Source organism: Paramisgurnus dabryanus, chromosome 3 (assembly GCF_030506205.2).
Source record: "Paramisgurnus dabryanus chromosome 3, PD_genome_1.1, whole genome shotgun sequence".
Classification (NCBI taxonomy): Eukaryota; Metazoa; Chordata; class Actinopteri; order Cypriniformes; family Cobitidae; genus Paramisgurnus; species Paramisgurnus dabryanus.
In genome coordinates, this window is record NC_133339.1 from 15,339,917 (window position 1) to 15,400,864 (window position 60,948).

Consider the following 60,948-nt stretch of genomic DNA (forward strand, 5'->3'; position numbering starts at 1 on the left):
TTAATTTGAAAATGCCCGCGCGGGGTTTTACACAGTGAACGTGCTTTATTTTGCACACACGCAGACAATCATTGTGTAGTTGCAGAAGTTGTTTGCTGTTATGACAGAAATGAAGTAAAATTTAGCCGAAAGAACCCTTTAGAGCCAATATAGTCTCATACCAGATATTGCATATAGCACTTACCAGATGAAGTGAGTGAAGACAAACACGACGACACAATATCTCGTATAATAGCTCTCTGTCATTTTGTGGTCACAAAATTAATGTTAGCATATACGTATTAATATTCACCCAGCAGATATTAATAAAGAAATACGCGCTAGATGAGCAGAACAGATACGACGACACACACGCGTTCTCCCACTCCCCCTACTGACAGAACTGAGGAGCACATCACGTGACCGACTCGCGCCTGAACCCTCCGCATTTGTTTAATCAAATTCTAAAATTAGCGCTTTTTTAACTAATCGACTGCTATTTGAAGATTATACATATATATATTATCGCCTAAACTAATCTTAAAAATACATTTTGTGACCCAGAGGCAACAATATTAAGAACTGATGGTATGTCTATTGAATTGGCTGGTGATTTCATTAAAGCCTCAGAAAAGGCACCTGATTTATGTTAAAGGAACACACCGAGCATCTGATGTGAAAACAGACATTAAACCAAATATCTCACAAAAAATTAAGCATTTAAGATATAAATAGACGTTTGTAATTGTGTTTTGCAGTTGGTTGGTAATACTGTATTCAGAGTAATATTTCCCATAATGCATTGGAAAACTAAAGTAGCCTACTGTACAAAGCTTATGCAGTAAAAAACTGTTGAAAATACATTAAAATACTGTGGAAACAACAAATCTACAGTAACAAACTGTAAACAACTTATACAGTAAGAAACTGTCGAGAAAAACAGTAAAAAACTGTGAAAACAACGAAATTTTTTTACAGTGCAGAGTTATCACCACTTTTAAATGAAAACTATATTCAGAAATATTAAAGGTATGTAAACCTTTTACTGTGTTATATAATGGAGGATATGGTTGGTTCGTGATTAAGTTGCCATGGGGATGTGTGGCATATTTTGGTGTTCTGTTCAGTGATAAAAGCAAATTGTTTAGTAGAATTTTTTCATCACCCCAACCCTCCCCTGATCTTTTCTGTGAATATGTCAAAATGACCAAAAACATAATCATAAACAGTGAGTTAATCTGAAACCTCCATCAATAGATAAAGTTTTGATTTTCTGCAAGAAGGACGACTAAGAAAGTGGTTTAAATTGAACAGTGAGTGTATTGATTAATTTATTTAGGATTGAATTAATGATGAATTATTAATAAAACATAAATAAATCTTGCCATAATGGTTAACATCATTGGGGTTAGTCTGTATCCATGCTGGGTTAGCTGGTGGTCACAACATGTGCTGGTCTTGCTGTTATTATGACCAGCATGGGATACTGGTGCTGCTTTGGTGCTGGTTTAGCTGGTAGTTACCGGCAAACCAGCACCAAAACACAACATATGCTGGTATGCTGTTTTTTTCCATCAGGAATTGACAACCATTTCAAAAACTAATGTTAAACCATGGTTTTAGTATTATTTTTTCTTGAAACTAAACAGAGGCTAAAAGTAATCAATACACCCAAAAACCATGGTTACGACACATTTACCACAAAAAACATGGTTACTTTTTGGTAAGGGAAGAGTTAGGCTACAATCTGAGTGAAAATTTCAAAATATCTATAGTTTATGTAAATACATTTTAAAAGAATGCGGGGGTTTGATCCACAAGCACAGTAGAAAGTATAAGTAATATGGTATTATCTTGTTTTTACCTGTTTCATCTCAATGTTTCTGTCCCTCAGAGGAGCGCGTGCAATCGCTCTTCCCGCCTCCAGCACGCGCGTCTCTTCATAGCGGCCCCGCCCCCTCTCCATCAGAAACTATATGGTGAACTTCCCTCAGGCATCAAAGACTCGAACCGAGCTGTGTGAAGTAAATCTGTGCGGGTGTCACAAACACCAGCTCGTGCTGGAGTCTCTGTGGGTCTCGGGTGAGCAGTTAGTTACACGGGTCAAGATAATTTCACAGGTGAGTTTTTACAGCTTTGTTGTTATTGTGTAACAGCAGTACAGGTGGACAGTACCAAATAGTCTCAATAATGTTATTTTGCATAATGCATAATTATTTTAGCTTTATAAAGGGAATTATGAAGTTTTGTAACACTGCAAATAAACACAAAAGTAAAATATGTTATGGCAAATATATTCATAATGTGAAGGTAATTTGCTTATGTTGTCTAATATGGAGTGAGATAAAGGAATAAATTAAAGTTTAAGTTAAAATATCAAAGATTTAAAACATCTGATTTATCAGTAGCCTCTGAGGAAACCAGCATGTATTCATTTTCTACTGCTTTCTCCTCATACATTCGTTTATTGTGTGTGTAAGGATAATGCCCTGGACTCTCTTATGCCTCCTGTTGTTGAGGGCTGGAACTGCAGGTACCTGAAGATGACTCAAAACACTTTTTCACTCAAAACACTTTTTGTGTAAATGCATTAACAAGGTCCTGTGCTGTATAAAAGTTTCAATTGTGCCTTTCAGTTAGACATAAGCACTTAAACTAAATGTGTGTGTTTAGTCGAGAAGACAAGATTTTTTTGGTGAAGATGATGATCATTTGGGAAGACCCTTATGCCTCGGTTGGGATAGTTTAGAGCCATTTGAAGCTGCATTGAAACTGTAAACTGTTGTCCTCAAAAAATGACATGGGGTGAGAAAATTATTGGGATTTTTTTAATAAAAGTGGAGGAATCCTTTAATATATAAAGGCAGAACATCCTACCTCTGTGTCAACCTATGTTTCTGCATAACACACGCATAAAAAAGAATCGCTAACAGTAACCGTGAATAAGTTGTTTATGGTCATTATTATTGTGATGTCATGTGTTTTGTATTAAGAGAGAGCTTTAAAAGGATTGTGGGATATTTTCCCCGTTCTAGGGTTGAAAGATACTTACTTTGTTTGTGTGTGTCAGTGTCCAGCAGCGAGCTGCAGTGCTTTATGTGGCCAGCGGGGGCGCTGCATCCTGTGCAGGCTCAGCTGGAGCGCATCGAAGCAGTGACGGGCTGTGCCGCCAGGGAGGGCGGAGCTAAAGAGACCCATGTGATTTCTGTGGGCAAAACATCAAATAAGCAGGTACATGATGTCTGTCTTTGTAAAGATCTTGTTGTTCTGCACACATCATCGTCATCAGACTGAGGTGTTCTGTCTCCTGTCAGGTGACGGTGGTATTGAGAACTTTGAACCTCTTTCGCCCCGTCAACCGCCCGGTGATTCTGGTGCTGAGTTCCCAGCATGCCATGCGTTGGGTGATCGAAAACGAAGGACTGCCGCACAACATTAACCTGTTGGTGCAGGTGTGTTCTGAGAATGTCACATACTGATAAAAGGGACTTTGATGTAAATTTAGCCAATGTTTGAGATGGCAGGTATGGCTGTTTATATGCATAAGCAACAGCATTAATTACATATATATATATATATGTTCTGAGAATGTCATATACTGATAAAAGGGACTTTGATGTAAATTTAGCCAATGTTTGAGATGGCAGGTATGGCTGTTTATATGCATAAGCAACAGCATTAATTACATATATATATATATATATATGTTATATTCTGTTCTCTAAGCACCATAGGATTTGAAGCATTAAAAGTCCACGCATCATCATTTCTTTGTGGTTTCAGACTGATGATGACATACGTAAAAATACAAAGTGACTTGAGATTAAAGTAAAAACTCAGCTATTTTCTCATTATACAGCAGTGTGGATTGTGGACTGAGCTGTTACTAATCTGTCAAATACATAATCCACAATAAAAAAGTAATGTAAGCAATGTAAAAAGATCTAAATAATATTTTTCAGAAAATCTTTAGTAAGGTTTTTGTCTTGTTTGTTCTTCAGTTTATGGTTTCAGGGTTTATGTGTTGGATTAAAGTTTAATCTTCAGTGGCTACAAAAAAACTGAGCCAAAAGCAACTGATGTTAACGAAACTTTATTAATGTTGAGTTTTCATTATACACAGCTCATTAACAGTAAAGTGATAAATCAATAAAATAAAATAAAGAAATCACATAACAAAAAGCAATAAATGATTATACAGGTGATTTATTTATTCTTTCATTTAAAGTAGAAAACTTAAGTAATTTTAACTTGAAAATATTCATTTTGAAATCAAACCTCAGAAACCCTGCAATAAAGTGATTAATCATCTTAAAATAAAGAAATCACATAACAAAAAGCAATTTAATAAATTTATTTAATAAATATATATATTTATTAAAAATAGACAAGTATTAAAAAGAGTATTAAAAATAGACAAGTATTAAAAAGAGTATTAAAAATAGACAAAACAACAGAGAACTTGTAGTAATGGGAGAAACAAAGCTTCGAATCAAGTGAACCAATTGCTTTGAAAAATAAATAAGAATAAACACGTCTCCTTCAGGTGTCTCAGAACTCAACTGTGACGTCTGCGAGCGCGTCCTTGCGTGTGGTGCAGGTGCCGTTTTTACCACGACGTCCTCAGGTTCTTCTGCGCTGGGTTCTTCAGCGCCACACCTCCATCTCCTCTCTCATACATGCTGTTCACGCCAACCGCGTTTCCTTGCGATTGGGAGAGGGTAAGAAACACACGCGTTCAGTAAAGATCTGAAAACATGTTTATGACATTTGATGGAAGGTTATTCATTGGCTCATGTTTTACTTCCTTTTGTCTGGACCTCAGATCCCAGCATGCCGAGCGAGTGTCGTCTGCGTTCCCTGTTCATGTCTCAGAACTATCAGGCGTCCGAGTTACACGAGCAGGAGGTGCATGGCTGTGTATCATCTGGTGAAACTGCAGACACTGAGGTTCATATCATCAGATTGTGGTCTTCAGGTTCTGCTCTGTGTGGGTGAGTGACGGTGCTTCTAAACTACTAAGAAACATCATTTATGTGATAAACCATAACACGGCACAGATGATGTCTCTTTGTCTGTCAGCTCTCTGCAGGCAGACGTGTCTGTCTTTCTGTCGCCCTCAGAGTCTCATTCAGGACATCACAACATCGTTCTCATACTCAGCAGTGCCGTTTCTGTCACCTGGGCTTTGGTGGCTCCAGATGTCAAAGGTCACATCAGGGTTTATGTAAGGAGTTACTGAACATTTTGAATTGTGAATAATTTAACTTGTACTTGAAATACTCCTTTATATAAAAGTATTTGTCGGCTACAACCATCATGTATTGTTCACATTGTTGTCTGTTGAAATCTCAATGGTCCAAAATCGTGCACCAAAGCTGTATGTTAAAGTACTGTTATTTTCGTTAACGAAAATAAAGACGAGAAATATTCGTTAAAGGGACATTCCACTTTTTTGAAAATATGCTCATTTTCCAGCTCCCATAAAGTTAAACATTTAATTCTTACCATAGCTTTTAGCATAGCTTAGCACAATCCATTGAATCTGAAGACCATTAGCATCGCGCTAAAAAATAACCAGAGATCATTGCAGCAGCGTAGTGATATTACGCACTGCCCAAAAATAGTCCCCTTGGTTACTTTCAATAGCAGGGGACTATTTTCGGGTGCTGCGTAATATCACTACCATGCCATGTTACAGGAGCAAAGATTATTACGCCAGAATGAGAGTATAGTCATAGCCATATCTGCCTAGAAAATCACAACTTTTAATTTTCCCTGCTGAAAAAACCAGCATACCAGCAAGACCAGCATATGTTGTGTTTTGGTGCTGTTTTGCTAGTGAACACCAGCTAAACCAGCATCAAACCAGCATCAGCACCAGCATTAGCACCAGATAAACCAGCATTAGCACCAGCATCCCATGCTTGTCATACCAGCATATGTTGTGTTTTGGTGCTGGTATGCTGTGACCACCAGCTAAACCAGCATAGACCAGCATAATTCCCATGCTGGTCCATGCTGGTTTGATGCTGTTTTTTTCAGCAGGGTTAGTACACGATGTAACTAGAAGAGTCAAGTTTTAAATAGGAAAAAATATTGAAACGCTTTAATTATTTTTTAGCGCATTGCTAATGGTCTAATCAGATTCAATGGATTATGCTAAGCTATGCTAAAAGTGCCAGCTCTAGACCCGGAGATCAGCTAAATGGATTCCAAAATAGTAAGAATCAAATGTTTAACTCTAGGGGAGCTGGAAGATGAGAAGATTTAAAAAAGAGTGTCCCTTTTACAACCTTTTTTTTAAGACTAATGCTGCGTACACACCAAACGCTAAGTGTTGAGTTCCTCGCTCTAGATTACTCGTGGGATTTACCTTCGTGTCATGCACTTTTTTCGCTTGAGTCGAATAATTTCAATTTGCACAAAGATACATTTGAGGAATAGCATGTGTTTCTGCGGTAATCTCGCTGCCCAATTCCCGTTATTCTTGAGACGATGACGTGACAACACAGAGAGCATTAGACATTAATGGGGTGTTCACACCAAATGGCAATTCAACGATTTGGGCGAGTAGATTACATACATTGTCAATGCAAAGACGCGAATGGCGAGAATTGGATAGAGATTGCTGCGAAAAAGTAGTATTCGTCTCAAACGCATCTTTGACAATATTCAACTCAAGCTAAAAATTCACATGGCACAAATTTAAATCATGTGAGTAATCTAAAGCGAGGAATGGCTCTCATCAAGCCCTCTTGTTTTTAACCCCTTCCCTCCAATAATGAGACATTTGCCCATCCAATCAATTCATCAAATAAGCCCCGCCCTTCAGTTCTTATTGAAAATTCTGTTTTACTCTGCAATACATCAGGTGTTTCACTGTCAGTTACCTCCTCCTCTTCTTCCTTTCTGACAATTTAAGTTGTTGTAACACTTTTATTTACTTATATTATTTTTCCCCAGTCATCCACGAGTGTAAATCTACTGTACTCTCAAAGTCCTGAGCTGAACGTGACCAGCACTGTGACCTCTGACCTCCTCAGCCCTTCTGATCTCATAGAATGGGCCAATCAGAAAAACATCTCCAACGTGACCTCATATACTGAGGCTGACCTGGCCAATCGCTTTGTGGTGAAGTTAAGAGGAGGCGGACAAGGTGAGATGAGTGATGGGATAGACAGTTGTTTTGTAGAGTGTGTTGTGTGTCATGACACAGCTGTTGTGTTGTGTTGTGAGTCAGGCGGTGATGCTGATGCTGATGTGAGTCGCTCAGGGAGCAGGAGGCTGAACATCTTTCAGGAGGATGTAACTGCACAGAAAATCAGAGATGCGGTCAGCTGTCAGTGTGATGAAGTGACTCTTAATGTTACTGTGGATAGACACATACTACAGGTGACACATCCTAAAGGCCTCATTTCAGCTCCATTTACTTTTTTGATAGGGATGCACAGATACAAAATTTATGTGCCAATACCGATATTTGATTAATTAAAATGGCATCTACTGATACAGAATTTGTATTGATAAAAAAAAGTAATGATACTTTTTGCCATATGGGTTGTAAAATTAGAAATGTATTTGTTGCCCCTGAAATACATTTTGAAATATATGTTAATATTTGAAGGTAAAATATTTTAGTTGATATTTAATTAAACAAAATGTATTTAGCATTTTTCACAGTTTCTCTGTAAAGTGCCTGAGTCGAGCGCCTTTTATGTGTTACTTTGCGCTACTTCCATTTATCTTTCGCAAATAAAGGCAAAGTAACGCATAAAATGAAGTTTTATTTCAACAAAGTTCGGGAGGCGCACGTTCAGGGAATCAACCAATCACTGACGAGAAGACCGGTATATAAAGCCGTCTCTCACCTCTATCCCGCGACAAGTTCAACAGCATCCCTCCACCACCCACTCACCTCACTCTAGCCTGGGTTCTTCTCCCAGTGATTAACTCTTTCACCGCCAGCGTTTTTAAAAAAAGTTGCCAGCCAGCGCCAGCGTTTTTCATGATTTTCACCAAAGTTTAATGCCTTCCAGAAAATGTTCTTCTTTAAATATATAAACATACCAAATGAAACATACCCTCTGCTTTCAAACAAAAAAAAAACGTTTCATCCTACCTTTAGTGGTTCTTTTGCAATCAGCTTTTGAATATGGGTAGGTTTCTGCAAAAACACCATATTTTGAGCAAAAAGCAAAAATAATTCCATATTTGTGACGGACTTTTCATAGAGATCCCATTCAGAGCGATCTTTTAAACAGACACGGACATGCAGCAGCTTGCCATAGGGCAATACTTCCGGTTTTAAAAAGTTGCGGAAGGGCGCCACCTGGTGGATAATAGCGGTATTGCGGAAAGACGGAAAATCTCGTCATTGGCGGGGAAGCGTTTTCTCTTAATTGACGAGATATCTCGTCAATGGCGGGGAAAGAGTTAAAAGGGGGGGGGGGGTCTCTGGGTTCGGGCCATATTCCGAGCTCGGAGCCCTCCCTGGACAGCACGCCAAATACGCATGAATTAATATATATGAATTATCCAAATTACGATTTCATGTACGTGTAAACTCGTGAAAGTTGAAACTGCGAACTGTGACGTTTATCTTTCACCCGTGGTGACGTGCGCACATGAACAGAACTGCAAAAAAACCTGGCTGGTTAAGGTGTTTACAAGCAACACGAAATCAAAGTAATAAGCTAAAAATTTCTGTACCTGTGCCGATTGTTTTTGTTTATGTCGTTTATGGGTTTTCCCCGATAAACGAAAACCGTTTTACGCATTTACATGACCCCACACGTTATCAGTTTATTAGGCATAATCGGCGTAAGAATGTGCATGTAAACGCAATTATTGACAACAGAATTACAGTTTGTTCGCGCCCCAAAATATAAGTTTGTATTAAATGTATAAAGTATACAATGTATAAAATATATAATTATATATCAAAAGTATATTTTTGCAGTTGAAATTTAGTTTTAATCTTTTCAAACCGTTATGTTATGTTTACAGTTATGTTTACAGGTTTGTAACATACAAAGTTGTTCTTTCAATGCGACGTGAATATAAATGCTTATAAATATAAAATCATTCTTTTTAATATTTTGAAATATATTTAAAATTATATGTGAGAATATTTATTTGCCGTATGGGTTTACAGGTTCTACAAAAAAGATACAACAGTATAGCTTAAGACACTATATGTACTTTAGTGGTGATGTCAGTGCCTGCGAGAAACCTGACAAATATCAAAAACTAATGTAAACGCAGTTTTCTGCATTGTCTGTTTATTGATTTGCATGTAAACGCATTAAAAGAGGTTTCTATAGTAAGCAGATTTTTGATAGTTATCCGCTTACAGTGGCAACCAACAAAACTAAATATGTGTTTGGGGTGTCATGTGTGTGGCTCGTTATGTCAAAATATATGTTTTTTGCGGAACCTATATGCATCGCGTGTCATGTCAAAATACGTGCCTTCTGCATTTATGCCAAAGGGTTCATGAAAAAGAGACGTTCATGTCTCGCAGGACACTTATTTAAAGGAGTAGTCCACTTTAAAGATGGGTTCCATTTACTTTTTATAGTAGGAAAAAAATACTATGGTAAGTCAATGGGCCCCATCTATAGAGTGGACTACTCCTTTAACACTTAACTGATTACACGAGATTACATAAGTAAAAGAGATTACAAAAGCATCTCTTTTATCATAAACTCTTACGGAGCGTCTTTAGTAGACATGTATTTTGACATGACACGTGATGCACATATCTTGACATGATGATCCACGCGCATGATGATGTTTTCATTAGTTTAATATTCGTGCCTTCTCAGAAATTAAGTTACGAGCCGCCACTGTCCGATACCGATTATAGGCCAGAAGCATCGGTGCAACTCTACTGTTTGAGAAACAGAAGAGATATTAAAAAGATTTAATTTATGATGTTTTTCTTTTTTATCTGTATGCTGTTGTAAACACACACACACAGGCCATGTCTCTGTCCGTGATGAGCGTGAGTCTGCGTGATCACGGCTGTCAGGCGAAGGTTAACCAGACTCATTTTCTGATGAATTTTCCTATGATTTCCTGTGGCACCGAAGATGAAATGGATGAAGTGAACAGAAAAGTGCGCTACACAAACACGGTAAGATAGCATCAAGCAGGTTCTTTGGACCTTTTGAGTTCTGAATTTGATTTCTTATTCTTGAGTTCTGAATTAGATTTCTTATTATGTGACACTGTCATCTTACTATTGAACCCGGGTCACGCTGTACTACTCTTTAGTGTAAATGTGTGTGATTACACTTCAGTACTATAAAAATACTTCCTGTTATTTGGCTTGACTAAAGTCATACAGTATTCTCATCTCACTGTGACCCAGATCAAACTGAACTCAAACCATTGACAGGTTTGGAGTACAATCATCCCATGATGCTGATTTAACCAATGACGCATTTAAATCTTATTTTAAAGGTGTTTCTATGGAAGACAACAGAGGGTTCAAAAAATCAGACAGATGAGATGAATCCACTGGGTGTTCAGGTGAGTCTGGATCTGTTTTAAACCCTAGTTCAGCTATCTACTGTCCATATAGGCCACATCCGCAACAGTTTCACCTTTTTGAATCTGGAGGTAAAAAGGTGATTTGAACCTTTAAATTAATATAACTCAGGCATTATTTTGTCTTTTTTTAAAGAAGATACTTTAATGTTTTTCACTGAAGAGTTTAGAATTGTGAATATTAAATAAAAAAATTGTATAGCAATTTAAATTAATAAAAAAATAAATACTGCAATAGTATGTATTTTATATTTTAAAACATAAAAATGAATATGTTTTTCTCCCAGAACACTACAAAACTAAAGCCACAAGTCTCAACTAGTTCTGATCCAAATTTCAAGTTGATATCACATTTTAAAATCAACATTTCTGTCACACTTTTAGTGGTTTTATCAACAACGGCCACTAGGTGTCAACAGTTTGCTGCATACTCTTGTCACAAATTAATAAATTACTGTTGCTGCATTATTATTAATGCAAAAAGGTTTTGAAATATGCAAACTTCTTTCTTAGAGCTTTCCAACAATTTATAGTTTTATCAAGATTATGTCACATTTATAGGATATTAGTGGTAAAGTTATTCATATGTATTCCTATGGGGTCAGTGACTTTTCACAAAATGACTGTCACTATATAATTTCTATCCTCAAATGGTCTTGAAATATGAAAACTACAGTCTTAGAGTTTGTCAACAATATATAGTTTGTCTAGATTATTTCAGGTTTATATGATATAATAATAAATATGTAATAACACCTTGGACCCACTTGTTGGTCCATGACATTTTAGGTATTGTACTCTTACTACATTTTTATTTTTGCAAAATGGTGATAAAATATGAAAACCTCAATCAGAGAGCTTTCCAACGATATATATTTTGTCAAGATTAGTGTAGGTTAAGACCAAGAAATAAGTAATGCCAAACGTCCTACCTGGCTCTTTTTAGCTTTATAATGGCATTGGATAGTGCACCCATTTTTATGGATTAGTTTTTGATAGAGCTTTTAAAATGGGGCACTATCAAATGCCTCCAGATTTCTTTATGCAGGAAAACCCTGACCTATAATGTCAATGTATGCTGTGTAAATATGCAGCACAGGCTTTATTTTTGTAGACTCGCTGTGTTTGTGTTTAATGCTGAGTATCGTGAATACTCTGATTGTTTCTCTTCTTTCAGATCAGCTGTGAGGTTTTTCTGTCCAGTCCTGTGAATGAAGTAGATGTGAGTCCATCATCTGGACCAGTTGAGGAGCTGCAGTCCAGTCACTGGATACAGAGATCCCACACCTCCCCAATGCTGTCCATGGAGCTGTTTGTAACCGAATCTTATGAGAGGAGAGCGGTGGGGCCGTGTGTCATCACTGCATATGATCGACTCTATGTACAGGTCATTATTATTTTCTAAAATCTGTTATATTTTTTCTGTTTTCATCTCTGGCGCCCGCACAAGGTCAGAGCTGCTAACATCATCTAAAGAGATTAAATAACATCAAGGTCTTGAGATTCCTTAACATATGAAGGTCTGTTTATAACTGTGGTATTTTTGACCAAAACATGTTTCCTGTCCTGCTACAAGCTGCTTGCAGTATGTGTTCCTGAAGAGCATTGTGTTATCATCACAAAAGGTTATGGGTTCGATCCCAGTGAACACACATACTGATCAAATGTATAGTTCGTAACACCAGCTGCGTTCCCATTAACGATTTGTGCAAAGTTTAGCGTTGTTATCTAAATGCTGACAAACACTATTTTCAAAATGACAGCGGTTCCATTTTTTTTGTCTTGCGATAAGTTATTCTGAAAACCAAGGCAACGTGTTCGACTTTGCAGAAGTTGCACGAGAGCTATTCCAGAAATCATACGAAGTCTCGTCGCACTTTAACGTCATCTGCCTGTCAGCTCTAGTGGCGCCGTAGGAAGTCGAACAAGCCTTAGGAGTTCATGCGGCATTGCGCAGACCGATCTTTGAGGTTTTCCGCTTGCAGTCGAGGGAGGAGTTAAAGACGGAGACGTCAAGTCGAACACCTGCTGCTTGACGTAGTGACATGTACGCCAGCCGTGTTTCCTTCTTTTTAATTGGAAATTAAGTGAATTAGATGGTAAATTTGTCAACAAAAAACATACAACCAGAAAAACTGCGATGTGGCTTCCTTCAATTGTAATAAACTGAATGTAAAATGTCTGACGATGGGTGCTGACATGTTACACAAAAACGTCAGTTTGGAGCCAAGGTATAAACAGAAGGAATTGTCTGTGGAGCCCGGAAGCAGAACCGTGGTATAAAACTTCCGCCTGAATGCTCGTGCTCCCCTTGAACGTCCTATTTAACTGGTTTGCTAAAATAAGGTACGTTAAATACAGCTAATTTGGTCAGTGTGAAATAACACAGAAATCGAAAATTAATAGTTAGTTATATCTTCAATCTTCCCTCAATGCTCAGATAGGTTGTGCCGATGGACGATAGTTGTGATGGTTGAATGAAATCATGACCGGTATCACCTGAGACCGGAGACACCATCGTGATACCACGCACACAGCCGCCCCACTCCGCTGCGAGTCGACACTCAGTAACTCTCTTCTATAGACTATAGTTAACTTAAAATCTTTGCAGGAATTGCTCTATAAATTAAATTGAAAATATAACTAATGTATATATGCTATTTTAAATACTGTAGTCTATGCCCCCCACCTAACGATATCCTCGTCCATCGCGATGGTTTTACTTAACTATAGTCAACTGCCAATTTAGGGGACATCGCCCAACCCTACTTAGAGAAGCTGTCAATCACAAATGTCAAACATAGCCACAAGCCCCGTTTCTATGGAATTGAAGAACTATCTAAAATGAAACTTATCACAAAAATGAACAATTGAACATATATCAGCATGATAACAACTACCTTAAAGGATTAAACCATCTTTTGGAAAATTTTATTGGAAGTGCAAATATATATTTTTTTGACCCGAGTCCCGTTTGCATGGAGAGGATGGGGTATATGACTTGTACTGCAGCCAGCCACCAGGGGCTGTATGTATGTGAAGTTTTAGCTCAAAATACCATCTAGATAATTTGAAAAAAAAGTGCAGTTTTTGCTTGCTAATGCAAACACTGATCACCATAATGGTGATTTGTTGAAATTGAAACTCAATTGTTCTGTCAATTATTTTCTCTCTCTCTCTCTCTCTCTCTCTCTCTCTCTCTCTCTCTCTCTCTCTCTCACTCTCTCTCTCTCTCTGCAGTAAATGGCAGTGCTGTGGTTGGATAGTGCAGATTAAGGGGCTGTATTAATATAAAAAATCCCCTTCTGATGTCACATGGGTAGCAAAATTTTAATGAGCTATTTACCAAAACTAAGTGATCTTTATAAAATGTTCTAGGTTGACAGAGGCACTGGGGATTTTCATGATACGTCCCCTTTAATAAACATTACTTACAAACAGAAGTGTGTTATTAACATCTGTCTGTCTGTCTTTTTGTCTGTCAGATCTCAGTAGTGGCCAGTGTTGAAGATGCCGTGGAGCTGAATTCATGTCGGGTTTCATCTCTATCAGACCCGCAGGCTCACAGTGACTGGCACATCATCAGACGCTCCTGTCCATCTGACCCAACCTTTACACTGACCAACAGACATACTGGGGAAGAGAGACACAGTGCAACTAAGAAAGACCATACCACACAAAAACACGTCAGGACCGAGAGACAGCTGCTCTCACGCTGGAGAAAGACAGAAAGTCGAGACGGGAGATTGAGACGGTTTAAGCGCGCAGAGACGGACAGATTCAGAGCTATGATGAAACCTGCAGAACACAGAAGAGAGAGGAGAGATGTGATGATGAATGAAGAAGAAACTGCACACACACTGCGCTTTAGTTTCATATTCAGACCTGTGTTTAATAACTCCATTCAGTTTCTACACTGCAGTCTGCGTCTGTGTGTGTCAGGACTTCAGACCGATGAAAAGCCTTCAGTTAACAAAGTTTGTAAACAGGGACAACACATACCTGCATTCACAAACACACCTGCATCACAACAGGTAAAACATCACAACACACCTGTCAATCAATTTTGACTTTATTTGTATGCGTAATAAATCGACTCATTTCTTTCATCAGTGCGAGTACAGAAATCTCTCTCGGCCCGTATTGGTCACGTCTCCTGTGGAGTTTATGGCGCCTCCTGCTGGTTTGTAAAGTTTCATTGTTACTTAAAAGAAATGGGTTGTACATGTTTGACTTGTATTTATGTGCGTCAGGTAAACTTTCTCAAAAGCCAACTCAGATGCCAAGAAAGGCGCCTTCACCAAAGGGTTTGTTTATTTTATTCTGTTATCTTTTGTTGATGATGAATAATTCATGTTGACCTACGAATGAGAGAACATTTAACATTTTGTCTAAAACAAGAATTATTGTTGTTGTGTTGTTATATTTGTGTTCAGAAGCAGACACGGGTGCAGTGCTGGTGATTGTGTTTACAGCGTTTGTGATGGGCTTCAGTCTGATGGGGGGACTCTGGTGTATCTACACTCGCACTGGTATAAACACACATACACATTATTTAAAGGAATACTGCACTCAGAAATAAGCCCTTAATTTACTCATTTTAAAGGCGCAGTGGAACGTAAAATTGTATGTATGTAGGCATAGATGAATGATAAGAGTTGTGTACATGGTAATGACATATCATGAGACTCAAACACGATTGTTTCCTCCTTCTTATGTAAACCTCATCAATGCAAAAGACCACTGGAAAACAGACCAATCTCAACATAACACCAACTGTGACGTTACAGTCCAGATGTACACCCCGACATTTAATTAAATACAATATTGTTACAATGATAAAAACAAGTTGTGACTGCTGAGTTATTGCTATATGCTAGTTAATGCTATATGCTAGTTAGCGCTATATTCTAGTTGATGTTTTATGCTAGTTAACACTACATGCTAGTTAACGCTATATGCTAGTTAGCGCTATATGCTAGTTAGTGCTATATGCTATCGTTTAGGCTGAAGTTCTACTATTGACGTTACAGTTACGTTTTGCAGTTTCATACTGAAAAAAACCCAGAAACTTACCACTCAGAAACGTCCATTAACAATCTCCAAACAATTGATTATTCCTCAAAATCTGTGTCTTCATCTGATACAGACTCAAACATGAGATCTGTTTACATACACACAGAGCTACTGAAGGACCTGCTCTGAGAAACAGCCAATCAGTTATATTAAAATATCCTGGCTCTTCCTAGCTTTGTAATGCCACTGAATAGTTTTTGTTGCTCCAGTAAGTGCATCCATCCATTATAACCCAAGTAGGGGTAAATACTCCAGTGAGTTAATAAATGTCTTCTGAAATGAAACAATATATTTGTTAAGCCCTTTTTACACACAGATTACAGAAAACACATTGAAAATGTGTCTGGGATGGTTTGATTTTGGTTCATTCACAGACTGCCAATGATTTTCTGGAATCTGTGCTTATAGTAAACAACACGTAATGTCTAATTGTTTTTTATGTGTAATTGTAATTATGCGCTTGATGGATTTTTACAAAGTTTGCTATTTATTTGTGATTTTTTTCTTAAAAAACCATGTATGTGGATTTTTTCTTATTTGATCAAAAACTAGCGCATTGTGTACTCTGTTTAAAAGGGGTTTAAAAAAAACTATAGAGCAATTTCATGCAAATGTCAACCATATTAAAAAAGTAAAGTTTTTAGCCGTACTAAAATCTCAGATGTCAATATTTAGTTGTTTAAATGGCCATACAAAGTCTCTGTTAAAGCATTTTTGCATTATTTTCCATAGTTGTTTCCACTTTGTTTCTTCATCATAAATGTGCATTCAAACAAAAAATTAAGATAAATATATTATATGTTATTTGAATAGCCATCCTTTCTTCATTTGTTGAGTTTTATTGCTTCTGGTTTGTGCATTTTTATTCACAAAATTCCTACAAAGTATATTGTCTCCCAAAAACAAATGTCCTTTTTTGTCAAATCTATAACGCGTTTCGTGTTTTACTAGTCTTAAGTAGAAAAATGCATATATAGACTGATATTTTTCTGAGGTCTGGACTGTTTAGAAAAATATAAACAGACGTTTTAATATATCGGAAATAAATGCATTCTCTGTGAAATTATATTTCATATATATTTCATGTCCATAACGCTGAAATTGCTTATAAATATTTTCAATATATTTAGCCATCAGTATGTTGCATTTGATTGTAAACATGAGGTACATACCTTTAACCCATTGTTTTGCTGAGATATATACATGTTGTTGTTTATTTAAGCAGACTAAGCCTTTTACAGCTTTACTTTCATCAGACTTAAATTGATGCTGTTGTTTTTTGGCAGGGAGGCAACATCCTAGAGAATATTACCGTCAGCAACCAGACATCAGCGCTGGATCAGATCAACACTTACCGTAAGGTGAAATAAACATAAAAGTGGATCCTGAACAAACAATGAGATTGTGTTGTAATGTGACCTTTGCTTTAGTAAAGTTAAGTTTGTGCAACACTGATGTGAGGTCTGTAACCCAGCCAACACAGAAAAGTTCTAAGAACATTCCTTGAAAGTTTCCAAAAACATTACACCAACATGCCAAGGTTTAAAGAACTTTTATTGGTTTTCTTTCACACAATGTTTAAAACAACTGTTTACTATATTTGCTTGTTATGTAAATAATAGAGAAACACTCCATTTTATAATTATGAAACTGTTATATAAAACATTATTTCTGAATTTTCTGTAAAAATATTGCTGTAGAAACACAATTCACTTTTAGGTTTAGATAGTTGATGATTTGTTTCATTTAAAGTCATCATTATGATGATCAGTGTTTGTTTAAGTGGACTCTTGATCCTTGACATCTTGTTGCTAGTTTTTCCCTGGTTGTATTAACTTTGTGTGTAAAAAACACATCTGTTGTGGTAATGTAAAGTTAATAATGCATCATCTAATTAATTAATTTACTAACTCATCAAAAGTTTTTTTTGTTAAACTGAGGTCCAAAACTTTTCTCTGTTAGCTGGGAATGTTTTATCTTGCTAATGTATAAAAAAATCTCACTGTCTGACAGCTGTGTGTAAATATGTGAGCTCATTAAACGTTCTGTCATTGAGTGGTTTGAGTTTTAATAGTTACAGACATACAAAAATAATTGCAAGGGTTATAAGAATTTTATAAAATAATTGTATCTTTTGCTTTCATTCAGTGTCATTATTTCAAATGCTACACCTGACTTTTAATGTAAACCTAATATTATAAGAGGTCATGTATAGAGACCTAAAGATAAAACACTTATTCTATTCAAATAAGTTTATTAACAGTTGCATCTATGTACTTTCATTTACTTGCATTTATGTGTAAAAGTAAAAATCTTTATTACAACATAAACGCATACATTCTCTTTATTCTTTATGGTGAATATAAATGGTGCATGTTGTAAAACAGGCGGGTCTCTCTCAGGTCCCATGAAACAGGCTGCTGCTGCTGCTGTTGTTGTTGTCAGTGTGTGTCTGTAGGTGGCGCTGTAGCTCCACTCTCCTCTGAAAGCTGAGCGTGCAGTGCGGGCAGCTGAACGGCCGATAGCTGCTGTGTTTTCTGCTGTGTGTGATCAGATTGGAGCTCTGACTGAATGCTTTACTGCACACCGCACACACATGAGGTTTCTCACCTGAGACACACACACACACACATATGATCACACACTTGACAACTTGACCTGTTTGACTGAGACAGAGATCTAGACAGACATCTGACCTGTGTGTATAAAGGTATGCTTCTTCATGTCAGATTTCTGGTGAAATCTCTTGCCGCAGTAAGGACACGGGAACGGTCTTGTGTCCGAGTGGATCAGCAGGTGTGTGGAGAGAGTCGATGATCTCTTAAATACTTTACCACAAATCTTACATTCAAAACTCCTCTCCTGAAACACACAAAACAAATAATTGCGCATGTTATTTCTTTAGTTTGCTGTAAGAATACTATATATATATATATTGTATCCCACAATGCAGTGCAGTTTACAGTGATACCAGATCTAATATTAATCATTATTGGTCGTGCTTAGCAACATGTGGGGTCGTATTTGAACCAAGGGAACACACATACTATTAATACAAAATATATAGTCGTCGTTTAGGAAATGTGTAATTGTAAATGTATAGAAAACATTAAAGGGATATTCCACTTTTTTTTGAATATGCTCATTTTCCAGCACCCCTGGAGTTAAACATTTGATTCTTACCGTTTTGGAATCCATTCAGCTGATCTCCGGGTCTGGCGGTACCACTTTTAGCATAGCTTAGCACAATCCATTGAATCTGACCATTAGCACTGCGCTAAAAAATAACTAAAGAGTTTCAATATTTTTCCTATTTAAAACTTGACTCTTCTGTAGTTACATCCTGTAAGACCGACAGAAAATTAAAAGTTGTGATTTTCTATGCAGCTATGTTTAGGACCAATACTCTCAAAATGGCATAATAATCAAGGACTTTGCTGCCGTAACATGGCTGCAACAGGCGCAAGGATATTACGCAGTGCCCGAAAATAGTCCCCAGCTATTGAAAGTAACCAAGGGGACTATTTTTCGGCGCTGCGCAGAAACACTAGTTATTTTTGAGCGCGATGCTAATGGTCTAATCAGATTCAATGGATTATGCTAAGCTATGCTAAAAGTGTTAGCGCCAGACCCAGAGATTGGCTGAATGGATTCCAAAATGGTAAAAATCAAATGTTTAACTCTAGGGGAGCTGGAAAATGACCCTATTTTCAAAAAAATTGGAGTGTCCCTTAAAAGTCGTCATGAAACAGAAGTAGTGATTGTCTTATTTCCCCTGTGGTGACGTATATCCGAGTAAAACGGCTTTTGAAATTAGCAAAAATAGGGTAGGACTTGAATTCGTTAATCAAGAACTGATTGGATAGTTTGAAGTTGGGTCATGTTGCTATTTGCGAATCTCTGCGATCTTTTCCTGGGCCCCGCCCACCCTTCATACCATATGACCAGAAGTAAAGTTTTACGTTTTATATTAAAGATTATGAGGGCACATACATTTTTTAAAAAAATTCACAGATAAGTAATTTGTAAATTAGCATTTTTTTTTCAATTTCATTGCGACTTTAACTCCTTCACCGCCATTGACGAGATATCTTGTCAATTAAGAGAAAACGCTTCCCCGCCAATGACAAGATTTTCCGTCTTTCCGCAATAGCGCTATTATCCACCAGGTGGCGCCCTTCTGCAACTTTTTAAACCCGGAAGTATTGCCCTATGGCAAGCGGCTGCATGTCCGTGTCTGTTTTAAAGATCGCTCTGAATGGGATCTCTATGAAAAGTCACAAAAAGAGAATTATCTCTGCTTTTTGCTCAAAATGTGGTGTTTTTGCAGAAACCTACCCATATTCAAAAGCTGATTACAAAAGAACCACTGAAGGTAGGATGAAACGTTTTTTTTTTTTGAAAGCAGAGGGTCTGTTCTTTCATTTGGTATATTGTATGTTTATATATTTAAAGAAGAACATTTTCTGGAAGGCATTAAACTTTGGTGAAAATCATGAAAAACGCTGGCGCTGGCTGGCAACTTTTTTTAAAAACGCTGGCGGTGAAAGAGTTAACATTTTGTTCATGATGGTATAGACATGGCACAGTGAGTAGTAGGTCGTGTTTTATTTTAGTATGCAGTTTTCAGTATTTGGTTTCACCTTCCCCCTGAGATTCTCCATCGGTCTGTACTCATACTGCTGCTGGGCGTGGCTCAGTGTTCCAGCCAATGGGAGAGCAGCTCTGTTGACATGTGACTTGTGCAAGTGAGACGCCAGGCCGACGGCAGAAGACAAAAGCTGACAGAAAACATCCATCAGTAAACATTTGAACATATCAGAGATGGAAAGTATATAGCGATCTACACACACTTACTGAAACTCTCACATGTGCTGAGACTAAATTTGAGATGTGCACAAAAACCACATGTGATTCTGTGAGAATGATCATGTGTGGATTCATGTGGTTGACTTCAAGACGGTGAAATATTCTGTTTGCTTGTATTGTATTATTTTCGACATTTCATCTAAGGTGGTGTATGAGATGTCTTCCTCTCACCTTCTCACAGAATAAACACTCACACAGGGACGTCCGAATGTTCAGAAGCTGATGGTGAGTGAGAAACACTTGAACCAGTCGCTCTACATCTGTCTCTCTATCCGCTGAGGTGAAGGATAAGAGGATAACACAATATTACTCTCTTTAGATTATTGCGGTGAGAGAGGAGCCTGTGTTTGTTTTTTACCTGCTCCAGGAGAAGACCGGTGTCCTGCTCCAGGTGGAGCGTCAGTTTTCGTATCGCTCCAGATCACAGATGGTTGCTCGGTTCTGCTGATGTCCGTGTCTGTACAGGGCACCGATTCCGAAGTCTTTGGATGAATGACTACTGGTGAATGACTACTGGATGTCCATCCATCATAATGGTGATGCTGAGAGTGGGCGGAGCGTGTGGAGTGATGCCCCGCCCTCTTACTTTTCACTAGAAAGGACCGTGGCATGTCATCAAGTGAGATCGCAACCTGAAATAAATATATTTTACTTACCATCATTACAATTTTCTTTATTGATAACTAAATGTCTCACTTTTATTCTGTTACGTCCCAACCAACAAAAAACTAAAATAAAATGTATTTTAAGCTCCTCATTTAAAAAAACAATTACCAATTATTGGTAACACTTTACAATAAGATTGTATTTTTTAACATTAGTTAATGTGTTATCTAACATGAACTAACATTGAACAATGCTTATACAGTTCATAAAACATTGAAACTGTTAACATTAATGCACCATGAACTAACATGAGTAACTGTATTGACATTAACTAACATTAACCAAGATTAATAAATGCTGAAAAATTATTGTTTATGTTAATTAATGCATTTACTAATGTTTAATAATTCAACCTTATTGTAAAGTGTTACCAAATTATTTTAGCTTGTTTTAAAAAAAACAAATCTAGAGTACATGTGCAGACTGTGGTTGATTGACACCTGTTAAAGAGTAAATTCAGTTATTACATCTCAATCTGAGGTTAAGAGAGTAAACCAGAGCTAAACACCTGCAGCATCATTCATAACAGATCACAGATTCACTTACATTTATATTCATCTTATTAAAACTTTTCGTTTCATTATTTAATGTAACTCATTTAAAATGTAGAAAACATTCACAAAACTCCTTGTCACTCTCTGTTATTGCTTTAATACCAAAATTAGATGTACATCATTATATAAATATTTAAAAACAATTTGAATTATCAAATTTATCAATTAGTATTCAATCATCTAATGCAGTACATGTGCTAAATTCTGGAATAATTGATGATGGACCATTGAATTATTCAAAAATAATGCTTGCGTTGTGATGTTACACCGTGGGTGTGCATTATTTTTTAAATAATTCAAAGGACTATAGTGAATTATTCCTCTTATACCACAGTTAACACAGACATTGCTTTAGTGGTTATTTAAAGACATTTGACAGATCAAGTTCAAATGTGCATTTATCAAAAAAATAATGCATACCTGTGAAACATTTCTCAACCAATCAGAATAAAGCATTCAACAGACCCGTGGTATACAATAATGTCATAATAATGAAAAGTTACAGATGTATTAAGTGTTTATATTAGTAGTTGTTATTTTGCAGGACAGACTCACCCATGAGACGCTCGCAGACGTTGTGTGAGTGTTCTCATGAGTTCTTCTGATTCGGTTCTAAGCTTGCTGTCAATCACACAGGAAGTTTAACACTCGTGAGATTGTGTGGTGTCAGGTCAATCTCATCTCTTTAACACTAAAAACGCAATGAGTCAATCAATATTCACTTTGTTTTATTTACCACAATTATAACCTATTAACAAAGACTCGTGTCGGAGAAAAACATATTGATCAGGGATACTGAGGTTATGTTTTTTGTTAAATAAAGCACTCTTGATTTAATATATACTTTATTCATAAAATGTGCAGTTTATTATGTTTGTGACAAATGTGAGTATAAATGTGTAAGTGCATTTTTAGACACAGTCAAAATAATTCACTCTTTTGGGAATGAAATGAAATAATAAATAAATACTCATTGATTTCAAATAAGTTATAATAGAGATCTCAACCAGATGTTCAAAAGATAAAACTCTTCCAAAACAAAATTATCACATTATTTTTATACGTTTACAGTATGTCAGCAATTTGATTCATTTGTGTTTGTTTTCTAATGGATTTTAGGAGAACTACTGAGACAAAATTTAAATAAAAGTACAACCATGAAGTCTCTTAAATTAAATAGACCGTTCACCCAAAAAGTCAAATTCTGTCATCATTTACTTAACCTTGTCTGCTGAACACAATTGAAGATATTTGTAATCATCAAGCAGGAAACAGAGGCACCATTGACTTCCATAGTAGGAATGAAAAATACTATGGAAGTCAATGGTCCTCAAAAACAGTTTGGTTACAAACTTTGTGTTCAGCAGAACAAAGAAACTCATAAAGGTTTATATTACATATTTTGGGGTGAAATATCCCTTTTAAGAAAGAGAGAAGTAAAACTGGAGCTCATGTAAGTGAATTAAAGTCTTACCAGATCTTCAGATGATCAGCGTTCTTCAAACTTCACTGATCCATAACCTCCTCTGATGACAAATCAACAAACACTGTGAATATTGATCATCAGACTGAGTTTAAGCATTAGACGGAGACTTCATACAGACCACAGGGTCCCACACACACACACACACACACACATACGTGTTATATGATTTCTCATCTGTTTGATTTGTGACTTAATGACTTAAATGAAAACTAAAAACAAAAAAGTTTGCTTATCGTCTTAATATCAGTGTTTGTGATGTTTTTGCAGCACACTGTGACTTGGAACCAAAGCCACTTACAACAAAGTGCAGTGTTTCCAGTTCCTAGAAAGAGACGTTCAATGCGACAAAGCTGAAAAACAAAGAGATGAAGGTGAAGCAAAAAGCCCACCAGGCCCTCCATCTCCCCCTGGAGCTCCTGCTCGTTTTTACCCACAAGCCCACTGCTTCACCTGCTCCATCTGCAGACATACAAAACTTTACCGCGTTCACCACAGTGTCAGCGCTCGTGTAACACCGAGACGTGTTCACGATAAGCATCCTGAGCTTCTGAGGCCGGGTGGGTTTGTGGCGGGGGGATTGAAGATGCTTGTTCTCATTGTAATGAGATTTCCCCAGCTGTATCTGTCAGGAGACAAACAGTTGCACATCACATCAGGCTGAATCATCTGTAATAATTGTAAAGTACATTCATATCAAATGTTTAGGAATTTTCTTTATGTCACTTATTTTATTCATTACTCTTAATATTTAAGCACTTTTTAGTATTACAGTCGAATGCATAATCTTGACTGATTTGCTCTGATTCGTACAAACACATCATTGTTGTTTATTGAGTTTCCAGACGAATAAACGTCAGTGTGTTTGTGCAACAGACAAGAGTGAAACTTCAGTCATGATCTGTGATATCAGACCTTGAGATTAAAATATCTACAGATAATACAGATAGAAAGAGAGATTTGTGTCCATTATCTGGAGACCTCTCAGTTAGCAGCAGGGTCACAATCTTTGTGGTTACAGTGATAAGAGCAAAGGATGAGCGACAAACAAATGTGTGACTTTCTCACGACACACCTTCTGTCCTTCATTATAATGGCCTATAACATCCATCTGTGTGCAAACATACAAAACATTTCCTGCTCTATACACGATGTGTCTGTGTTTTTAATGTGCATTTCCACATCAAAACAATCGTTCATTCGAAAGTAAGAGCATGCAGCACACTTTTCAAGATGTTTGTTAGGTAAGGCTTTAAATGAGATGTAAGACGAAAAATAATTGACACTTTACATTATATTCGTTGCTCATGTATGTAACTATACATGTGACATGACTTCATACATCTATTAAAAATCAATGAGCTTAAAGGGACAATCCACTTTAAAAAAAAAAAATAGGCTCATTTTCCAGCTCCCCAGCTATTGAAAGATACTAAGGGGACTATTTTCAGCTGCAGCGTAATATCATTGCGTCTCTTGCAGGCATGTTAGGGGAGCAAAGTTCTTGATTATTACGCCAGAATGAGAGTATAATTCCTAACCGTATCTGCCTAGAAAATCACAACTTTTAATTTTCTGTCGGTCTTAGTACACGATGTAACTACAGAAGTGTCAAGTTTTAAATAGGAAAAATATCCAAACTCTTTTGTTATTTTTTAGCGCGATGCTAATGGTCTAATCAGATTCAATGGATTATGCTAAGCTATGCTAAAAGTGCTAGCGCCAGACCGGGAGATCACCTGAATGAATTACAAAAAGGTATAAATCAAATGTTTAACTCTAGGGGAGCTGGAAAATGAGTATATTTTCAAAAAAAGTGGAGTGTCCTTTTAAAATACATGCAGTAGGGATGCACAATAATTTGTTAGTAAAGCCGGTTCCTCAATTATTAGTAAATTTACTTTAAAAGCCGTAGTTCACCGACTAGCTAGGCCATATCGCAGGTGATACGTCCGATAATTAATGCAAAATTGCTCTGATTGTCAGGAAACTACGGATTTGTGTAGTAAATGGCGCTCCATCTGAAAGCAGGTGATGGCGATTCACTTCTAATCAAGGAAGTGGTTTAAATAACGAGATGCGCAATGACAATCACATGCAAATTATCGTGCATCACTATGCAATAATATTTCTGAATGACAATCAGAAAGTTTACACTCTTAAAAAGCAATACTGTATTGTTTAAGTCAAAATAATTAATAAAAAAATGCTGGGTTATTTTCAACCCAGTGTTATGTCAAAAATGGATACCCCAACCCACTGGGTTGTAATTTAACCCATGCTGGGTTGTTTTAACCCATTATTGGGTCAAATATAAACATTTTCTGGGTAAATTTAACCCAATGGCTGGGTTTGTCCCATTTTGGTTGAAAATAATCCAGCATGTTGAGACTAAAAAATGCTGGGTTATTTTCAACCCAGCTTTGGGTCAAAACGTGACAAGCCAACCCACTGGGTTGTTATTTAACCCATGCTGGGTTGTTTTAACCTTTATGCATTGTGGTCTTAATTTGGCCACAACTTTCTCTGTCTTTCAGCAAATGGAATGATTTTTGGCTACAAATCTTATATTGACACATATTTTGGGAAAATGCTTTAAAATTTTTAAAAACTGAACAATACACCGCAGGCAAATTCACTACCCTTTCGTGTTGTTCAGGATGACAACTATTTTGCATAAATCTGTAAATCCACCTCAGTCCTGATCAAAACTACTAAATGTTTACAAAAAAAATCCATGATTTTAACTCTTTAATTGCCAAGTTCATAAATTATGTCACTGATTGGGAAAAAAACCAACCTGATCTCACAAAATACGTGAAATAGTCACACATTATTTTGCTCAGTTTTGCGTGACATTGTCACGTATTTCCACCATATTACACGCCCCTGACACAACTTTCTTTTCCGTGACAGTTTCACGTATTGGTTACTCAACTATTTTTCCTATTTTCTTACAATTGTTGCTTCGGTTTGGGGTTAGAACAACTTTCTGTTACATAAAATTACATCCTTACCCAAACCCAACTCTAACCCTAACGTCAGGCGACGATGGTTTAAAAAGCATACGAAAAAATTGTATAAACCAATACATTAAGTGACATCCTAACGCAAACAGCAAATCTAACCCCAAACTGAAGCGACAATTGTTTAAAAATAGGAAAAACAGTTGAGTAACCAATACGTGAAACTGTCACGGAAAAGAAAGTCGTGTCAGGGGCACGTAAAATGGTGGAAATACGTAACAATGTCACGCAAAACTGAGCAAAATAATGCGTGACTATTATAACCACATTTTTGATTGCAAACCCATGACATCATAATCATGCATTCTTGATTGTTGGTGGTTTTTCCTTTTACTAAGAGGTCAAATTTGTCATTTTTACTCTTGATCACCATGTGACACCATTAACCCTTTAGTAGGCCTGTACGAAATCAAGTTTCCCTTTTTGACCCACGGCTGGGTTGAAAATATCCCAGCATGTTGAGACGGTATAGGTGCAGCTCAAATGCACAAATGTTTTGGTGGTAAATGTGTATATATATAAAAGTTTAAACAGCTTAAATGTTTTATAGTTTGGCTATAGAGTTGAAAGATGAACATTCATTAGATGATCTCAACAATGCCCACACATTTCCTCTTGTTTCTGCGGTTCATTCACACCTTCTATGGGTTTGTATTTCTGGATTTTTGTTGAATTCTTCAGTAGGTGTGTATGAGGGTGTGAGAATCGCTCTTCTTCAGTGTACTCATCATATTCACAGTTTCACTGTGGGCATCATACGGTGATATCATCCACATTATGTGGATTATCTGGCAGACTCTCTGTCGCTGTCATGTATCTGTGCTTTGTGGTTTGTTGTCATTTTTTTTTATTTTGTAACTGCACTTTTAATTCTGCTGGGTTACTATTGGGTACATAATGGACAGAACACATGTTGGGTTATTAAATAAACATATTAGGAATGCACCAGTATGATATTTGGGGGATACCGATTTAAACAGACAACTTTTGGCTGATGCCGATATTAAACGCTTGCATACAATACTATATAGTTGACCTATTAGCTAGTTTATTTCTGAATCAAATCATTTTTACTGAACATGGATTGGCTCTATTTAACATTCAACTGACCAACATAATAAGAGAGGCACAAATTAAGATAAAATTTTGGCGATTTTTGGCCTTTTTCCAAGATTTTGAAAAAAGCCCAGACCACAGACATTTTTCCGAAATACTCTTACTCTGAGTAATGAGTAATCTTTTACATGATTAACTACGTCATTTATATTTTTCCCCCATCGCACATCTGACAAATTATAATTTGTACAGAAGTATTTTATTATCTATATAATTATTTTTTTTAAATGCTGGATTATGCCACAGACATGCAACATATTGCCTTCACGCAGTAAATTAATAAACAATCGTTATCAGCCTTTCTCGTGCTATTGCCGATATGCCGATGGTTTCTAATTCATCAAAAATCGGCCAATACATCGGTGCATCTCTAAAACCTATGCTGGGTTTTTTCAATGTATTGCTGGGTTAAAAATAACCCAGCAGAATTAAAATTATCTAATTATCTAATTTGAATAAAAAAAAAATTTTGTTATTCTGGTTAAAAGTCCCCTCACATCCTGATAGCAATCACTATGTTAAATTGTTTACATTTATTTATAGAAATGTATGTCATCTGTGAAAGGCGTAGGACCAAAAAATGTTCAACCAATCAAAGATCTTGGTCCGAACAGACATTGCCTTTTTTGTCCCTCATCCAATTTAAATGCCACCGCGCAGCTTGTTCACGCAGACACCATACGTCATCGGCGCGTTCACGTGCGCTCATCTCCTGTCTGTAAACAGAGAGAGAATGGCAAACTTTTCTGCTGAATTGACAACCTACACAGAAGGCACACAATGAAAGACATCTTTTATAACAACAACAGCAAAAACTGCCTGGATCAGCAAGAGCAAAAACCCAAATTAACATCGGTAAATTTACTGCTTTACCACGAGATGCAAACAGCTGCAGGAGGCAAAGGGTCTGAAAGGGTCGTTGCACTGTTTATTTTGGTATGGTAGGTACGCGATATGTTTGTATTTAGATGGATTCAGATATTCTACTTTGATGAAACATTGTGTTGCTCGTGAAATTTGTGTTCGTTTACGGATTAGCGTAACAATATAGTTACTACGTCTACACAACCGAACGTGTGCTTTAACTAATTCTGATGTAAACCAGTTGTTTATGTTGGTTATTTTCGTAATGTTATTCACTTTGTACTGCAAAGTTTTCTCACTGGTGAATGAGACATGAGATGTGACCGTCTGATCTGTGCGTGTTCATGTGTTTTAAAAGAGGCGTGACTTTTGATGGCGATTTGAATGAAGGGTGAGATCATGATTTCATTGCTAGTTGGCTACCGTTAGCATTTTTTAAAATGTGATAACCTACCTTTAACAGTCTGGTATGTAGTTTTACTTAATGTTGTACACCTGTGCATGCCCCGCCCCACTGTGTCCAGGTGTTTTATGTTTCTTTAATTAACATGTGTGTATATGAAGAGCTCAGATGCGAAACCCTCAAAGTGCGTCTAACATGTTTTCTTGTAAATGAGAATTGTTTATCATACTCTTGGATTCTGCCTAAAAACGGGATTTATGCCGGGATTAAGCAGATTTGAAGTGAAAGTATTTGATGAATGTATAATACGTACTGAGAGATTCGGTTGATGTCATTATCATATTTTGAAGGTGGCGTTTAGCCGACTTTTGCATGTGAGTTCTTCACAATTTACAATTTAATTCAGTTAAGCTGCACGTTCCATCTTCGAAGTCTGAGGACGATAATAAAGGGTCGCTAGAATGCATTTCTGCAGCATCATAATGGTCACATGCAACGCTGCTCTATTTAAAGAGGAGTTTCTACTAAAACATAACGGAGGAAAGCAGAGGAATGAATCTGGAGGGCGTTAACCCTCACACTATACGCCCTTTAGATTCTGTGAAGAACCAGAGGTGTGAAACCACACGTCCATGCAAGAGATGGACGCTTTCTGCAATACACAAATACACATCTGATGTATCAGTGCACATAAACTTGAAGAAAACAACGCACTTGTTTAAATGCAGTAAGTGTACAGATTTCTGGAGGATAGTCCAACTTTTATCTTTTCATCTTGGGAGAAATTGCATGAGTTTATACTGAGGTCTCTAACTTTAGACGTGTCTGTGTGTGTGTGCGAGCATGCGTTATGATTTGCCAAAAAACACCCCCCTTATTGCCTAATGCATAATAACTCTGTGAATCAGTTGCTGGCTTTGTTAATGCTTGTAGGAGTTATAAAGGACTTTATATTGCACATCACCACCAGATTGTTAACCGTATTGCCAGTACTGTTAAAGAACTATGTGTATAAACATTCATGGATAGTGCCGGATTGGTTCAGTAACTCTGATGATGTGTTTTGTAACATTCCTGGTTTTTGTATAGAGATAGAAGGCAGGTGTTGGTTCTGGAGGTAAGATGTGTCTATGATCTGTAATGATAAGATGATCAAGTGTCAACCCTTGCTTGTGAAGATCTGTGATTTAGGCTATGCATGTAGTATTGATTTTTGGCAGTCTGGGACATGTCCGCAAATTAACTGTTAGTGCGTTACGACCGGCATGGCTAACCGAAGGAAAATCCAAACAACTTGAAAAGTTTTGTTTTGTAACCATAAGCTGCATTTCACCTTTGAAACATATCTGAATCCCGTCTGTAAAGAAATTTGATTGGTGGGTTTAAATAAAGAAATTTGCACTGCTAATGCCCAACCAATTGAGCTACAGGAATGAAAACGACACATGGTTAGCTGTAACTGTGTTGTAAACCAATGATGATGATTAATATGACTTTATTTATTGATCCCTTCCAAACACGCTTGATGAAGTGTGAAAGCTTCATCGCAGTTTTCACTCATGGGAAACCAGAACAATCTGATGTGTGAGCTCGCTGTAAATCCCCCAACACATGGGAACTAAACGTGTAAGATTATGATTGGGGGTGTGGGGGTTTCCTGCACACTTTCTAACTTTATTCTTCTCATATTATATGGTCACGTGTATACAACTATATTCTCACAGTGTTAACCAAAGTCTAGTTTGTAAGTGTTCAACTTCAGGTGGTTTGTAAGAATGTGATTTAAATATCAGAGCCTAATTAAACTACACAAAATGTATCATTTCTTAGATCAAATAAACCAAACCAGACGTTCTTCAAGTAGAGATCTTTTGATTGGAGGTAGCAACTGTTTGGTATAGTTTACCAAAAATATGAACATTAGCCCATAATTTAAATACATATAATGCCATCATAGGTGTATATAACGTCACTTCTGCAGTCGAGCACAAATGGTGGTTATATTAAATATCACTGGTTTTTCACGAGTCGATTATCTTACTTAATAACATCGAGCCAGTGTGTTTGATTCGATTTGCATCAACCACAACGTCTTACACATAACCACAAAAGACATCAAATACAATCAAGGATAAAAACAATAAAGTCTTATTTCCATTGTGGTCCTCATTGTGGCCCGCTTACTTTATTCAAAACCTTATTGGCCATATTTCTGCTGTCAAAGTTATTCTCTAGGATACACTCGAGGTATTTCACTGATGTTTTTGCAATGACCACAGCATTATTTAAATGTATGACCCTTAATTCCGAACATCTATTCAATCTGTATTTTCAACCGAACAAGATGGCCTCGGTCTTACCAAAATGTAAAGATTTTGTTTACAGAGAATAGTTCTGAACTCAGGGTACTCTCTAGGATAGATTGATACTTAAGAGACATTAAAAGTGCTGCGTCATCGGCATACAGAAATAGATCACATGAACAGGAATCTGCCATATCGTTGATATCTTAAAAATAAGGATGGTCCAAGAACACTTCCTTGTGGTACGCCGCATTCAACTACACTAGGATCCGACATCATTCTCCCCATGGTCACCAATTGTTCCATCCCTGATAGGTAAGATTTAAACCACCTACAGGTTGAGTTGTCTGCTCCCAAGGCCTCAAGTTTAGCTGTCAGTCTGTCATGATTTACCCTGTCAAAAGCCTTGTCTAATTCCAATAACCCCATTCTGCAGAGATTTCCACTATCTATTTCCCTGCGTATGGGGTCTGATAAGTAAAGTAAGCATGCTTCGGCAGAATATGACTTCCTAAAACCAGATTGGAATTTATACATGAAATTATTTTTATTCATGTATTCATTACATTGTTAGTTTTTCAACAATTTTTGAGACTATACACAGAATAGAAAGCTTCGATAATTACCAGGATCGTGGCTGTTCCCTTTTTTGAAAATGTGGACTACCTTTACCCTCTTAAGGTCATTGGGGAAAATACCAGATTCAACTGACAGGTTGAAAATATGGGAGATGTAAAGGGCTATTTGGGCAGGAGCATCTCGTAAAAACCTAGGGGATAACCCATCTAACCCAGGGCCTTTTTACATCCAACCGTAAGAGCTTTTTTTCCATGCCCACAACCTTGACCTTCCGTAAAGAGAATGAATTGGGTCGTGCTCCAAGTTTGTTATAAAATTATTTCACCCTATCAATACTAAATATCCCAGAGGATGGCTGAAGATTTGAACCAGTTGTTCTGCTATCGATGTAAAATATGTATTAAAATAATTAGCAACCTCCTTCTTATTAAAATTCAATTTTTATTTTTAGTCAATATTAATTTTTAGTCCTATGCTTCTTGGTTTATTAGTATTTGTCAATTCCCAATTCTTTTAAAGACCTCCACAACGTTTTGGGGTTATCTTTATTATTTAAGATATCCATCATATTTTTTATTCCTACTATCAAAGTCAATGGTCACTATCTGCTCTGTGTTCATCAGAAAAAAAGAAATTCATACAGGTTTAGATCAACATGAGGATGAGTAAATAATGACAGAATTTTCATTTTAAGGTGAAATATCCCTTTAAGAAGCGAAAGGACGATATTTTGTATCAAACTCTGATTGTATGAAAAGAAGTCTTATACACCTAGGTGGCAGGTTATTCCCATACAGCAAAAAAATATCCAAAAAATGGCCGAAAAATATATTTGTTGAAATATATTTTTGAATTATATACTTTTAAGATATGTTTTGACAATTTTTTTGTCCATTTTAAAAGATATTTTAAAAGTACATAAATGTTAAAGCATTAAAAATATATTTATCCCTCTATACATTTTAATCCAAGGAAATCTATCACTTCGCACTGGAAGAAAAACTTTGTTTATGTTACAAACCTGTAAAAGAAGGTAAAATAACTTTTTTTAAAAAGGTTAATATTAAATATATTTTCAATTTCAACAATATACTTTATAAAATTAACTTGTATTTAGCATGTATTTAAAATATATTTTGGCAAAGAATACATTTTTGCCATATGTATGGATGTAAAATTAGAAATGTATTTGCTTACCCTCTAAATACATTTTGAAATATATGTTGAATTTGTTGATATATGAAGGTTAAAACTAAATATATTTACAAATTCAAAAATGTGTTTAATTAAACTTTTCTTACCACAAAATTTATTTAGCATATATTTAAAATATATTTTCGGCCAGATCTTTTTTTTTGTCATATGGGATTTCCTATTCATTTGATATGGATCAATGAAGCAATTAAGGGGTCTATGTTTCAATCACTTAACATTTATAAGATAAGTCAAGATTTTGTGCTCTTTTTATGCTCAGGTGGCAAAAGTCTGTAAATCATAGAGGAATGACACTAAATCAGTTTTAGTAAAAGCCATATGCAGAAGATTTCGTTAATCGAGTCAAGTCGAGTAAATAGTGACACCTGCTGGTCAGCCGCATTACATACACACATTTAGCTGTGTCAATCAGTTCATAAAATGTCATTAAATGTCATACACGTGTATTATAAATTATATAATCATATATTATTTGAATAACTGTGTAAGTAAAACAATACAAATGCAAACTTGGCAAAAAATATGCGTTTAATGTTTAGAAACATTTCTCCCTAGCTTGCCTCAAAGTGGTTTGGTCAGTGATGCTTTGCGCGTCTTTTAGTTTGCTTTATTTCGCGCCTTTTTAAAGTTAATCGGCTTCATTCAGCAGCCACAGGCAGCACAGAGCAGCGAACTCAACTTAAAGTACAAGGTGTGTAGTTTATTAACTGATAGATGACATCTGTGTAGCAGACTTATGAAAACAGTTTAATGTGATGCAGACGCCTTAAAAACTGTAAAAAGTGTTCACTTAACACCCGTGAGGGGAACTTTAAAATCCACATCAGATTTGATAATATTGTGTTCATATTCATAGTGTGGATGTGGCGTTGATGAAAATGCAGTCAAGATTCAAGATTTTTATTGCCATATACAATTAAATCCTTAATTTGTTTTTACCTCATGAAAAACCTAGAAATTGAGCTTATTTAAACAATGACGTAACCAAAACAAAATCTGATTGGTTGTCTATAAAATAAAAATAATAAAATGTCTGTATTTTGAAATAAACGCAGTGCTGTTATGTGATGTGAATGCGGTTATTGTGTGCGGTTGTCATGGTGATCCCAAAGCTACGTGAGGGTCTCTTTCTCTTGTTCTCTCTCTCTCTTTCTCTCTCTCTCTCTTTCTGGAAACGGTGTAAAGTTATTGATGTGTTGTTGAATAAACCGGCCTTCAATGCGAGACTCTGGAGTTGAAAGCGTTTTATAAAAGCGTCTGCTTAAATCCGAGTAAGTACATTATAAAATATGTTTAATGTAACAAATCGGAGTATTGAATGATTACAATATTTGTTCTGTGTCCACCCATTATTGAGTTTTTCATAGTTTTGACTAAAACCGAACGTGGAAAACATCACTGCATGTTTTATTGGGTTGCAATTTATATAACCATAACTTTATTAAGTTGATTGAAGTTGATCAAAATGAGCTTCAGTGCATTTGTTTTGTGTTTTACTGTGGTGAACAGCTTGTGTTTCAGTAAAGTTTACTTTAGATAAATCTGATGTGATATATTTATCTTCTCTGTTTGATGGCAGGTGATGTTTTCTCTCTCTGAGCTGTGCTCAGTGGGTGAGCGACCGAGCACTTCTAAGATACTGAAGCCGTGGCCGGAGGTGTTCATGGATCACCTGTTGGTTCTGATGCTGATGGTGTGCATCATTGCGTGCACGCTGCTGCTGTCACGTGACGGGCTTGTGTGCGTTCCCGTACACGGTAACTCCAGCTCCTCTACGAAGCCCGGGTACGACCCGCTATTTACGAGCCTGCCGAAGGGTCGACGGACCAACCTGGACTATCAACAATACATCTACATTGGTTACATGTGCTATCACGAGGGGTTATCCTGGGGCTCGCGGCTCTTGCCGTACGTGACACTGCTTAATACTTTAGTGCTGCTCTCCAGCGGCTGCTTCTGGTTTCATTTTCCTTTAACGTCAGCCCGAATCGAGCACTTTCTGTCCATTCTCGACAGATGTTGTGATTCGCCCTGGACGACTCGAGCTCTGTCCTACACAGTCCAGCTGGACGCGGCCCAGAGCCGTTTCTCGGAGACAGAACAGACGGTGCGACCCAAACGTCAAGCGACATCTTCATCCAAAACACGCAAGTGGAGCGTGGACTCAGGAGTCGACAGCCCCTTGCTGGTGGGGGCCGATTGCACCTCCGCTGCCAATCAAATGCCCTCGTCTCCCTCCACCGGGTTCCACTGCTCTGTGCACTCCGGTATGTCACCTGTGGAGTCCAAGATGCCGCCGGAAGCTCCTCGAGCAGCAGCTCTGTTAGATCGAAAAGACCGCGAGCAGACGCGAGCACTGTTCGAGAGAGTGCGCAGATTCCGAGCGCATTGTGAAAGCTCAGATGTTGTCTTTAAGGTGACGATTAAATCATTACACTTTAATATTGAATTCACACGCTGTCATTCATTAAAAACACCATAGCAACCACCCAAAGCACCCTAGCAATTGTAAAGCAATAGAATATTCATGCCATAATAAGTAATGGTGGATCTGTAGACGTAGGATCCAGCGGACAATGAGCTGTCTATCTAAAGTTTTGGTAATGACCCATAACACCCTAGCAACCAAATAGCAGCACACTCACGGTACATTCACACCAAGTGTAACGCTTCCCATTCACTTTAAATGGGTGACGTCATGCGTTGCCGAACTGAATTGTGGATCCGTCGGCGCCGCGTCACTGCCGTTGCTTGCGGCAGAAGATGAACATTTCTAAACTTTTCAAGTGGCAACTTGTGCGTCAACCAATCAGATTGCCTTATGCAAATAACCTAGGCAGACCCAGCCAATTACATTTATAGAAGACCAGAGCATGTGTAGCGGCCACTGCAATTGGATGTTGGTCATGCTTCAAACATGCCCTCCCGTCAAGCGTTAATGCTGACGCCACATGCTTGGCGGAGGTTGTGTCTGAAGCGTGGCCCTAACGTGATCGTCATAGTGACAATGGCCAATCACAGGGGCTGCACATGCTCCCTGTTCTCCAATCTTGCATAAATGTAATTGGCTGGCTCTGCACTAGGTTATATGCATTAGGCATTCTGATTGGCCGATGCACTTGTTGGCTCTTGGAAAGTTGAGAAATTTTCAACTTCTGCAGCAGTGACGTGACATAGGCCCTGTCCCAAATGGCGCACTTCATGTGGACTCTCGGTCTCGTGGCCTAAAAATTCTGCATGCTCGCTTAGTCTACGAGTCCGTAGGGTGTCCCATCTGTCATTTTTACGCTCCGAAGTGTGCTCATCAGCACCCCCTTTGAACCCTTGATGTGGTTTTCGGCGAAGCCCGCACTGCAGCAGGCTTTGCGCACTTTACCAAACCAGAAGTCCTTGCTAAAGAGCAATCAGACCAATTAGGTGACGGAAGGGAGGAGTTCACACTGATGGGCAAATTCTCTTCCTATTTCCGGCATGACGCTTAAGTCTGTCCCAAAAAACAACTCCGAATGTACCGTTCTGTATCGTAGGATTGATAAGTATGCACAAATTTGGCAGATACTTTCATCCAAAATGACTTAAAGTGTTTTTCATTTTTACATTTTAATCTCTTTCAGTATTTCTAAACAATTGTACAAGCATGAATGTGTTGTTTATCTGTTGATGACAGGTTTACACTGCACAGACTGTGTTTAAAGTGCTGATGTTCATTGTGATCATGATCTACACAACTCCACTGCTGGACTCCATCTCATTCAGTTTCATCTGCAGTCCGCAGTCTGACGCGCTGACCGGTTACAGCGTCTTCCAGTGCAGCCGTTTGCTCTCCTCTCACCTGCGTCAACTCATGCAGGCCTACATCTTACTGCTTGTTCTGTTCGGTGTGCTCGCCATCTACACCCTGCTGTGGATCTCTCAGAAGTACGTTATTAATCATAGCAATAAACTCCAGGGCGGATACGCAACGCTAAATACTTTAGTTTTACAGTTTTTTTATCATCTTCATTTTACCCATGAAAATCTAAAGTGTTTTATTTTGAGATTCACAGGTCATTGAGAGAGTATTCATTCCAGAGCCAGCATGAGACTGGATTCGTGTTTGATGTACCGGAGCTTCACAATGACTTGGCCTTTCTTTTACACATGGCTGATCAATACGCCCCTCTGCTGGCTCAGCGTCTCTCTGTATTCCTGTCGCCGGTCTGTGAGAATCATCTGCTGAAGGAAAGTGTGGAGCGTCTATGGGGAGCTGAACGTCTGCGGTCATTGATCACCTGTGATCAGCGGGGTCGCTCTGTGCTTCAGCTGGTTGCTCTCCCACATCTACCAGCAGCTCTCTTCTCTCTGAACCAACTGCATGTGTTGAAGTTAGAGCTCATTGGAGAGGCCAAACTCACAGCACAAATAACCAACATGACTGCACTCAGGTATGCATTTTATTTTAATTTGTTCTTAAAGAGTGATGTAGTGTTTAATCATGGGAAAGTTAAATTTCTTTTTTCATCAGTGAGATGCATCTGTATAACTGCTCTGCAGCAGTGGAGCCTGAAGCACTGCAACACCTGCAGGAACACCTGGAGACGCTGCATCTCACCTTCACCAAACCCACCGAGATCCCGGCCTGGATGTACTCGCTCCACAACCTGCGAGAGCTTCACTTGACCGGCAACCTGTGCGGTGAGGGCGACACGGGCCGTGGCTGGGCCCTCAGCAGCTTGCGTCAGCTGTGTCACCTGCGCGTCCTGGTGCTGTGCGGGACACTGCAGAAAATCCCCAAGGAGCTGAGTGAGCTGTCGGAGAGCTTGGTAAGACTGGAGATACGTAACGAGGGAACCAGGCTGCTGGTGTTGACGGGACTGAAGCGTTTGACCGGACTCGCAGAAGTGCTGCTACAGGACTGCCAGCTGGAACGCCTGCCATCCGCTCTGTTGGCCCTGACAGTTTTGCGCAGTTTGGACATGCAACACAACGGTTTGCGTACTCTAGAAGAGCTGCTGGGACTGCAACATCTACATCATCTGTCCTGCTTGCGGCTGGCACACAATCACGTGTTGTCTCTACCTCCCAGCGTCGCAGTTCTGCGCTCATTGGAAATCCTGGATTTGTCACACAACCATCTAGAGAACCTTCCACCAGCTCTCTTCAAGCTGCATAGATTACGACGTCTTCTGCTTGCTGGAAACCTCTTGGAGGAGATGCCGGCACACGTGGGAGCCCTGAAGCTCCTCACTGAACTAGATCTCACGGGAAACCAACTCAAACATCTACCCGAGGAGCTGTTTCATAGCTGCGCTGAACTCCGCATCTTGAACGTGGCTAATAACTCGATAGGCTCCTTGCCCTCTGATGTGGGAATTCTGAGTAAACTCTCTCATCTGGATATACGCGGCAACTGTCTGGACGAGCTGCCGGTTGAGCTGGGGAGCTGCGTTGGGCTTCGTGGAGGAGGTTTACTGGTGGAAAACGTGATGATGCACACTTTGCCTCGACAGATCAGAGACTTACTACTGCAGCCCGGATCTGTGTCCTGCCCTTTCTTCGAATCTCCATCCCGGCCAAATTCCGACAGCTTTCCTAACTTTTCCCCTGCACAGTGGAGCTTCTACTCGGCGCAGGAGTCTCGAATATAAAGCCTCTCTGAAGTCTGGTATTTCCTTATAAACACAATTATAACTAATATTACTAAAATAAAAGTAAAGTATCCATAGAGTAAACAAACGGTTGTGTTCTGATGACAGATGTTGATGTTATGCTGTCGTAAAAAAGTTTATTCTGTGTGAGTGTGAAATATTATAACCTTTATTGATACATATAATGTATCTCTTAAAAAAGCATTAATCATTTAAATATATAATCAAAGTATTTTTACTTAAAGGAATAGTTTACACCATTCTCATTTACCAACCCTCAAATTGTTTCAATTTCTGTGTTTTGCTGAGCACAAAGGAAGATATTTTGAACAATGTTTGTAACCAAAAGTTTTGGAGCACTATTGACTTCTATAGTATGTATCTTCCTACTATGGAAGTTTATGGTGCTCCTGCTTAAATACAAATTACAAGTTTTTGTTTTTTGGTGTGTAAAATGTTCCCAATTTCTAGCTTTGTGTAAACAACAAACTTATTTCCAGTTACATACTTGATATGATAAAATATTTGGGGTGACCAAAGGGGTGAACGTAATTCCACCAAGTAGGATGTGATCCTGGATCAACACCATTGTTGGTCCTGGATCGACATTTTCATTAACCAATCAGATTGCAGGAGCAGGATTAGTTTGTATGTTAGATTTAGGTTTAGGATTGGGTTAGGGGCTTTTAAGAAATACTCCTCAAACTATTATTTCACACTAATTTGAGGGTTTAAAAATGGTTAGGGTTTGAGTTAAAGGTAGGTTGGGGTATCTTTGATTAAAACAACAAAAAATGTTGATCCAGGATCACATTTTACTTGGTGAAATCATCACAACCTCCTAAAAGGCAAAATATTAAGGAAAATATTAAATGATCTCTGATTTGTAAGTAGATAAAATTTAAAGTTTACTTTTTTTTTTTTTTTTTTTATTCAAAGTTTTGAAAGAAGATACACAAAGGCATTTATAACTATGAGAACTACAAAACAAGACTGAGATTTACACACAAAGACTAAATGTACATTCATCTTCAGTACATAAAATTTAAAGTTTACTTATACAGCTGTCAGATTTGTTTACAGTCAGTCACTCATTCCCGCCACCTACTGGATGGGAGGTTGGAGCAAAATATTATAGAAATGTGACATGCTGTTCATCAAATTAGTATATTTTTTTTAATTAAATAATTCTTGATAGATTTTAAGGGCTAAGGGTAAGAACTGTTAAGGGCCATGACATAACATATACTAGTAGTTAAATCGTTCATTCCCAAAGCATTTTAAGCTTGAGAAGTCTTTCTCTTACATACACCTCACAATTTACTATACATGCTTAATAATTTCAGCAAGACCACACTTGTCAAATTTATCAGTTTCGTGTTTAATTTTTATAAGATACAACAACAAATAAACAGTCTTCTAAGTAACAAAACAAAGTGTGGTTCAATAATTTACATAAGATAAGAAACTATTGACAGACATTAAAATTTTATCCAAGGATAAATTCAGTTCTTGTTTGAAGACATAAAGTGGTTTATAAAGTACTTTTATAAAGTACTTTTTGTACATTTATGGATATAAAACTTTCCAATGAATAAAAAAGATTTAAGCTTGCATTGATTAAAATCTTGTTATTAACATAAAATCCAAAAATAATGTTTCTATAAGTAAAATAAAATTTTAGAATAATATTTTGGACAATTAGTAATTCAGAAAGACTTAAAGGGATCGTTCACCTAAAAATGCAAATTCTGTCATCATTTGCTCACTGTCATGTTGTTACTAACCTGTATACATTTTGTTATTCTTATAAACACAAAGAAAAATAATGTTTGTAACCAAACCCTTCGTTGACCCCATAGAATTATTTTTTCCTACTATGGAAGTGAATGGGCTCCACGAATGGTTTGGTTTCAAACATTTCTCAAAATATCTTCCTTTGTGTTCATCAGAACAAAGAAATTTATATAGGTTTGTAACAACATGAGGATGAGCAAATGATGACAGAATTTTTATTTTTTGGGTGAACTAGCCCTTTAATTAAATCCCAAAACCGATGAACTATAGTCTCAAAAGAAACAAAAAGAGCAGGATGTATCAATGTCATTTCTAAATTTCTGTAAAAAATACTTAAAAGGATAAAATTTGTGGATTATTTTATAAGATATTTCTTTAACTTTATTTTTCAAGAAATATTTCTGGGGGAGTGACCACTGTATGTCCACTGAATATCATAAAAAAAATTATTCCAATAAGAAATAATGAAAGGTATTCAAGGAACCAGGTCCAAAAATAATGACGTAATTCTGTAAAGAAACAAACAAACAAAAAAATAGCCACTATTAATATTTTTGAAGAGCATACAAATTTCCAAAGAGATAAAACTATATTAAATTATTTCCTAGATACCTGATATTTTAAACTTAAGTCAGAATAAGTAAATAAATTACCATCATTTTGAAACAATTGGTTCACATCACTCTTATGCAAAATATTATTACAAAATATTATTTTTTCCAAATAAAAACATTGTGTGGTGAGAAATTATGCTTATAAATAAAGTTTCCAAGGGTTTCGTGTTTAATAAACACTCAAGTCACCTCCAATTTAACATCTGTTAAGTCCCGCCCAACACCAAACGTCACAATAACAGCTCTAACGTCCAATCACGACGCTTGTACATATAAAATATTTTGAATTGACGTGCACGCAGGCCAATGATCGCGGGGGTTATTCGGTAGGCGGGACTTCCGGACGGAAGTATAAACTGCGGCCTGGCGCGTGTGGTTTGAGGTAGCAGCGTTCGTGTATTCACATCTGAAGTGCACCGTAACCTGAAGGTAGCCGCTAATTCGTATTTAAATCTTAGTATATTAACATACTTTCTTGTTATTATTTATTATTTCCTGTAGTGTTTTGTGTTGTGTTTAATAAACTTCGGCAAAATCGTAATTTTTCAATGAAGATGAGCAGTTGTTTTGTGTCGTTAGCCTGTTAGTATGGAGTGCTAACAACAGCGCGCGCGTTCGTTTCGTTTTTCGTTTATTACCACGTTTCGCTTTTTAGAGTGAGATCGGTGCCCGGTAAACTTTGTGTTGTGTAAAGTTATAAATATTACGTGTAGAGTTTGGTTTATTCACTGGTTTAATGTGATTTAAACGCTGCTATATCGTCTATTGTCCGCTCGCATCAGATGAGGTTTATTCAGAATAACGTTAACGTTAGTTGTGTAACACGAGTTTAACTTTTAATAAGCAATAACACTTTAACCGTTTAACAACACAATATATCGTCTAGTTTTGTGAAATATTTATAATAGTCATTAATTTCAGTGATTTTGGTGGCGTATATTACATGTAGGCCTGTGTAAAGCCGGTGGGGGGCGGTCCGTATGGCATTATGACTCTAATCCCTCGCACTGCTGTTTTTTGGGTTCATGGTAAATTTAATAATACAAACTGTACCATGTGACGACACATTTTATCTTTTACAAGTACTAGGGTTTAGAGTTTCAGTGGAAGACCTCAGATTTTCGTTACATATGTGTGACGTCACAAGGTTCATGTTGTTAAAGTCTCACTCATTCTGAGACGTTTCGTTATGTTGCTGTTGTTATAATGCATCTGATCTTCTGATCTCCAGCATGGCTGAGAATGATGTTGACAACGAGCTGTTGGATTATGAAGAGGAAGAGGAACCTCAGGGAGCCCCAGAGAGCACAGCCCCAGTGGGCAAGAAGGACGTGAAGGGCTCCTACGTCTCCATTCACAGCTCCGGCTTCAGAGACTTCCTGCTCAAACCAGAGTTACTGCGAGCCATCGTCGACTGTGGTTTTGAGCATCCGTCTGAGGGTAAGAGATGAGGGTGTAAATCGGACCGTTCACTGCTATATGATGAACTATTGATCATCTCCACAGCAATGTAGGGCTGCTTGATTAGGGGAAATATTTTAATCCCGATTACTTAATGACTTTAAAAACTTGCACACACAACTCAATGCAATCGTTTAGTGTTGTTGCAGAAGAATACACGCGTCAATCACTACCTAGTGATCTGACCTTAGACAGATGCCAGAGCGCCTCAGCTCACTTGAAATGCACAAAACTTAACAAACACACAAAGTTTACTGCTTTGTGTTCTGACAGCTGCGAGGGCACATGCAAGAGAGGGAGAGAGAGCGAGGCGCAGCTGCTTATGATGCGCTGGATTTATTACCTAAAACCATTACTATGATTATCTAGTTTTAGCAATTGAAATGTGCAAAAATTGGAAAACGATTAATTACACAGCCCTACAGCAGTGCCACTTTTGCTGATACATCAAACATTTCTTCGATGCAATTACGATTAGATTAATTCATTGACACTTTAATATTACATGCATGTGTTTTCACCGCTGAGCCCCCTTTTGCTGCATTGCATTCACTTGCTGACTAGCCTAGAAATCTAGACGCACCCTAGCGGCCGCAAAATATATTTGCTGCCAGGGTTTAGTCTAGGCACTCACAATACACTTAACAGCTCCAAAAACCAAAATTTGGTCAGGCCAATCACATCGTGTGTAGCGTCTGTGGGGCGGGCTTAACATGATGACGACAGAGCTGCGACGGTTCCTACTTGAAAACTTCGTTCTTCGTTGCTCTGATTGGTCATAGCGCTATCCTATTGCGTGCAGAGGCATTTTGAGGGACAACCTTATATCCCGCCCCTTGCATTGAGCCGTTTGTGTGAAGAGTTGCCAGACCTTACATCTTGATGTAGGTCTGGCTAACCAGGCTACTTGCTGACACCAGGCTCGCAAAATTTCAAAATCCCTGGTAGCCCTTCGGGCAGGCACTCTTCAGTTTTTGGTAGCCGAAATGAATGCAAGTAGCCCGACTAAAAAATACATTACTTTTAATGTAGAATATTATATTAACATATTTATAATTAACCCAAAATGCAACCACTTTTTTAGTTAAGCCATCTTTTTTACAATGTGTGTTTAATATACATTAATATATAAATTACATATACAGTTATACTTGAATATATATATATTACATTTGTTTAATATCTACCTCTCTCTCCATGGCTCTAATAAGCAAGTTTAGATCATGCTGTTGCACAGAGTCTCTTCACTGCCCATACAATCTACACTAGTCAACATTCGAAGTGGATCAAAACCTTTAATAAATGTTTACATAAAACCAATCCCTAATACCCATTCTTGTCTTAGGACAACTTTGATAAACTTTTTTGATCCACTTCAAATGTTGACTAGTATATATCACTTTAAAGCTTGCTGCAAGAGTTTTAATTTTCTTGCGTGAGGATCGTAATGACTGACGATTTGCCCAACAAATCTGTGACAAATCAGTACGTATTGCTTCCTGTACTGTGGATTTATGCAATCGCGAAAGTAAAACTCGAGCGCGCGCAGAAATGCAATTTAAATAACCATTGCCTGAATTTCATACACCATTATTATCCATCCAAATCTGTGAAAGCATGCATAAGCATTTAAATATATTTTTTCCTCCCTATAAGTCAATATAGCCCAACGGGCAGGGTGGGGATGCATTTTGATAGCCCGACTGCAAAGCACAATAGCCCTGGGATGTTGGGCTAGCGATTTTGCGAGCCCTGCGCATGAAAATAAACAAAAATGCACACAATGTGTTATGTCAAGGAATGAAGACACGGTGTCAAAATAAAGGTCCTTTGTTTCAATATTTTATGTGTGGCATCAAGGCATTGTATTGTTATAAATTTTAATTGATGCTTCGGTTGGTGTTTTTTTTTTTTTTTACTGCCGATACCGATATTAAGAAAGCTGTATGGCCGGCATAACATGTTATTACTGTAAATAAGCAACAAACTGGGAATTGGTGATGGTACATAAACAATTGTTATGCATAACATTTATAAACATACCCTTTTAAAGTACTTAAAACATAATTATTGTGGATCTGACATCTCACGGTGCTGTTTAAATAAGTGTGTGGTGGTGTGTGTGACACAACGTCATGTTAAAAAGTGAATAATGATGATTTTATTGTCTCAGACTTTGGCTTTACATTAAGTGACACTAGAGTACATGGTACACATAACAAATTTAAGTAATAGAGAAATTTGATTGAAAACTGGTGGATTACAGATTTATCGCCCATGTGATAAAAAAAAATCAAATTCAGCCCATGTATCGGCCTCTGCTATATATTGACTTATCACCAGCATCGATCCATATCGATGTTACATCACTAGTAAGAGATGGGTTGTTCATCGCACATTTCTGTTTATTTTTTTTGTATCATGAGTGTGTGTATTAAAGTGTCACTGTGTTTTCAGTGCAGCACGAGTGCATCCCACAGGCCATCCTCGGCATGGACATCTTGTGTCAGGCTAAGTCTGGTATGGGAAAGACGGCTGTGTTTGTACTCGCTACCCTACAGCAGATCGAGCCTGTGGACGGACAGGTCAGTCTATACGTTTTTTACGTTTGTGAAATCTGCATTGAAACTAAACGTTCCTTAAATTATATATAGGTTCAGCAGACTGTCTTATGTAATGACTGAGTATTTGTCAGATTGAGGTGTTGTCCTGTCTTATATAACATAGGAAAATGTGTTATTACAGTAAGGAGATTTGCCTTTGAGAACTGAATAGTGGTTAAAAGGTGCAATCACAATGCAAAAAATCTGCTACCTTTTCTTTTTGCATTAGTCGATCTACGCATGTGCTTGCTTGCTGTGTTCAATAATTATCTGATTGTGATTCTTCCGTTTCATATATATTCAACCCTGTTCTGAACACGTGCTTGTGTTTTTTGTTTAGGTATCCGTGCTGGTCATGTGTCACACCCGTGAACTGGCCTTTCAGATCAGCAAGGAGTACGAGCGCTTCTCCAAATACATGCCCACAGTAAAGGTGGCCGTGTTCTTCGGTGGAATGTCCATAAAGATCGACGAAGAGGTTCTGAAGAAGAGCTGCCCGCACATCGTGGTGGGCACGCCCGGCCGAATCCTCGCCCTGGTCCGAAATAAGACCCTTAACCTAAAGAACGTTAAGCACTTTGTTCTGGACGAGTGTGACAAGATGCTGGAGCAGCTGGGTGAGTGATGTGAATCAATGCCAGTTGTTGTGATGGTTTAAGTCTGAGAACTGCTGCTTGAAGTTTTTTCTTTTTCTCTCAGATATGAGACGTGACGTTCAGGATATCTTCAGACTGACCCCTCACGAGAAACAGTGTATGATGTTCAGCGCCACCCTCAGTAAAGAGATTCGACCCGTCTGCCGCAAGTTCATGCAGGATGTGAGTAAATCGCCGTCTTGTTGTGATAATGCTCATCTGATCTGCAATCAGACATCTTATAGTTCATCATCTGCGTTTAGCATTTGCCTAATGTCAAGTCACAACTAAAGGATAGTTTTTCATGTACTTGGTGACATCCTTTAGATGATGTAGCCCTTTATGCATAGTCGATGTGATGCATTAGTATTTAGTTCATTAGTGCTGGTATGTGAATATCTGATGTTGAAGATTCTGAAATGTTATTTGTGTTCTCAGCCAATGGAGGTGTTTGTGGACGATGAGACAAAACTGACCCTTCACGGTCTCCAGCAGTACTACTGCAAACTGAAGGACAGCGAGAAGAACCGCAAACTCTTTGATCTGCTCGATGTCCTGGAGTTCAACCAGGTGAGTGATTTTTAGTTCCTTCAACGTCTTGTTTTAGGAGTGAAGTGTGTTCATGTTCATCAGGTTGTAACGCTCGTGTCTGCCTGCAGGTGGTGATATTTGTGAAGTCTGTGCAGCGCTGTGTGGCTCTCTCACAGTTACTGGTAGAGCAGAATTTCCCAGCCATCGCCATCCACCGAGGAATGGCACAGGAGGAGAGGTGAGCTCTTTTCCACGCACATTAATACGCATTACCTCAGGCTTCAGCTGCTAGATGACTTAATATCTTCTGTTTGCAGGTTGTCACGATATCAGCAGTTCAAAGACTTTCAGAGGCGAATTCTAGTGGCCACAAACCTGTTTGGGCGAGGAATGGATATCGAGAGGGTCAACATCGTCTTCAACTACGACATGCCTGAAGACTCAGACACATATCTGCACAGGGTAAAAACATGAGCCGATGAAGTCTTAACTGCTGCTCATTATAGACTATTTATTAAAACCGTGTCATGTTACAGGTGGCTCGTGCAGGTCGATTTGGCACAAAGGGTTTGGCCGTCACCTTTGTTTCCGATGAAACCGATGCCAAAATCCTCAATGATGTGCAGGACCGGTTTGAGGTCAATGTTGCAGAGTTACCAGAGGAGATTGACATTTCCACTTACAGTAAGTCAGATTACTTTCCTATACCGAGGCTTATAACAGACTGTGTGTGTAAAAAATAAACTACTGTTTTGTCAAGGAATCTTTTTTTGGCATTCTACCAGTAATTTAACCCACCACGTTCACACCCTAAGAGAAATTGTGATCATGTCTGTAGTCATGCCAGGAGATAGTTGCATGTAATTGGAGGATGTTATTCAGAAGGTCTTCATTCATTGAGAGATGATCTATGAGTTTCCAGCTGCTGTTGTCTGTGACGTTTATTTTCCTCTCTGCTGTCAGACGGTTGAAGTACATGTTTGACATTTCTTTCTCTCTCATGCAGTTGAACAGTCCAGATGAAGGTCTTGAAGTTCCAGTGAAGCACCAGCTGTTGGGTCACGGCCTCCATTTTAAAACTTTTACCTCAAACCCACACTTGTTTTCAACGTTTTTTTTTTCTTGGGGTGTTGGCCGAGATGTCTTTTGTTTGTTTTTGAAATGTTTTTGTTTCGGGTTTTAATGATATTAAAACTTTTTATACTATAACTTGGTCATGTTTAGTTTTTACTCTTCTGAAGTTTAACGTGTAGATTCATTCATATGATTTTTGCGATACGGAATCAAAGAATAAAAATCAAATTTACTGTACAACACGGAATGCTACGGAATTGTGCAAATTTTGCATTGTCATTTTTAAAACTCATTTTCAAATGCGTTTGTTTGTTTCTTTAATCGGCAAATGACAGAAATGCACAGAAACAAGAAAGGTCCATTCATTTCTCATCCTGCGTTGCCCACAATAAGTGTGTGCAAGCAGGTTTCGTCAAAGCCCGGGGAACAGCACACTAAAGGCACTGTATACTTTTCTTCCCGTGTCCGCTCAACGCATCGCTCTTCGTCTATTTACCAGCGTGTAAAGCTCATGTCCATGTTCCTCAGACATAAGGGCTCATAAAGCGCACACATAGGAGCAGTCAACACACACATGAAGTTTTCTTTCCTGTTTCAGTAAACATAAACAGCTGGATGTTTATCAGTATGTTAAAACTTAAAGCAGTCTGTCTTGGGTCTTAAAGTGACAGTAGCCTGCTGCTTTCTGTGTCAGAAATGTTCATTACACACCAAAAATTCGCTGCTATTAAGTGAACTTTTGCCGCCACCCATTTAATTCATACAGTAAGGACTGTGCAGTGTTTTAATAGTTTTTATTGCTAATGTTAAATCATAGATGACAGACAGTTTCATAACTAATATATGAAGAGTTTGGTTCCAAAACCAAATAACTTTTTACTTTTTTCATTTTGACGTATGTAATTTTAATTTAAACTTTTGAAAATATTACTCCTTACATGTGTAAGTGCTATAATTAGGTCCCCAGTGCTTCTATCAACGTAGAAAATGTTAAAAAGATCAACCCAGTAACTTAGTTTGGGTAAGCCATATTAAGCATGTGGAAAAAAATAGGTTGTTTAGGTTTCACCTGTTATGTAGCGAGGCCAATTACAATAACGCCCCTTAATCTGCACTATCCAACCATGACACTGACATTTAGTGCAGAGAGAAAGAAAATAATTAACAGCTCAATTGAGTTTCAACCAACCACCATTATGGTGATCAGTGTTTGCTTTAATCAGGTCATTTGCATTTTGAATGACACTCAAAAACGACACAGTTTTGCGCAGGCCTATAAATTGGCACTTTTAAGATGTTATAATACATTTTCTGTGGGCTATTCTGAGCTAAAACTTCAAATACGCGCTCTGGGGACACCAAAGACTTATTTAGCATCTCAAAAAATGTCATATGTTTACTTTAATAAATTGTTAAATTGCTTTTTGTAACTGAAATTTAGTTTAACCATTAAGACCAGAATCCTGAAAAAATAAAATAAAACGGAATTTGGAAAAAAATTGATTTCATAAGGCCTTAGATTCAATACTGTGAAAGATATGAATCACTTATTCATGTTGACAAGGTACAATGTTGAAGGCAGAGATGCTTTTACATGAAAACTACACTAACACAGTGTTTATAACGTATGAAAAAGATCCCACGACTGCAGAGAATTGGTTTATATGATACGTGGTGAGGGGTTTTCTTCAGCATTAATCAAATAAAAGACCACTTTGGCCTGCTTTTAAGACCAGGCTTAGCTAAAGCCAGGACTAACCCTTAGTTAAGATGTTTAAGCATCTTTTATAAACATTAGAAAATGATTACTGGCGTGTATACTGAGACAAATCCATGGTGCTGCTGGCATGTTTTAAAATGTCAGTGCAAGTTATTGTGAGTCGAGACTGCTCAAACATGTGTCTTAGTCTTGGACTAAGACTAAGTCTTGTCTTGTCTGTGAAACTAGGGTTATTACACAAAATTTAGTCCAGAATCAGTATCCAAATGTGGTTTAATAAAGTATTTTATCACGTGCTGGCTTTTCTGATGTCACCTGATTACAAAAGTCACATAAGACACTTTATAGAGAGTTTCACAAAAGTGTTTTTAATAAAGTCATATAAAATTCTGATCAGATGGGATTGCAATAGCAATAGCCAGACTGAGATGCTCTTTATTTGACATTTATATGACTGTCCTGCAGTTTACTCACACCTGCTCCTTATTTTATATAATAATATCCAAAGACTTTTTTGCGAAACTGTCTTTAAACCTCTCTGCTTGAACCTGAACCTTTTGGGATGGTTTCCTGGACAGGGATTAGTTTAAGCCAGGACTTGACCTTAGTTAAACTACGAAATATAACTCGTTTTAACAAACATGGCTTACTAAAAACATTACATTGGTACCGTCAGCTGTGTGTTTACCATCATTTATAAAAATATCTTATTTTGTGTTCATCAGAAAAAAACTCATACAGGTTTAAAACCATGTGAGGATGAATAAATGAATTTTCATTTTTGGGTGAACTATCCCTTTCAGTTTGCTGAATGATTAAGTATGATAAAGTTATATATGAGTGATGTTGGAGGGAGGATGAACTCTTGAATCAGCTACATATTACCCTGTGGTAATCACCACACAAACACATCAAGCATTACGGCAGAAATATTCATCAGAAAATATATAAATCTACTTTACAAGTCAGACTTATTTTTTATATTTCCCAACAGCTGCAAAAACACAATGATGCTTTGACTGTAAGGGCTCATTGCTTCTTGCATTACAACGCCTCGGATAAAACCCTCATTCCTTCGGTCGACTCGGAGAACAGATTGCATGACGTCACCTCCTTCATCTCACGTACCAGTGCCACGAGGCAGAAATAGAGGCCGGTGTCATAAAACACGGACATCACGTGATAGATTACAGAGCAGCGTCCCACCCATTACTTTTAAATTACATGTTTACATCATATGCTGGTGTTTTTAACATAAGTTTTACTGCAAACCAGAGGGTTACTGGGTTCCTCTCTTCCCCCAAAAGAACAGAATTTGTAATTAGTTTGGTGTTGGGGAGCCGACGTTTTGACGCCAGGGCACTGTGGCACTTGGCAAATGTTCCTGAAGGAGTCCCATAGTACACTTAAAAGGGACATATCATGAAAATCTGTTTAAGTGCTATAATTGGGTCCCCAGTGCTTGTATCAGCCTAGACAATGTGAAAAAGATCAACCCAGTAACTTAGTTATGATAAACCATTCTCTGCAAACCTGAAAAATAGGTAATTAAAATTTGGCTCCCCTTGTGATGTCAGAAGGGGATCTTATTATAATAATACTCCCCATTAATCCAACCACAGCACTGCCATTTAGTGCAGAGAGAGCGCAAGAAAAAATAATTGACAGCACAATTGAGTTTCAATTTCAACAAACCACCATTATGGTGATCAGTGTTTGCATTAGCATCAGCTCATTTGCATTTAAAGAAAACACCCAAAAACAGCAAATTTTTGCTCACACCAACAAAGTGGCAATTTAACATCTTATAATAAATTATCTATATGATATTTTGAGCTAAAACGTCACATACGCACTCTGGGGACACCAAAGATTTATTTTACATCTTAAAAAGTTCCTTTAAGTCCCTTTAGTCAAGAAAGACATCTCAATGTGTCGAATGTCCAAATTCAACCGAACCAAATCAACTGTATTTGGCAGATTAAAGAAATTACTGAAAAAACACCGGCCCGTGTAAGGACTTGGGTTTGGTCCCGCTACGTTGACAATCCTTTTTGCTAATGTTCTTCCAATGAGTGTAATGATTGATGTCCACGAGACGACCAGATGCGTCCACCTGTGCAGATGCTCCAGAATGCATCACTGTTTACTGGTGAGGGCTAGACAATCATAAAACTCCTATCTATATATTCACAACCTTTCGGTGATGTCCGCCAGGACCCTCATTAAAATGTCTATATTCTAAAGCTCCAATCCACTCTGGTAAAAGGATTCAGAAACCAAACTTGGCCTTTCCCGTGTGGATTTGAGGTGCGACAAAGGCCCTGCATGGTCTAGCGTCTAATTGGTTTTAGTTAGAAACGCTACTCTATCGGGGGTCTGCTGGGATGGGGCAGGGCAGGGGTCTTCACAAAAACAAATCCTAATCGATGAACTTGTGCATGTCGCCGTACAGCCAGCGCTGAGGGGGCAGGGCTGCGTCGTTCAGGTGCCCGCATTCATCGTTGCATTTGCAGGACTGCACGAACATGACGGCCCTCTCGAAGCGCTCACCGCCGTGGCACGTGAAGAGCACGGGGGCCGTTTGTGTGCGGCGTGGAGAGCAGCATCGTCCGTCCAAGCACATACCGCAGTAGTTGGGCTGATAGAGGTGAGCGCTGCGGCAACCGGCGTAATGAAGACGCAGAGGTTCAGGAGACTTCTGGGTACGAGAACATTTCTTCCCTTTCTGTTAAACACATACACACAGAGTCATTTGAGCCATACTAACAAATCTGTTCCATTTGTATGTTGTAACTCATCAAAATTAATGTAGATTTTATTATCATTTCACAGTGGTGGCTCATGACTTCTTTTTCGAGGAGGCACAAATGCAAAACTTCTCAAAACATCGTCATGTGTGCAGATACAAACACATTTTTTTCTGCATATGTTTTTTACCATTGTCACTTGGGTTTGGGGTTAGAACTACTTTTTGTTACATAAAATTACATCCTATCCCAAACCCCAAATCTAACCCCAAACCCAAGCGACAATGGTTTAAAAATAAGAGAAACCAAAACATAAAATGACTCGGAAAGATGCGCCGTATTAAGTCAAAGGAAAGGACTGGCTATCATATCCATGCAAAATTGGAATTTGGTGTATGTATTGCACAACATTTCACACATGCATGCTATTTATACGCAAATCATGAGAACAAGTTGATTTTTATTAACAGAAATGCCACTATTTCAGTAGAATGGCCCAGTAGGTTTTGCTAATGGGTCAAAGCTTTATATTGGCCCGTTTTAGGTCTGTTACCACCAATGTTCCCTCTAAGCTGCGCGCGTGCGCGGCCGCGCAGGCCAGCCAAAGTGGCCGCGCAATAGATTTGTCAGACCGCGCACATTTTTCAGACCGCACATAAACATTGATGCATTTGCTGTTGTAAAAGAATTAAGAGAGAGAGAAGGCGAGTGTTGTAGAAGGAGAAGAAACTTTCAACCAATCGCTGATCTTGCTACGGTGACAGACACTTTTATGAGCCAATGGTAGCAGCGCATTCAGTTCACACACAGGTGCCGCTGCCAGCACAGAGTGAAAGCGAGTCAGATGAGCAGCTGCACGGGGCGATCTCAAGAAACTAAAATATTTATTAAGAGGAAAAAGTGATTCAAAACAGTGATTTAAAACAAATTATTGGATTCCTGAAGTGATGCGATAACTTGGAAAAGCTGTCGCTAGAGTGAGGAGAGAACAAAATAAAGAATTAGAACGGAGGCAGATGCAGAATCACAGAGCATCAAAACACTGCGAATGAACTTCTTCTTTTAAATAAGAAGTTAAAATGTATGCTTTGGTGAGTTATATTCTAAATATTAACTTGACATTATGGCATAAGTGTTGCAAATTTGGCAGCAAACTATGAGTTTTATTAGTTTGTTTACATTGGCCGTTGGTATATAACGAACGAGCTGAAGCTATTTACATTTGAAAGTTAACAGTCAAGTAACGTAAATGTGATTAAAAAATAAAATTTTAAGTGTCAATATGTTCAATAAGTGTTGAAACCCTGAGTTAGGTTGTTATTTGAAATGTTTACATGATGCTTATTGATAAATCTGTTGAATTGAATATTAATTACTGTTCTGCCTTGTGTTTTTACAAGGCTGGGTTTTTTTGTGAGAATTTCGAACATCTGTAAAGTTCTCCTGCTCCATCTTGGACACGCGAGACAATTAAGTGAAGGTGTATACAAAAAGGCGAGCCAACCAGAACTGTGCTTTGAATTCATCAGAACTGGTAGGAGGATATTTTTCCTTTTTGTTTCGGACAACTACTAGGACGTGAATTCGCTGAAACTTCATTTTCCGTATTTTCTTGGATTTTCTTTAAAGGACACTGACTTTGAACTGAACTATTTGAACTATATAAAGGAACAAACGGTCCTTTGAACCGAATCAATTGATTCATGAATTCAACCCAACAGAGTCATTTAAGTGAATCATGAATTTGGATTACAAACAAAATGAAACAGTGTTACACTTTTACAAGTATTTTATTTATTTATTTATTTGCACTGTAGTATATGAGAACTGATTTTCAGCTTGAGGTGAACGGTTCAATCTGCTAAACCCAGGTACCTGGTAAATTCAAAGAGAGTGTTAATTACATGTATTGGGATTTATACACAGGCCCACATTGAACATTATACGTGTGTATACACTAAACCCCGTTACACGCTACACTGTCATCTCTTTGAATCTCCTATGGTTAACGCAGGCTCGTGTTCATTTTCGGCAGGTCGTGTGGTTGCGAATTCCTCACAGTACTGAAATGTGTGCTCAGAAAAAAAATTATTTGCTCAGTGCTGAAAAAAATTAGAGGGAACATTGGTTACCACTAATGGATCCATTAGGTCTAATTCTGTTGGGTTGATATGAAACATGAGCTGTTGAACACTGTGACCTGTCAGCTTTGGAAATCATCTTACCCTCTTGTCTTTTCCAAATGATTATAGTGGGATAAATGGACTGTTACAATCCATGATTTCTCATCATGACATAAGAAAGAGAGCGAGAGAGATTCACCTTTATGGGCACAGCGACAGAACTGCAGGGCCGAATGTTGCAGAGTCGGGATTCCTTCACCAGTTTGCACTGAGCGTTGTCGTTGGTGACCCGAGAGGACACCCCCATCCCACAGCTGCGAGAACAAGGTGTCCAGCTCGTGGTCTGGGTGACACATTGACGCCCAGCTTGCTTCCATGCTAGAAAGGTTGAGAGAGAGAGAGTAAGACGGTAAGTCAGTACACAGGCACCATTCACTAAACAGAAACAGTGAGGCATACAGAATGTGATTACGGAGCGCTGTGCAGGCGATGTGTGTGGGTCTGGTGCACAAGGATCTAATGGAAAAACTCTGAAATGCATGTAGGAGAAACCGGCACAGCTCACATTGAGACCGATTGTTAATTGAAGCAAAACCAACATTCAGCTCCTGACAGGCACGTATTACTAAAGCAGTAGCTTCACACGGGACGCGTCCGTTTTTTTCTTTGATCTGTCTTTGTGAATGTCTGTGACGTTCATTGCATGAGACTTTTAGAGTGCCAAAAAACCTTATCAAAGGTGTCCAGATTTTGCACTGGTCTAACCTATGGAGCTAAACCCACCAAAAAAACGGCGTCCCTACCTGGCAGGTGCTTTCGACTGTGTGGTTTATCCCATTTTTTGTCCAGCTCTGTCAGTTCATTGCTCAGGGAGTATTTGGGTTTGTTGGGGTGTGGTTTCGGCCCGGGCTTCTTGAACTTGTGCAGGTCTGGGAACAGGTAGGGAGGAGGTTGTGGTCGTCTGAAGACGGGTGGCAGGACCGAGGACTTGCTGTGGCAGTCCACGCTGAGGCAGCATTGACCGGGCACTTTGACCAGCCGGGGGGCGGGGCAGGAGGGCGTGGCCAGAGGAATATCAGTGGGGCAAAGGGGCGAACAGCCGACAGCTCCGTCGATACAGATGCACTGATGTTTGCAACCGGCACGGAAACTCTGTCCGTTCTGATACATCCGTCCGTTGTATTCACACGAGCGCCCTTCAAGTTTAGCTGTGACAGAGAAAAGATAGACAGCACGTAAAAACCTTTAACATAAAAAACAGATCTTGAATGTTGTTAAAACTCTGAAATCTTAAAATAACACATTCAAGGATTGATCCAATGCCTGATAAATATAGCTTATCCTTTTCCAATCAAATTTTCATCATTTTCTGAGCTTTGTTGCAAGCAAGCAACTTTATTTATATAGGACATTTTTAAACAACAGCTGTTGCTCCAAACTTCGTTACAAAATAAAATAAAAACATTAAAAAGAAAGCAACATTTAATGCTGCATAAATCCAAACAAACTCAACATTCAAATGATAAAGAAAAAAAAATCCTTTTTAAATAAAAAACTGCCCTCACACGAAGTGGGAGACTATTCTAAAGTTTTGGACCAACCACGGAAAAAGCGCGCTCTCCTCTTGTTTTAAAATTACAGTGAGGAACCTTTAAAAGCCTTTGGACTGAGGACCTAAGAACTCTAGAGGGAGAGTAAGGAATGGGAAGACCGATAATATACTGAGAAGCTAAGCCTGAAATTGCCTTGTAGACAAACAAGAGAATTTTAAAATCTATTTGGAATTTGACAGGAAGCCAGTGTAAGAATTGCAGTACGGGTGTAATATGGTCTCTCTTCCTAGCTTTAAGTTAAAGGTGTCTTAGCATGTAAAACACTATTTATGTAGGCATTGTGTACATGGTAATGACATATCGTGAGCCTCAAACAGGATTGTTTCCTCATTTTTATGTAAACCTTGTGCATGCAAAAGACCGTTGGAAAACAGATCAATCTCAACATAACAACAACTGTGACGTTACAGTCCAGATGTACACAACAACATTAAATTAAGTTCAATGTTGTTACAATGCTAAAAACAGAGTTGTGACTGTTGAGTAAGCGCTAAATGCTAGTTAATGCTATATTCAAATAATTTATTTCAATTCAATTTTATTTATATAGCACTTTTCACAATTTGTAATTGTTTCAAAGCAGCTTAATATTAATAGAAGGAGGGGAAACACAGAAAAATTGCTATACACAGGGCTCCAGACTAACCTTTTTCACTAGGAGCACAGTGGCCCCCAACTGAAAATTTTAGGGGCGCAACCAGAAAATTTAGGGGCACACACCGTAAATCAACATGCTAACCAAATATTCACATTTCCACTGTATTACTAATAAATACTTTAATGATAGATGCAGAAAGTACAATGTGCTGTTTCAAATTCAGTGTCACACAAAAAAGGTCAAATTTACTGGTTGCACATGTGCGACTGGATGTAAAATTCTGTGGCACACTCTCGAATTTTAGGGGCAAAATGCCACCATTTGGGGGCAGTCTGGAGCCCTGATACAACATAAGTAGCAAAATTCAGCGGCTGAGATTAAATTGAACAAGCGAGCGTAGTAATATGTAACGTATAGAAGGAGGTGCTAAGTTATGCCAAACTCGGCTGACTCCCAGGGGTGGAAAAACCCTAGGAGAAAAAAACCCCTGGAAGAACCCTTATATGTAAACGGATAAGGAGATTAGACGGGTATATGGTAGTTAATGCTATATGCTAGCATTTAGACTGAAGTTCTACTATTGACGTTACAGTTACTTAGTTAATTTTCATTTAAGTTACTTTTGCGTTACTTTTTCTTACTTGGCTGAGTCTTGATCTCTTTCAGGCCTTGCAGGTGTTTTTATGATCGCAAAAATGTCAAGCTCTGGCCTGCCATCTTCCTTTCTGACTCAAACTGTTCCCACTCAGGCGCACAGAGTGCGTAATTCTACCTTAATATAAGTTTACGTTAATATAATATAAGTCCTACATTAAAATAAGTTAATATAAGTTTAATTCAGTTAATTATTTAATTTTTTATTTAATTTAATTAAACTGAAAAGTAACTTGCATTTGTTACTTTAGTCGTTACTTCATAAAAGTAATATTATTACGTAATGCGCGTTACTTGTAACGGTTTACCCCCAACGCTGCTTACCACTCAGAAACGTCTATTAACAATCTCCAAACAATTTATTATTCCTCAAAATCTGTATCTTCATCTGATACAGACTCAAACATAAGATCTGTTTACATACACACAGAGCTACTGAAGGAGAAACAGCCAATCAGAGCAGAGCTCAACATTATTATTCATGACCCTTTCAAATAAGATAATAATAGACCATTTCATTCTAAAGGCACAAACCTGTTTGCAAGTATGAATAGAGTCTGTTTGCCGTAAGACAAAATCATGACCAGATATAAAACAGATACTCTTGAGTCTGTATGATTTTACCTGAAGTCTCTGAATGATAGAGTAATTGATAGTGCTGCCGTGACAAACTACACAGAGAAAAAGCCTCGGTTTAAAGAGAGAGAGAGAGAGAGAGAGAGAGAGAGAGAGAGAGAGAGAGAGAGAGAGAGAGAGAGAGAGACACTTTATCCTCTGCTTTTATGAGTAAGGCTCTATGTTTAGGTGATGTAATTTTGACTTGTTTACAGTGTCGTTCAGCTTAAGATAGTCGTTGGATGTACCGAGCCACCCAATAAAAACCTGTCCAACTCCCTTAATATAGAAACCATTCCAGTGCACAAAATAACCTCTGTATGTAAGGAAATGAACCTGCATGAATTCAGGACGATAAACCTGACACCTGACGTCAGTGAGCGTGACCACCACATTATATTAATCATCTGTGTCGGGGCTTTCCAAAACCTAAACTATCTACCTGAAGTACCACCTGCTGCTCCTTTAAATCAAATACATTAAATGCCTTTTGTTTTATATCAAAATAATTGAATTGACAATGCTAATCACATCAATGCAAACTTTGAAGCTGTCTGTCACTCACCCCTGCAGATTCCATGGATACTCGCCACATCGTTTCCATAGTTACACTCAAGACCCTTATGATGGTCACAGGGCCGTCCTTCATGACAGTCATCGTTCAGCTGAGCGGCACACACCTTACAGCAGCCGCACCCATCAGGCACAGTGCTTACGCCCGGTGGGCACACAGGTCGCTCTGCCGGGCATTCGCACACCCCGGGACATCTTGCTTTCACCTGCAGAGACAAAAAGACAGATATCACACTCTCAGCAGAGACATAGACCCCATTCACACAGCACTTTGGTCCAAGATAATTTTCGTAAAATTGTCAGAAAGTCAAACATGTCCCGTAAATGTTCTGGTATCGCTCCCATAAAAAGGACATACAGTAGTAACATTGCCGTAACATTCACAGAAAGCATTGTGTGTAAACAAAGACAGAAACAATGTTGTAAGGGGCGTGCCGAAGTTAAGATGCATGTGTCATCGCAACAATAAAGTTATGGTTTAGCTCCTTAATTTGAGGGATTTAAATGCAGATCATTGAGCTCCTCACTATCCACGCTGAACTGAAATGATCACCAGCATACTAGAGCGGTGCGTCACATGCTCCTTTTTAACCTTATCGTAAACAAAAATGCACACGCATGGTTTCTGTAGAGAGAGAAGCGGATAATTAACAAACTACAGATGGTGCGGAAATAACTATCAAATGCAGGACTTTAAACACGTCTGTGTCTTTATGATATGTGTATGAACGCATGCACAGATTCCCGAAAATCAGTGGCAGTGTGAATGAACCAAAAATCTAACGATCCCTGACAAATCCTGGATTCATTTTCTGTGTATTTTGTATTAAGATGCATTTTGGTAGATTGGATCACAAGTAGACAACACTAAATGTCATCCCATGGGTCCTTGAAATCCTTTAAAGTTTATGAATCTGGGGGGATTCAAGGCCCTGGGAAGTTTTTGAAAATATACATACATAGATACAGGTCTTTGAAAGTGCTTGAATCTATTTTATGCAAGAAGTAAAAAAACAAAATCCATATTATTCCCTGTGTAGTGTAGGATATATCTAGACTTGTTAAGCACACGTTCTAAACTGTTCACTTTAAATGCTAATATTTTCTGTATGTGAATGTTGATTCATACCAAAAAGCTTTTTTGCACAGTTGTGTTTGACACATGAAAACGTCTCGGGTTACGTATGTAACTGTTGTTTCCTGAGAAGGGAACGAGACGCTGCGTCTCCCTTGCCATACTTCCTGTGTTCCTGTAACGTCTTTGGCAATATTTCAGATAGCAATCTACTTCCTGACTCCCACGTCACCCTGTCTTTGTTGTTAAGCCTCACCATTGGTTGAATTTGATAAACACCCCAAAGTGTCACCGCAGTGACGCAGCGCGAGTTCCCTCGAAAGGGAACTGTACCAATGTATCTTAAAAGCTAACACAATGTAACCTTGCTCTCACTTGAAATGTGTCCCTACATTTAGTCCTTGAATTTGAGAGTATTGGACCTGGAAAGTCCTTAAAAGATCCTTGAATTTAAAGTTAACTAAGGTGTGGGAACCCTGTAAATACAGGTGTAAACAGGGTGTAAAACATTTTGAACTCGTCTACTTTCGATCACATTCAGATGTAGTCGAGCATGTTGTGATCGAATGTGTTCGAGCAGCCACAAAAAACATCTTATACTCTCCACCTATTGATCTATGTGTGACAATGTTTTTACATCGGTCCTGACTTCTAGCACAAAACCAAAGATTTCAGCGCTGTCTTTAGGCTATCATTGATGATGTAAGTAAATGTATTCAGATTCCTGAGAGCTACTGATGTATCTGTGAAGACTCCATTAAGCTGATGTCTCTCTGTCTGATCTCTATTAGTTCATGTACTACAGCAATGATTTCCAAGCTTTTTCCTTGGGCCTCCCCCAAGTACATGACAGTCTGAGCTCACCAACCCTCAACATCCATCTTTCCCTTTGATTCTGCCAATACGTTTACAAGCATGTTGAGATGAAGCAAACAAAATTTAACCCTGGAGAACCCAAGAAGATTAGGAGTAGCAGCAATTAACAGCGGCCAAATTTGACCCCTGTGGGTTCTCCAAGGTATTTTCCATAAGATAATATTTTACCTACGTTATCTTGGAATTGTAAGTATATGTATGTAACTTATACAATTATTAGTGGAACATTTTATGCATCTTTATTTGAGCTCAAAGCATATCAAATCCCATGTCCCCTGTGAACTCTGTTGCCCCCTAAGGGCGACCCAGACCCCAGGATGAAAACCATTGTCCTACAACATTGCACCTGTTTGACTGGCATCTCTGTGAAGCGCCCACCACGCCTGGCATCTTAAAATCATGGCAGATGAGATGTTAAACCATTTGAGACTCAAACTGATTCATGTTGCTGAGATCAAAGCATAACTCCAGCTCTCCCTGATTGTGTGGTTGGGTGTAGATTCAGGACAGGGGGGTAATAGTGTGGGGTATAAGGCTGGATTGTTGCACCCTGGTTATTTTAATCCTGTTGCTTGGCTATTTATGAGCAGTGGAGCTCTCAGATGAACTGTGGATGTCAAATTCTCTTAAAACTGTAAAGATCATTTCAGTCTGGTGGATGAAAAACATTTGCTGTTTATATTTGATCGGTGCTTTCTTAAGATTTCATTTTTAGATTTGAAAACAACAGAATAAGAAAGTCAATACGCTACAGCCAATTCTATTTTGCTGACACATTAATAACTTATATTAGCAGCATATTAGTAATGATTTGTTAGTTTTTATATACAACTTTATTTACTTACCGAGATGAAGCTGATCATTATAAACATCATCAGACACAATAAAGTCTTCATCTTCATAATAAATCCAGTCAAAGATTGAATTGAGTTTTATTAAAAGTGTAGCAGAAATAAACGCTACAGATCCAGACAGACACATTTCCAGTACTTGTTTTCATATTCCAGCTCATCTATATACTGCTGTAGCAGAACCCCGCCCATTTCCACTCCTATTGGACGGAATAAATGCAGGGGTGTGGCCAGCTCATTGAAAGGGGTGTGGTTTGGGCTTGCAGACAGATGATGTGTGAGTTTGGGGAGTGACCAGCCATGAATGCAGTCATTCATAAAAATACTGAAGCGGTCCATACGAGGAGCTGCAGTTTATTGACTTTAAGCTTTAATATAAACATCAGGAGTGCTTTCATGTTCCTGCGTGAAGAGAAATACACTCAGATATGAGATGAAACTATTTATTTATTGACTGGTTTCCACATG

General features: G+C 38.2%; 4 protein-coding genes and 1 long non-coding RNA gene across 6 annotated transcripts in view; 3 read left to right on the plus strand and 2 right to left on the minus strand.

The window, feature by feature from the left end:
• LOC135769056 (uncharacterized) overlaps positions 1–857 on the minus strand; it is a 5,076-nt gene extending 4,219 nt beyond the window's left edge. The window contains exons 1-2 of one of the 2 annotated variants that reach the window (XR_012336436.1): positions 185–857; positions 1–95 (exon numbers count right to left, since the gene is read on the minus strand). The exon at positions 1–95 is cut by the window's left edge and continues 54 nt beyond it. This is a non-coding gene — a long non-coding RNA (uncharacterized lncRNA). The remainder of the gene's footprint in view (positions 96–184) is intronic. The other variant, XR_010542360.2, reaches the window with a different exon arrangement.
• A 1,139-nt stretch (positions 858–1,996) lies between these two features.
• On the plus strand, positions 1,997–17,755 carry engl (endoglin, like). Its single transcript, XM_065278407.2, has 17 exons — positions 1,997–2,099; positions 2,460–2,512; positions 3,050–3,210; positions 3,294–3,431; positions 4,526–4,700; positions 4,805–4,973; positions 5,062–5,206; positions 6,946–7,182; positions 7,219–7,374; positions 9,965–10,120; positions 10,450–10,518; positions 11,714–11,923; positions 14,022–14,570; positions 14,650–14,719; positions 14,790–14,843; positions 14,973–15,068; positions 16,899–17,755. The coding sequence occupies exons 2-17, from the start codon at positions 2,464–2,466 to the stop codon at positions 16,970–16,972; spliced, it is 2,508 nt and encodes an 835-aa protein (XP_065134479.1). The 5' UTR covers positions 1,997–2,099; positions 2,460–2,463; the 3' UTR covers positions 16,973–17,755.
• Positions 17,756–33,894: 16,139 nt separating this feature from the next.
• LOC135768431 (volume-regulated anion channel subunit LRRC8D) lies at positions 33,895–39,208 on the plus strand. The gene is made up of 5 exons (XM_065277656.1): positions 33,895–33,961; positions 34,270–35,106; positions 36,358–36,608; positions 36,737–37,114; positions 37,195–39,208. The coding sequence occupies exons 2-5, from the start codon at positions 34,273–34,275 to the stop codon at positions 38,315–38,317; spliced, it is 2,586 nt and encodes an 861-aa protein (XP_065133728.1). The 5' UTR covers positions 33,895–33,961; positions 34,270–34,272; the 3' UTR covers positions 38,318–39,208.
• A 1,826-nt stretch (positions 39,209–41,034) lies between these two features.
• On the plus strand, positions 41,035–47,167 carry ddx39ab (DEAD (Asp-Glu-Ala-Asp) box polypeptide 39Ab). The gene is made up of 10 exons (XM_065278408.1): positions 41,035–41,157; positions 41,960–42,168; positions 44,647–44,774; positions 45,133–45,409; positions 45,492–45,610; positions 45,866–45,997; positions 46,087–46,196; positions 46,276–46,420; positions 46,495–46,642; positions 46,965–47,167. Exons 2-10 carry the CDS (start codon positions 41,961–41,963, stop codon positions 46,979–46,981), a joined length of 1,284 nt encoding a protein of 427 aa, XP_065134480.1. The 5' UTR covers positions 41,035–41,157; position 41,960; the 3' UTR covers positions 46,982–47,167.
• A 1,038-nt stretch (positions 47,168–48,205) lies between these two features.
• On the minus strand, positions 48,206–60,611 carry LOC135769060 (CCN family member 1). Its single transcript, XM_065278409.1, has 5 exons — positions 60,475–60,611; positions 57,671–57,884; positions 54,429–54,833; positions 53,825–54,003; positions 48,206–51,480 (listed from the first exon to the last, which is right to left on the minus strand). Exons 1-5 carry the CDS (start codon positions 60,529–60,531, stop codon positions 51,175–51,177), a joined length of 1,161 nt encoding a protein of 386 aa, XP_065134481.1. The 5' UTR covers positions 60,532–60,611; the 3' UTR covers positions 48,206–51,174.
• Positions 60,612–60,948: the final 337 nt, after the last annotated feature.

Coding starts and splice junctions, on each gene's coding strand:
- ddx39ab (XM_065278408.1), top strand. CDS start 41,961: ATGGCTGAGAATGATGTTGACAACGAGCTGTTGGATTATGAAGAGGAA. Junction 45,998..46,086: donor ATGTCCTGGAGTTCAACCAG/GTGAGTGATTTT, acceptor GTCTGCCTGCAG/GTGGTGATATTTGTGAAGTC. Junction 46,197..46,275: donor GGAATGGCACAGGAGGAGAG/GTGAGCTCTTTT, acceptor TTCTGTTTGCAG/GTTGTCACGATATCAGCAGT.
- LOC135768431 (XM_065277656.1), top strand. CDS start 34,273: ATGTTTTCTCTCTCTGAGCTGTGCTCAGTGGGTGAGCGACCGAGCACT. Junction 35,107..36,357: donor GCTCAGATGTTGTCTTTAAG/GTGACGATTAAA, acceptor TGTTGATGACAG/GTTTACACTGCACAGACTGT. Junction 36,609..36,736: donor CTGCTGTGGATCTCTCAGAA/GTACGTTATTAA, acceptor TGAGATTCACAG/GTCATTGAGAGAGTATTCAT.
- LOC135769060 (XM_065278409.1), bottom strand. CDS start 60,531: ATGAAGATGAAGACTTTATTGTGTCTGATGATGTTTATAATGATCAGC. Junction 54,004..54,428: donor CAGTCGAAAGCACCTGCCAG/GTAGGGACGCCG, acceptor CAACCTTTCTAG/CATGGAAGCAAGCTGGGCGT. Junction 51,481..53,824: donor CTGTCGCTGTGCCCATAAAG/GTGAATCTCTCT, acceptor TGTGTTTAACAG/AAAGGGAAGAAATGTTCTCG.
- engl (XM_065278407.2), top strand. CDS start 2,464: ATGCCCTGGACTCTCTTATGCCTCCTGTTGTTGAGGGCTGGAACTGCA. Junction 7,375..9,964: donor TGGATAGACACATACTACAG/GTGACACATCCT, acceptor ACACACACACAG/GCCATGTCTCTGTCCGTGAT. Junction 15,069..16,898: donor GTGTATCTACACTCGCACTG/GTATAAACACAC, acceptor GTTTTTTGGCAG/GGAGGCAACATCCTAGAGAA.